Source organism: Coptis chinensis, chromosome 6, assembly GCF_015680905.1.
Source record: "Coptis chinensis isolate HL-2020 chromosome 6, ASM1568090v1, whole genome shotgun sequence".
NCBI classification, from domain to species: domain Eukaryota; kingdom Viridiplantae; phylum Streptophyta; class Magnoliopsida; order Ranunculales; family Ranunculaceae; genus Coptis; species Coptis chinensis.
Window position 1 is genome coordinate 73856241 of NC_141461.1, and position 63725 is coordinate 73919965.

General features: G+C 37.8%; 3 protein-coding genes, 1 long non-coding RNA gene, 1 other non-coding gene and 1 pseudogene across 6 annotated transcripts; 3 read left to right on the top strand and 3 right to left on the bottom strand.

Moving 5' to 3' along the window:
- Nucleotides 1-10579: 10579 nt before the first annotated feature.
- LOC147494410 (callose synthase 12-like) lies at nt 10580-23720 on the bottom strand (annotated as a pseudogene).
- LOC147494411 (small nucleolar RNA J33) lies at nt 11353-11432 on the bottom strand. Its single transcript, XR_015200486.1, has one exon. It is a non-coding gene; the product is annotated as a small nucleolar RNA J33 (small nucleolar RNA).
- A 2184-nt stretch (nt 23721-25904) lies between the features above and the next one.
- LOC147494412 (uncharacterized) lies at nt 25905-26339 on the top strand. The gene has a single exon (XM_086568130.1). The coding sequence runs from the start codon at nt 25905-25907 to the stop codon at nt 26337-26339; it is 435 nt and encodes a 144-aa protein (XP_086424256.1).
- A 3365-nt stretch (nt 26340-29704) lies between these two features.
- Nucleotides 29705-30823, bottom strand: LOC147494413 (uncharacterized). 2 transcript variants are annotated; one of them, XR_015199820.1, is made up of 5 exons: nt 30718-30823; nt 30538-30597; nt 30291-30432; nt 30101-30218; nt 29705-29952 (listed from the first exon to the last, which is right to left on the bottom strand). It is a non-coding gene; the product is annotated as an uncharacterized LOC147494413 (long non-coding RNA). The 2 variants fall into 2 exon arrangements; XR_015199819.1 differs by having other exon boundaries at nt 30291-30597.
- A 17875-nt stretch (nt 30824-48698) lies between these two features.
- On the top strand, nt 48699-56798 carry LOC147494414 (subtilisin-like protease SBT5.3). Its single transcript, XM_086568132.1, has 6 exons — nt 48699-48776; nt 50483-50592; nt 50680-50777; nt 50917-51081; nt 55577-56121; nt 56704-56798. The coding sequence occupies exons 1-6, from the start codon at nt 48699-48701 to the stop codon at nt 56731-56733; spliced, it is 1026 nt and encodes a 341-aa protein (XP_086424258.1). The 3' UTR covers nt 56734-56798.
- A 1133-nt stretch (nt 56799-57931) lies between these two features.
- LOC147494415 (subtilisin-like protease SBT5.3) lies at nt 57932-60573 on the top strand. The gene is made up of 4 exons (XM_086568133.1): nt 57932-57943; nt 58010-58214; nt 60029-60187; nt 60299-60573. Exons 1-4 carry the CDS (start codon nt 57932-57934, stop codon nt 60571-60573), a joined length of 651 nt encoding a protein of 216 aa, XP_086424259.1.
- Nucleotides 60574-63725: the final 3152 nt, after the last annotated feature.

The following is a 63725-nucleotide window of genomic DNA, read 5'->3' on the forward strand; positions in this document are numbered from 1 at the left end:
ACGAAATTACTAGCTACAGAGCCACATGATACTTTCATTTTCAGTTGTGTGATTATACCAACCCACTCCACCAATGAATTTTGTGATAAACCCACTCTCTCATTTCTTCCATTTATTACTTCTACAATTCATCCATATCCACCATATCTTCCACAACCATCCATTTACTCAAAATCATTCACTTGCCCACCCTTTCGTTGGAAAAACAAGAAGACTTTGCATGCTAAGTTAGATTCTAGATTCATCAGTATTTTCTCTCATTCTGTTATGCTACGTCATGGGAAATCATGGTGCTTGATGGTGTTTGGATGTGTTTCCTGTGATAATTATATATGGCACGACCCACAACTATTTCGGTTGTTGATATATGGCAAACTGCAGGGTATGTATATATATCTAAGTATTTGTTAAAGTTTCGAGTATCTGACTATAAACGGCTCATTTTATTCTTCAGTGTACTCCATTCCATTCTTATATTTTGGTAAGTGCACCATTCAGGTAACCGGGCCCTCCTATTGGAGTATGTGGCTGTAAGTATCGGATCCTAAGTCCACGTTTAACATAATTCACGTTTTCCACTCTTGAATGTTTTCTCAGTTTTTAAGTCATGTTTCTTTATAGTGTGAATTATGTCTTTATTGCTTTATTGTTTTTCTTATATTAATCCGTAGTCATAAAAAGTAAAAAATATCAAAACCATAAAAATAGTAATCTAGGAAGTATCAGGAATCTGACTTTAAAATACCCACATTTAAAACAAATTTTCTGAGCTCTGTTCTATAATATTTGTTTGGTGGGGTGTTGGTCTTTCCATCCTTGATTGCTCAACTTTCTATTTTTGTTACTTATGTCGTTTAATTGTATTTTGATTCGGGTTGACTTTATCTATGAATTTAGATTTTATTTGTTCGTGTAACTTACGTTATTCACGCACTTTGAGGCATTTTCCATCTTTTTATATGTCAACTATGGTTAGAATAGAGTATTTTAATTATGGATCATTGGATTGGAAATTCTCTCCTGATCATTTCCATATCTCATTCGTAAAAATCGGACAGGTAACGAGTCGAGAATTTCAATTTTAATTTGGCACGTATAGGGACAAAATGGGTATTTCCAAATTTGTTTGGGCTTGGGCCCAAGTAAATAGTAAAACCCAAGAACGCATCGCGTTCTTCTTCTTCCTCATCTTTTCACCTCCATTAACGAACCAAAACCTAAAAAAAAAAAGGAAAAAACCAACACCGATTTTCACTACCACCGACTTTAACCACCTCAAAACAACCCACCCACACCGAATTCCGTCCCCTCCAGTTCCCTTCTCTCTCGAACAGTTCGAAAAAATCGAACAAAATCAAAAAAATTTGCCCAAATCAAAAGGCCAATCAAACCAAGGTTTGATTTCTTGTTCCATTTACCCTCCCCTACCTTATTCAAACCCACATTTCGAATTCCATTACTCAATGGCCCAAAAACGCAAAATCCTCCCGGAACAAGTTTTCAAATCAGACTATTTTACACCATTTTACGATGATGAGATGAAACATAGGGATTGGCAATGGTTGTGGTATACGGAGGATGATTTTTACCATGAGGATTTGGTTTTAAATTTTTATAAGAAGCGAGAAATCGAGGATAGAAAGATTTTTGTGAAGGTAAATAGTGCGAGGTGAGAAGTGCATGCTTCGATTATGACTGAGGTTCTGGGAATTATGCAAAACCACCAGCTAGTAGCCACCGTGCAGGAATCCTAGTATGGCAGGGTAGAGGCATTGATGAAAGACAATGTTGTGGAAGGAGAGTACAATGCGAAATCGCAGTGCATCCAACAGTCGTCACTAAGAACCAACTAGCTAGTTGTAGCTCAGTGGGTTGGTAAGAATGTCCTTTGGAAAGAGAAGTTCAGTGACATCGGTCTGAATTATCTGCACGTACTCCGAATACTACAGAACCAGAGGTATGAATTTTGCATCATTGACTTCTTGATCACTATGATTAGAGGAGTTGGAGTAAGTACCATACCTTTTCCTACTTTAATTACGAAGATTATGTTGTCTTTTGGTAAGAAACCCAAAACTAAGCGGATAATGTTGAAGTTGCATGCAAATGCAATTGCTTATATGGGATGTGTTTAGAAAGTTTGGAGATTGCCGGGAGAAAGGTTTGTGGAAGAGGGTGATTCGGATGATGAGGAGGACACAACATGTTTTAATGCCAATGCCTTGGAGAACGGTAATTCTGATATGGAACTCATGTCAGTGTTGCATCGTGGTTTGCGTTCCCTGAACCATATATGTGAAGACTTGCGGAATAGGAAGGTTGCCATTCATGATGAACATGTGAACGTGCAGAAGACTGTGGAGACAAACTTCCAGTGCTAGGATGAGCGTTGGGAAGAGATGAAGGCATTTATGGAGGCACAGCGCCGGTTCCGAGTGGAAATCCTAGAACACATGCCACCTATCGGGGGTTCTTCCTCAAAAGAGTCTGTGAGGCATGAGCATCGTCGCTGAAGGAAGGATGACTTGAGCCCATCTTCATCTCAAGGCCCATCTTCATCTCGGGGATAGTGGTTTAGGAAATTTATTGTTTTGATGTTGTTTTTATTGTTTTTAATAGATTGGATATTAAGTTGTTAAATTTAGTTGTTAAATTTGAATTCTGTAGTTAATTGTTATTTGAATTTCTATTTGAATTTAATTTGGTTCTTATCTAAGCATGCGATGATTTTTGAATGAATCCCACCTTCCAGAATTGTTTGGGGGTGGTATTATTGTTTTTCGTATTGTTTTTATCTTGTCCACCATTTTAGAAGTTAAATCTTGCAAATCGTGGAAATATGAGTTGTTGGGAATGTTGCTGATATTGGCATGGCTAAGATTAGATAGTGTTGTAGAATGGGATTTCAATGAATAGAATTAGGAAGTTGTTATTTTGAATTTAACCAAAAAGCTATTGGTTTATATTCGGAATATGCACCTAACTTGTTTCCGTTTTGGTTTTAGAATATTTTGTTTCCGGCAATTGCCTTAAATTTTTTTGGCAACTTGTTGATTCGTTTTAGAAACTAAAACCCTATATATACTTGATTCATTCTACACTCACAACCCACACACCTCACTTGGATCCTTCACCTTGAACCTCTAAAATTTTCCTTTTATTTTTCACTTCATCCTGCTCAGAGTACACGGAGCGCGCCCTACACACACCATTCCAGAGCGCACCCTGCGCTCTTTCCTCTGGAACTCGAGCAAGACTAGAGTGCACCCTGCGCTCTCTTCTCTGGACCTCGCCCAAGATAGGAGCGCACCCTGCGCCCTTCACAGGCAATTTTGGAGCGCACCCCGCGCCCTGACCTTAGCAGCCGCTTCAATTTCCTGATTTTTTGTGAGTTTTTCCAGGGTTGTTTGCAACACTTCTAGAGAGTATTTACTGTGATGCCATCTCCTATAGTCATACCTGAGCAGTCTTTCAAAGACTTGTTGGGAAGCGAGACCTATAGAGGATCGTGCAGTTAGGATGGCGGCACCTACTGGTAAGTCCTGACGACTCGAATTCACCTCAACTTACTGCATATTTCTATGATAATGCTACATTCTTTTGTCAACTTGATGGAAAACAAAAATTCTCCGTCGTAGTTTATGACATGACAATAGAATTCAGTAAGTCTTTGGTAGTGTTGGTTTCGGGAGTGCCTTTGCCTGATCCTACAAACATGTGGGGATATATGACTAATAATGCATACCTCTATAACTATGCATATTTTCACGAGTATTATGGGGGAGGGGTGTTTCGTGTAATGGACCAAGGGCAATATAACATAGCCCATGGTAGCCTGTCCCTGAACGTAGGCACCACCATGTTATTTATCCTGATGAATATTTTAGGGAAGTGGTGGTTTACTTATGCAAATAATATAGCTGGTGACGTTTTCCTTGCTTTAGACAAGGGACGTTTCTTATACGACATTCCCAGAGTTTTAGTGGCTAGTCTAGCGAAAGCCCATAGCATGAGGCATAAGTATCTTTTTATGCCTATTTTGGTTTGCCGCATCATGCGCGGTTGTTTACTTGAATTCTGTACCCAGTTCACGGATCGGGTTGGGGTTGAAATCATAAGACCCACCAATTGCATTGTTCGTTCATTTCGAGTTATGACTTGGTCGGGATGGCAGGTGCAACCTCATTTGGTTGCTCCTTACACCCCATCAGACCGAGTAACACTTGACAGGTTAGGACGGGTTGATGATACATGGCGAAGGGCTTGGCAAGTTATCATAGCGTGGCAGGACGCAAAAGAACCTCGCTCCTATGAAGAGGAGGAGGATGACACTTAAATGCTAGAGATAAGGTAAGTTTTTAGTTTCAGTTAGTGTCTGCTTATGTCCCAAGCAATTTACTTCTTGTAACCCCATAATGGGTGGAACTCATATAGAGTTGCGTCTGCTTTTATTTTTCTATATTAGTATGTTTTAACCTTGTTTTACAGATGTTCCAAAATTTCACGCATTTCCATGGTATTTTTCTACCCTTTTTATTTCAATACTTTGAGGACAAAACATGCTTCTTGTTTCAGGGTGGCATAGAGACACACGTAATTTAAGGCATCTGTTAGGATATAGATATGTATAATATGCACTTGTTTTCTAGTAAAAATTTCAAAAATTCAAAAATATAAATAAAAAGTTTATGTTGTACACTTAGGAATAGTGGTATTATTTTCTTTCTATACTCTTAATAATCTAGAAGTTTCATGTTAGCTTTTGCATTAGAATAGTTTTTAGAAATTTAGGTTAATATGTAGGTAATAATTTTTGCATATTTCTATAAATATATTGCATGAGTATCTACGTTTGTATTGACAGTAAGTTTCTAAAATCTAAGCTAGTATATTTATTCTACAAATTCTGTGAGAATATAGCCTAAAGCCTTATATGAGTGAAATATTTGAGAAATGACACAAGGGAGAAGTAACTTTCGGATAGAGAAATCATACATCCACTTGCTTGATTACTATACCATATCCTAAGCGAGAATTTAGGCCCTCTTTGGATCAATATAGCTAGAAATTCAAACCTATATGAAATTATTTCCACTTATTTCCTCTTTGGATCAATATAGCCAGAATTTAGGCCCTCTGAGTCTTTCTTTAGCCTTTCAGAAACCGTAAATCCTTTACCCTTTTATACGAAACAAATAAAAATAAAAATCAGCCTACCCATCTTTGAATTAGTCTGAGAATAGAAATGAATAATAGAAAAGAAAAAAAACCTTTGAAATCAAGAATTTGTTAGTTGCTTCAAATAAGAAAAGAAAGTTTCCATCCAAAATAAATAAATAAATAAAATAAAAATAAAGAGTTAGAACTCCAAAAACATAATCAAATGAGTCAAAAGCCAAAGAAAAAGAAAAAAAAAATGGCTAAGGATGGAAACAAAGTGTAGAAGGAAGATAAGAACAAGGTTTTCTCTAGTTACATAATATGAAGACTCAATTATCTCAGACTGGTTCCTTTTGAATATCCATTTCCTTCATTCTTAAACCATCACCTAATCCCCGCAACACCTAATAAAGACCTCTAGCTCAATTAGGAATAGGTTAGTGTGATAGTAAGTGGCATATATGTTTGATCGACTTCAGCTTCCTTGTGTATCATTGAGATGGTAAGATAAAGTGTGCCCACTGCACACTGGAGTAGCGAAACTTGAGCGGAAAAATTGGAGTGTTTTTGTCTTGACATTTATGTGAGAACCTACTTAAGGACGTTATTCCAAAGTTTCAGAAACAGACCTATTAGTACATTACATAGCATTACTCATTGTATATATGTTTATTCGTAGATGATTGATTATTATGCATATATTAGCTTAGGTTTCGACTTGATTTTTTTGTACTCATTGCTAGTGAGATGGATAGATATTGAGAATGAATAAGGAAACAATAGTTTTATTTCTAAGTCGTTATAGTATAGATGATGTTTGTGAGTACCTTCACTGGAAAACTCTCACGAGGCTATAAATCGTCCACTAGGGAAATCCTAGTGGTTTAAGGCCTTGTTGCATATGGTCAATGCAATCGCACTCGGCGAAACGAGATTAGTTAGAACTCCATTTTTGGTCACTTATTTTAATTTCTCATATTTGCTTGAGGACAAGCAAAATGCTGTTTGGGGGTGGTTTGATAAGAGCCCAAAATTGTAGTTTTAACCCCTTAACAATATTGCTTTTTGACCAATTATGTGATTAATAAGTAAAAGTTAGTACTGTTATCGTGTTCTTATGTATTTCAGGCATTGGAGTTGAATATGTGTATAAATGCGCCCCTTTTACGAAATAATGGAGCAAAGGTTGGTTGCTAAGAAGTTCTATGATTAAAGGCCAAGATTCAAGGAGAAAAAGCTTTTTTAAATCCCGGTCAAAGTTGAAAAGTCAAAGTCAACGCGGGCAGAAATAGCGCAAAAAAGTTAGCAGAACTTCCGAAGACCGTATCTTTGTACTCAGACCTCGGAATTGGGCCTACATTATGTCAAAACGACCAGCTTAGAATGAGCTTTCTAATGGTCAAAGACTTGACATAATCAGAGGAACAGAAGTGGACGAAAAGGCTGTTGAAGTCATTTCCAGCTGAAAACCCCTTTGTGGACTGAAGTAATGAGGTTTTGGGCTCGATTTTCTGGCCCAAAACATGGCTCCTCAGCCCATGCACGAAATTGTGGATCTGGTCTCCTCCAGATGACGAGACAAAGACTTAGCTCTTAAGCAATTTAGTTTTTACTTAGAGATTATCCAATAACTTAGTTTAGATCTAGTTATTTTTCATAGATTTAGTTTTTAGAACAATAAATTAGTTTGTAGAATCAATAACTTATTGTTTATCCAGTAAATTTTCAATAAATTAGTTAGAACAGTAAATTTAGTTTTGGAATCCATTACTTAGTTCATTTCATTTAGTTTGTCTTAAATCGATAATTAGTTATTCATAATCTTAATTTTAAATTCAGTTTTAATTCATTTTGAATCTTAGACTATTGTTCAATTAGAATTATAAAGTTTAAATTACTTATATCAAATGACTTATTCTTATTGTTCTTGTATTAGAAATGATAGTGTAATGATTCAACGCTAAAACCTCCATTAGAGGGGTTTGAGGAAGCCTTGATGAAACTTGATTTTATTACCGTAGAAATCGTCGTAGTAATCTATTCCATTCTAGAAAGTAATTAGTTCTCCATGAGAATGGGTTTTATTGCTTCACATGCTGATTGTTAGTTGGTAGAGATTACCATGAATGATTAGGGATTAGATAGACCCAATTGTTAGGCGAAAACATTTCAATTCGGATTACGACAATTCTTCGTTAGTTAATTGAATCGAGTCAAGGTGGAATCAAATTCCCCTAATTCCTCCCCATATTGTCAATTTAGTATTAAATTGCTGTCGTTTCATTTATCGCATCTTGATTAGTTGAATTACCATCGTAGTTAATTTCAATTACATTACTCTCACGACTTTGTTAGCTTACACGAACTAGGAAACGTTACACCTAAACAAACTAGGAGTGGAACGCATTCGCTACTCTAAACATATTGTATTGATAAAGAGAGTAGATAACTTTGATATATAAACAAGAAATAGTTTTAGTTTTACTTACATTTGAGTTTCATCGCTTATTCGTAGGTAAAACTATCATTTTACCTTTTATCAATAATCAAGTATTACAAATAACTTAATAACTTTAAAATTTCCAAGTATTAATAGTCCAAAGCAAAATAGAACTGTCTCAATAAGTCAATCTAACGCCCACTCTTCAAAAAGGTAAACTCCAAAACCCATTTTTCTTCTCACGTTTTCTTCTCCATTGGTAGGTCTTGGTAATGGAGTCTTTGAGGTGGGAGAAAAAGCTAATAGAGCAGCAGCAGGAAAAATTGAGAAACACGAGGAGGCTTGTAGAGCTAACCAACATTGTTTCATTCATTTCAGTTTTTACACTTTTGGTTTCTTGGCACAACAGTCTGTTGAGCTCCTGAAGAGATTGCAAAAAGTTATAGACTGCAACATAATGACAGTTGGTTCGAACGAGTTTGTTTTTAGGAGGATAGGATTTTCCATTCAGAAAGGACTTGCGGCGTAGCTTGTTGCACGCTTGTCCTAATTATTTGTAAAACTCGTTATCATTATTAATAAAATTTCCACTTAAAAAAAAAAGTTTTAATAAAGTTTTAAATAGGAGATTTTCAAAATCTCGGGTTTTAAACATTTTTTAAGTTTAAAACGTGTTTAAAACATTTAAAACGTGATATTTTGAAAACCCCGAGTTTTAAACTTGAACAAGACGCCTTGCTAATTTAACGGGTTTTAAACGCATTTTTTTGAAAAAAAAATGCTGAATTTGATGACAATGCACATAATCAAGGATGCCCATTGTCGTGTGCTTGCTTGAACTGAACTTGACTCTGCACTGCTTCCCATAGACATAATGCTCACAGAACCCCATGCTTGGCCTCTTCAAGTCCTTCAAGAACCATCGCTTGCACAACTTAGACAAACCCAATTCACTTATAGGCCATAAATGCATATGCTACATCTTAGTGCACTCGGAATCATCACTACATGTACCAACTGCTACATTACCTGTCACCGTACTACCCATCAAAGTATACAAGGTTCCATGTCTTTGGCCCTTCATAACAACTAAAGAGCCACTAATAATCTTTAGGACTCCACCTTCTCCCACAAACTTGTGGCCTTTGGAATTCAAGGTACAAAGAGAAATAAAGTTTTTCTTTAGCTCGGGAACATGTCTCACATCATTTAGAGTCCTCACAATACCGTCATGCATCTTGACATGTATAGTTCCAATCCCAACCATCTTACATGCATGGTCATTACCCATCAAGATGGAACCACCATCAATGCTCTCATAAGATGTAAACCACTTTCTATTAGGGCACATATGGTAGGAACACCTGGAGTCAAGAATCTGGCCACCTTTCAGCTATATAGTCTTGTGTGGACACCCAAATAAAGACTCACATCTTCCACTTCAGAGCCCGAAGCATAACTTGCTTCAACTTAAGCCTTACTTTTCTTTTTACCATCTTTCTTGCCACTTTTCTTCGGGTGAGGACAATTACTTGTGGAATGTCCATTTCCATTGCAATTGTAGCACTTTACATATTTCAACGGCTTCTTTGACTTGGACCTAGACCTCTTATTGCTTGAAGAGGCCTTTTCATGTGACTTTCCCCTTGCCACTAACCCTTGTACATTATCAATACTATTCTCTACTCGTGTCTTCTTCATCAACTCATAAGAAAGAAGTACACTTTGAACTTCCTCAAGATCAACATCTTCTCTATTCATAAAGGTAGTCATTAAATGATCATAGCTTTCGGGCAAAGAGAATATTAAACATCCCGCTTGATCCTCGTCATCCATCTTCATGCCAACATTCAAATAATCCGAGAGGCATCGACAAAACTCATTAACATGCTCTTGTATCGTTGAACCATCCACCATTATATACTTATAAAGATGTTTCTTAAGGTACATCTTGTTCGTCATGCTCTTGGTCATATATATTGACTCTAACTTGAGCCAAATACTGGCGACAATATTTTCTCCCACCACATTATACATTACCTCATTCGCAAGACACAACAGGATTGATGAGCATGCTTGGAGATCGAACTCTTCCCAATCATCATCGGTCATCGTTGCCGACTTAGCTTTAATCCCTTTCAAAGCCTTATGCAAACCTTATTGGATAAGGATGTCCTTAACTTGGACTTGCCAAATCCCAAAGTTGTTCTTCCTATTAAACTTCTCTACTTCAAACTTTGCATTTGACATCTTGGGAGTCATTTCCACAAATCACACAAAGCAACTCACAAGAAAAAATCAGTTGAGAATTTTATCAAGTACCTTGACTTCACAAATTTTGAGCACTATGGTTTTTACCCAAAACTCAAAATCCTAAGTCGTAAACTTCATTCTAATACCAATTGTTGTGTGCAAACGTGGAAGCTAACAACAACAACTAGATCAACTACCAAAGGAGTGATCTTTGACACAAAACAAGGTTCCAACAAATACTCAAGCAACAACCCAATCACCACACAAGCATAAACAAGTATAAATTAGTGTAGAGAATATGTAAAAAACACTCACACACAAGACGAGGATATATTGTGGTTTGGTAATATGCCTACATCCACTCAGCGAGTTCAATGATTTACTAGGTGAAACAAGATATAGGATTACAAAGAGGAGCTCTCATTTCTTCACTAAGAATCAACTCTCACACTCACAAAGAATGTTCTCTCAAATCTCTTTTTATTCTAGGTTAAGTTCTCTCAAGTTTTTTACAAAGAAAAAGTTAGTTAGGTTAAAACCTAAACTCTTCTTTTTTATAATGGGCCTAAATTTCAGTGCAAAAACCAAAATCTCAATTTACTAAAAAAATCGGAATATTGTGTGTGGAGGTGCGCGGATGGGCGCACCTACATCCAACAACTTTGTTTCAAGAGTTCGAAAAAAAAAAAGCAATGGGCGGGCGCGAGCTGCTGCCCTTTCTTCTCTTCAGACGAACAATACCGAACAGTACCCCAAAACAACAATATCAGTACTAGAAGTGGAAACAACATTCTTATCCATAACTAAAGTTTTCGTCCCAGTTTTCTCTTGATTCTTTATTCTCCATCTTTTCCTCTGCATTTTGGACATCCCATCCACCAGAATAGTTTCATCAGGAGTAGAGTCCACAATGACGTATTTGCCTTTAGCTTTCGCCAAGTCTTTAGCTTTAGCTGAATCCTTAGCTAAGTCACTTTTTAGGTGTGTGCAGTTGGCTACTGTGTGACCAACCTATTTACAATGAGAACAAAAATCTGGGGTTTTACCTAACACAATAAGTTGCCAAAAGCTGATATTGTATTTTTTATTTTTTTTTAATTCTATCCAAACTTTCTCTGGAACTTTCTTTGAGAGATCGATGTCAACTAGGATGTTGGTATAGTATCCGAGTTCTCTCTTGACTGTTGTTTCGTCCACATGAATATGTCGTTCAACTGTTCTGCCTAAAGCTAAAAGATTTCTGATTTCCTAGTACTCAAGGGGTAGACTAGGGAATCTAACCCGCACTGCTGCATGGGATTGGGTTTCCTTTTCAGTGGAGAAGTTTGTGTATTTCCTAAGAGTAGTTCCGTACTCATGGCCTCTGAATGCTACACTTGCCTCACTATTCATTCTGCTCATACTTCGTGAAGAACGCGACACATCTGAGCCTGATGCTTTAGGCTACATTTCAATGCCTTGTCTCTTTGAACTAACAGGAGCAAGGTCTTTTGATCTCTCCCTGATGTCCATCTCGAAGCAGAATCAAGGAATGCCAGCAACCTAAGAGCTCTATGGTAATACATCATGCCTCTTACAAGATGAAGCTAATGTCCGCCTCCATGACGATGCCCAGAAGCGGAGATCTTTTAGCTTGTTATTCCATATTTCATTTTCATACACCATACCCTCTCTATGCATCCTCTCTAAGAAATTTCTCCACTCATCATCGTAAATTTTTTGCAGATAGAACAGTGTAGAGACGCCATCTTCATTCTCAGTTCTCTGATGTTCTTTGTTGTACAAAACTTCTTCGTTATAGTAAGGAGGAAGGACACTGAAAGCCATCATTTTTTCAACTTGGGGAGCATGGGGTGGGTATATTCATAAACAAGGAGTTGCTGAAGAAGGCAATACGGCGCCTTGCCTCAAGATTAATTGGGACGTTGACCATAGAGTCCCTGGATGTTAGAATTATATGCAAACGACAAACCTAGCGGTAGAAGGTAGCATTTTCAATGTCAGGCAACTCGATGGAATTCTCAAAAAGCCAACCTGAGTTAGTAGCTGGACTCAGAGGTGCTAAACCATCTTCTTTTAGTTGTTCTGACGTCCTATTCACCTTTGGGAAATCTCGAATCAAAACCTCGTACAAGGCCTGCAACACGTTCACCAACTTGTTGAGATCTTTCTTAGGCTTATTCAGGAAATCCACAAGGGATACTAACTTCACATGAATCTATTGTACTGCAGTCGTTTTGTAGATTTTTGTGAACTTCTGAATCCGAATTGAGTCATCTATCTCCGCAAAAAGGTTGAAGATGATACTTTTATCTTCTGTATTGTCTTTGAGAATGACACTCAACAAATGCTTGATGCTATCATATGCTTCAATAATAGCACACCCTCTGTACTCATGCTTGGATATTTTCCTCCAAAGTCTCTTGTCTGATGCGTCTGACAACTCTCTTGCTTGACTGAGAGCCAGCAACATTCATTGGACAGGAGAAAACAAGGCCATCTAATAACTCTAATGTTCCACGCATTCGCTGGCAATTCCAAGAGTCCCACCTCATGGTCACTTAAGATGTATTCTTGCCTGAAAATTGAGATAATCTCATTCCATAGGAGGGTGAATTTGTTCGCCCAAAGCTGGTTTGACTCAAGCTTATTGCAAGGTCGGCCTAGTCCATACCGCAACTTCAGTCGGTGTATAACATCATTGAATTTATTCATCATTGTACTTCTTGTTCTAAACTGTTGCTCCTGGGATATGAGATTAAACTGCAGTGCACTTGCAAAAAACTGAAACCTTAGCCTCAACTGTTGGATGTTCCGAATCTCACCTAAATGGTCAAATAACCCACCAACGATCCAACCAAAGAAGAGAATATTGAGTACCATCTCTGTATATCCATAAGGCAAATCAAAAGCACTGGAAGCCATAACAGCCCGACCGCCAATATGTTAGTGATACCAAATAACTCAAGCCAATCATAATCTATTCTTTTAAGCTTCCATACAGCCTTCGTCGGTTCAACCATGGGCATAATCTGGAAGTAGAAACTGAAACTACACTTCGCGGCAAGAATGAGAATCCAGAAAACTGAGTACTCCATGCTGTCAACAATCCCTTCACTGAGGCCACAACCAACAAAAATTCGCGTCTGGAACCACCAAGTTAAGGCATGAAAGATTCCCTAGTTAGTTTCCTCTAGAAAGTTCCGCACCCAAGGTAGAACCAATAAGACCATTGCTAGTACCTCTGGGAGGAGATATACATGCACTACTATAAGGAAAACCTTTTGCATTACTTCTGCTTTGCTAGACCATCTCCAAACCAGTACATATATAACAACAAATGCAGCTGTCCATACTGCAGCAGCAACACTCTTTAGCACCATCCTCAGGCCAAGCCACCTTGTCTCACTCGAAACCAATCCATACTAAGTGAAAAAATCTAGTAAGGATTGAAACAATCTAAGTCTTGTCCAAGTGATAAACACACTTAGTACCCGAAACTGGGCAACACGATTTCTCAAAACTTGCCACGGATAAGCCCACTTTGACTCTTCCTCCCACGCAACTATAATTGCAGCTTGAAGAAACAATAAATGCATAATTCATAGTCGATCAAAGCTCCTAAACACATTTAAAAACAACCTCTGCTCAACAAAACCTGTCTTACCAACACCCTTTTGCTTCCCTTCACTCACATAAAAACTAGCATATATATAGTCACCCGAAAGGCCCAAGCCCAAGACCAGGCCCAGTTTGCTAAGATCTGAAATGGGTCAAACCGACCCATTTCCCCATCTCCTCCACCCATCTCTCCACCCACCACCAGATCTTATTGGAGCACCACTACCCAACATCAATCACCAACCAAAACTCCTAGAAACACGTATCAAATTCAACTCCACCACCTCACATCTAGCAAACTCATTGTGTGATTTACATGAATGAGTAAACTATGTTAGCTACGAACTGAATCCCAAAATTTTGTTGTACTGCAACTTGTATCGGCAACACCATCCCTATTATTTTCCTTCAACTTAATCAATAATGGCAGAAGAAGAGAACACCAACACCCCCACCACTAACAACGACTAAGAAACAGAGATTCTTCGACCATCATTCCCACTGGGCCAATCGATTAAAGAAGATATATAATGAAACTAAACCAAGAAATCATAGAAGATAACATCAGAAACCCTTTTACTAATATCTCTATCCATTGATCTCTTCCTTCAGTTTCTCACCGAGAAATCATCAGAAGTCGCTGTCGAGAAGAAACGAAAGATTATCAAACTCGATCATTTAAGAACTGTTGTTAAAGGACACCAACCCACAAACAATTTTCTCATTGACTCACTCCCGGTTTCGAATGAGTCGGTGACTAAGTCCTCAGTGGTGAAAAACGATCTGAGCCTGTTGAGAAACCGATTCCCACAAACGGCGCCTTTTGTTGCAACCATTATCGCAACCTATAACTTTACTCGTACTCCGGCTCTTATTTTGGATCGGCTACACCAATTAGGTTGCCTACGTACCCGTTTCGGGATCAAACTATCGTAGTTCACCTCCACTCTTTCTCTTTACCTCTCTCTCTTTTCTCATGAGTTGCCTCTCTTCTTTCCTTAGTCTCCCCCTTCTCCTCTATCTTCCTCCCTTCTCTTTTATATCTCTCTCTTTAGGTTTAACTCATAAGGCATATTATGGTCTTGGGCCTATTCTCTGGACCCAATACATACTATGGTCCATCTATTAAAATGGCTAATACATTTGGGGACCATTTTCTTAATCTTCAGATTTGATTTTTGACTTTCCAAGCACCTTGATCCCAAACATTTTAATAATCCTCCAAACTCTCGAAACAAAACATGATATAGCCCTTACCAAGAGGAGTCATGGACCATGTTCGTGGTAACTGCCATAAGTTTGTAAGAGAAGCTCATAGCTTGTCAAGCTTGAGTTTTATAAGATCCAGTCTGCCCACTAAACCTTGTTTGCAAAGTCACGACCTTTTTCCAAATCTTCATCTATCAATTGAATTGATGGAAAATCTCCTTGTTCACAAGGGGTGGGAAGCAAAGAGGTGTCAATGTTACGACCATACCTTGGTCTAACAACTGCTGCATAGGAAAGATCCTTAACTGCTTTAGTAGATGTGGTAATATTACCCGAAACTACAGGAAGGGGTGTCAAAACACTGCCAGGGTAGAGGCAATGTTATCTGCCTCCAACAAGCCCAAAAGGAACCACCACCATGATGAACAGATACGTAAGAGATCATGAGTGTGAAATTTCCCTCCAAAAGTTACTACTTAAGAAAAGATGAGTTTTGAGGATAAGGTTAGGGAGAAACCTTATAAAAAGAGCTAAAACGAGTAAAAGAGTTACACCTTTTGGTTACGTGCTTGCACTATGACAAGCTTTGCAACTCATTCTTTGTAATCCTATTTTTTTTGTTATAAAATTAGTTACCTTTACAAAAAGAAAATCATATAGGGATAGAAATTGGTCTTAAGAAGATCATAAAAATGGTTTTTGTTTTATTTTGGTTTTAAATAAATTGGGTAAAACTTATTCCTTTGCAAGATCTAATTCGTAAGTTGTAGAAAAGATATCTTGGGTCGAGAAACGATAAAAAGTCAATTTTTAACCAAAAGTCGATCAAATAAATTGAATAAACAAAAAGTCTTTCTCAAAACCCTAAGTTTAGCCTTACAAAAGGTGTTCCTGATTAGACATTGTGCGGTCGATCAATCAAGTTTTAAGCATTGTATAACAAGGTGCCTGACCACTTTCCAGTGGTTGCACATTTTGGGTAGATTTCCAACTTCCAATGCCTGCCAAAACTCCTTTCCAGGGGTTCTAATGTCATTATATAAAGGAATATCGAGCTTCACATCCACTAGAACATTGGCAAAGTAACCAACCCAATGAGCAATTTACATGAGGATCTTGGGTCCCAATTACTCTTACCCTAAGCCCTTAACCCCGGAAGCCTAAAGGCCTAACTCAAACAAGAGAGTGAGTCTACTTTTGTTGACCTAGAATTCTGGATTGAAGTTAGGTGACCATTGTAAGAGACGCGATAATGTTTCATCAGTAGTGAGAGCGTCCTGACGCAACATGGCTGAAGTCCTCTGCAATGGAGAATCTAATAAAAAGGAAGCCTTTTCCAAAGTGGGTCATCACTTATTAGCTTTGGGATTCCATTTCTGCCTAGCTCATAATGCTCATACTCTTCTTGCAATAGGGACTTTTTGAAAAACGATTCAACCAGTAAGTTAGAACTTGCAATACTCCATGCCTCTGTCAAGAGCTTACCTCCATCCTTGTTGTGATGGACTAATATACACAACCAATGTATATTATACATGTGTCCAGCACAGCTCATCACAAAACACTTTCCCTGACGAACTCATAACAACTTGCTCCAGAACGAACCAACAACCTCTAAGGAAGATCGCTAATTAGCAATTCGATCAAATACTCTTATTCACGAACTGCTAGCTTGATGTGATATCGTAACGGTCAGTAACGTACATGACAGCTATCTCCATCAAGACTAGAGCTCCAGCCATGCTAATCAATGCTCTATAAAATCTCGCATCAACCAGACCTGACCTAACCTGACGGAAAGGAAGATGAGAGATCACCAAGAAAACTATAAAATCAGGCTCCATCTTCTTCATTTGGGAGCTCCAGAATCTCCAAGAGAAGACTCAACTCTCCCGCTTGTCCAAGCTCTAGGCCCTTCAACCACATTCAATCACTCAACCTAAACAGGAACTACGTTCGAATTGATTCTAGCTCACCAGAGAACTGGATACATAGGTAGCTAGCACAGACCAGAGCCCAGTCATTACCACATCTTCCCTCTCATTTTCCTAGAATCGTAAGGTTCTACACAGAATGAACCTTTACATTGGCACCGTCTGTGGGGAAGATTTCTTGGAGAAACCTATTCGTAACATCCTGATATTTTATTTCCAAGCCCCCGAAGCATGGTGATTGATGGTCATGATGAAAAGGTCAATGATCAATCAATCAAAAAAGCTTGCTCGCTCGTGAAAGATTTACACTTTACAACGTTCATGCGCACAAAGTGTATATGGCGATTCAAATAGTTCAACAGGTCGCCAACATATCTAGCATCAATTGAAATAAAACATCAGAAGGAAGCAATCTGTCGAATCAATGAATCAGGAATCCAAAACCGAGAAATGTCTAAACATTCTCAAATCAGATAAGTTCACTCGTTTTTAACTAACCAATTCTTACAAAGCTTTTCTATACCTTTAATTATCTTTCTTTTGAATTGATATATTTCAACGCCAACAACATGGCAACAAAGTTTTCTCCCAGTTAGGGAGAAAATAGCTTTCAACAGGTCTGATGGACTTAAAAGCTCAACAGATAGATTGTACATGTAGCCTACGGTTTTCTCATAAAGGAGAAACGCCGTAACTGATCTTCTTTCTATTTCAAGCACACTCAGTACATCAACTTTGCACTCTACACAAAACAGATTAATTCTTGCATAATTTGAGTACCTTCAGCTCGCTACTTAATGAGTCAAAGAACCCAGCTATAATATATCCTAGCTGACTAGCCCAAGATATAATGAGTCAAAGAACCCAGCTACTTAACCATCTCGACAATTGCCAGAGCAGTCAAGTAACCGGTTTACAAAATGAAACCATTATAATATGGCAAATATGGGTGATAACTACCAAATATAAAACCATAAACAAAGTGTCCAAGTTCTAACCCGAATAATATCCCAACTTCTTTAACAAGAGTGACTTCAAAATAAGCAAACACAATATTCATGAGTGACTTCAAAACCATCATACTTATACTTATTATCAATCTATTTAAAATAAAAAGAAAAGCAAGTAGATGTACTTGCCTTCTCGCCGACATAACATAAACCTCTCGATATTCGATATTGGATTTCATCGACCCATCGATTGGTTCTTCCTCCAACTTTAGCTTCAAGTCGATAAAGAAACGAATCCAAGTGAAATGATTCTCTGAGTATATGATTCAAATACCAATCTTTGGTTGGCTGACTTTGCTCCTCCGCCAACTGTTACCACGTTCAAATCTCCCAAATATTTATATAATCACAAGCACTGCCCTTAAGTAAGAAATAAGGAAAACAAGTAGAGAAGACTTGGCTTGGTTACTAGAAAATCAGAGTAAGAAAACCCCATGAAAAAGGTCCCAAAGAACTGATCAAAGGCTCCTACCAATTATCGTTGCTACTGCACTCTGTCATCAATTTCTGCCATAAAAGATCTGAAAAACTACAACGTCTCCCTACAAATCACCTCATGATCCATATATCATTGGAAAACCCTTTCAATCCATTTTCTAAAAGTCCAAACAACATCTAAAATTGATCATTGTAGAGAAAATTATACCTGTTTTGGTGAAAGGTGTCAACTTTGCTCCAAAACCGATTTCTCTCTCATTTCTTCTTATTAGGTGGTGATATATGATAAATATTAGAATCAAACATCCATTAACTCAAGGTATTTGAGCTTCCCATCATCATCTCATTTGTGGGTTGTGATTTCCGACCATAAAAAGAAAGAGATAAGGATGAAGAGATTTTCGATCGTCGGTGCTGTCTTTCTCTGGTTTTATCTCGAACCTTAAATTAGGTTCTCTTCATAGATCTAAAAATGGGTTGGGATGGTCCCCCCTTAATCATGTGTAAGAATAAACCATATATGGCGTTCCATCATACATGTTGTTCAGGTTTTATATAGAAGATAACCAACGATATCACATACATTATATACACATAGTTCGTAACACTATATGGCATGTACAACCACACCAAAAATAAATAATGATGTAAGTACTTAATAAAATAAAATGTAACTACAGAATTTTCAAAACAGCATACTGAAATTGGAGTATCTAATAAAATATAATTTTGAATCAATACTTTTTCACTTAAAAAAATATATATATCTTTTACAAGATTAATAAAGTAATAACTTAATAATCTTTCACAAGAGATACCATCCCCATAGGACCTCACTTGTGGTAAACTCCTTCCAACGAAGGCCTCACAAGCTGTAAAACTCCCTCTCGTTTAGGAGGACTAACACAAAGGCCTCACTCACAAGTGACAGATCTTCCTCCTGACTAACCACAAAATTATATATATTAGAAATCAGTCACATATATTGTCAACATCCATATCAAACCATATATATAGATATTTCTAGGGACCACACTTGCTGCAAAACTCCCTCTAATAAGGTACTGCCCTATGGCCTCAGCAAGTGGCAAAACATAATATACACCCTCCTGGAAATATTACAAAGCTTTCAAGGTCACTTGCGCCCTATAGCCTCACAAGCAGTCATCTTCCCTCTGAAAGTTGAGAGGTATGGGCCCCAAAGGCGCACACACATACCCCTCACTAAACACCAATCATATATAATCACCATATCATCATTTAGCTTATCATATATTCACATAACTTATACATCAAAAAGAGTTAACTAAATCCATCCAGTTAACAACTGCCACATGGTTGCTACTATACACTCAACAACACATCAATCATACCAACACCAAGTATCCATTACTATCAAATTCACCACAATAACACAAAGTATAAACCAATCACCAAAAAACAAATATACTCTTCAATCAAGTTCTACTTCCACAAATGACTAACACGAAAATCAATATCTCAAAAACAATCATTATGAATAGCCTGGGATTCAATGAGCAATAATACACAAATACAGTACCAACACTGCAATCATCATTCACATTACAATACATACTACCAAATTCTTTTCAACACACAAATTCACTCGACAAAACAATAAAGCATTTTAATCACTCGACAGAATAACAAGCTATTTCATTCTGACAAATCAATAAGGTATGAATTTACCATAATCTACAGACAATAACAATTCAAAAAGACAAACTCATTTCATCAAGCCTAAGTTAGTAACAACACCTATCAAAACCCAATTTAAAATATGAGCACGACAAAGATTTACATATGCAAACACATATCCCTTACATTCAAACAAACATTCTAAATATTAAACAAGCGTCCCTCACTCAGCTAGTACACCTCAAGATGAAACTGAAGTGTGGTTTTGAAAACTTTTTATAGGTACCCTGCCCGTGAGGACAATTGAGCCTAATGCTCTAATACCACTCTGTAACGCCCCCCAAACCCACTATATCCTAGCTAACCAGCCTAAGATATAATGAGTCAGAGAACCCAGCTACTTAACTGTCTCAACAAGTGCCAGAGCAGTCAAGTAACCGGTTTACAAAATGAAACCATTATAATAAGTCAAATACGGATGATAACTAGCAAATATAAAACCGAAAACAAAGTGTCCAAGTTCTAACCCGAATAATATCCCAACTTCTCTCTCCACGTGGTTAAGAATCAAACACCTACAAAAATCTGTAAGGGCATAAAAACCACGCACTCCAGCAAGTATCACCTACAAACTAATCTTTTACATCCAAATAAAAAGAGTTACACAACATAGTATAATAAAATCTCTATATTTCATAACACTTCACATAATAGACAAACCTAACATCTAGTTAAAACAAATCAGCAAGCCAACCATATTTTTAGACATGATCGACATATATTACCAAATATTTAGAGGGTAATTACTACCATGTAAATATATTTGCATCAAACATAATAATCCAACCACCAATAAGAACATATGAAATAGCCACAAACAAGACAGACTAATCAAAGTTGGAATCCAACATAACAACTCGACAGCTCAAACTCAACAATCAACCATCACATAATAATTAACTTAGTCATGCGTGCAATCTATTACGATTCGAATATTAATACTATCAACTTTTAATTCAAAACAGTAATCACTAACAAGATACTAAAAATAAGCAAACACAATATTCATGAGTGACTTCAAAACCATCATAATTATACTTATTATCAATCTATTTGAAAAAAAAAAAAAAAAAAAACAAGTAGATGTACTTGCCTTCTCGCCAACATAACTTAAACCTCTCGATACTCGATATTGGATTTCATCGACCCATCGATTGGTTCTTCCTCCAACTTTAGCTTCAAGTCGATAAAGAAACGAATCCAAGTGAAATGATTCTTCAAGTATATGATTCAAATACCAATCTTTGGTTGGTTGACTTTGCTCCTCCGCCAACTGTTAGCACTTTCAAATCTCCCAAATATTTATATAATCACAAGCACTGCCCTTAAGTAAGAAATAAGGAAAACAAGTAGAGAAGACTTGCCTTGGTTACCAGAAAATCAGAGTAAGAAAACCTCATGAAAAAGGTCCCAAAGAACTAATCAAAGGCTCCCACCAATTATTGTTGCTACTGCACTCTGTCATCAATTTCTGCCCATAAAAGATCTGAAAAACTGGAATGTCTCCCTACAAATCACCTCATGATACATATATCATTGGAAAGCCCTTTCAATTTATTTTCCAACAGTCCAAACGGCATCTCAAACCGATCCTTGTAGAGAAAGTTATACCTATTTTGGTGAAAGGTGTCAACTTTGCTCCAAAACCGTCTCTCTCATTTCTTCTTCTTAGGTGGTGATATACCATAAATATTAGAATCAAACATCCATTAACTCAAGGTATTTGAGCTTCCCATCATCCTCTCATTTGTGGGTTGTGATTTCCGACCAGAAAAAGAATGAGATAAGGATGAAGAGATTTTCGACCGTCGGTGCTGTCTTTCTCTGGTTTTATCTCGAACCTTAAATTGGGTTCTCTTCATAGATCTCAAAATGGGTTGGGATGGACCTAAAGTTCATTAATCACAAAGCCCACACAAAGCCTAAGCCCAAAACAATATGCTGTTTTACAGCTGGTCAATCAAATTCCAAACTCGGGGCTAACTACAACCATCTGCGAGCTGGGGCTAGCTTAAATTCAGAAATACAACAAAGTCAAGACTCAAAACTCGCTCCCACTTGGGAATGGAGTGTACTGGATCAAAAATCAGGACGGTTAGATGTTATCTCGACCATGAAATACTTACTTGTTGAAAATTTTCATCTATAGTTAATTTCACTTTATAACATTTCATCTCTTATGTTGTCAATTCAATACTTGTTTCTATTCAATTCAAATAAGATCTCATATATTCATAACATCTTGATAATTGTCAAAGAATGCAAACGAGAACAAGGATGCTCAATGCAAATAACCCGTTGGGGCTTCATCAAAGAACAATCAAGAAACCAGAACTCTCCGACATAAGCATCTCACTAATTGAGGACCTATACTTCTAGAATCAATTAATTGCATAAATTCAATTCAAAATGATCTACTACTACTACCATTAGGTTGTACTCGGGTAGAGCTATAATCGTCACACCAATTCAATGCAGCTACCATCGTCTCACCAACTAGGACCTATATATACTTATAGGATCAGTTTCGGGTAGAGCTATAATCGTCTTGCCAACTGGGGACCTATACTTCTAGAACTAGTTCCGGGTAGAGCTACATACCATACCATACCAATGGAGATCTAAGACAAGGAATGATTCAGCACAAAACAACCAATTGAGGACCTATACTAATAGGATCAGTTCAGGGTAGAACTACCACACCATACCAATGGAGATCCAAGATAAAGAGCAATTCAGCACAAAACTACCAACTGAGGACCTATACTAATAGGATCAGTTTAGGGTAAATATACCATACCATACCATCAAAAATCTAAGGCTATGAGCAATATTAATTCGACATGGAATTACCATACAATACCATTCATATCACAAACGATCTATCAGTTTTCCAGATCATATAACAGTATGTCGCAGAGATATTCTATCAGATCACATACCATATCCCATGCATACCATACCATACCATTTAGGATCAGTTCAATGCAAAATTAGCATACCATATCATTCACGAAGGCGATCTCCAAATTCGGTACTACTCAGACATAGTAGTTTACCATATTAATCAGATCACAGAACGATCTGAAGTTAAAACGAGCATAACTCGATATAAACAGAACTACCATACCATATCATATTATACCATTTAGGATCAGTTCAATGTAGAATTTGTCAACCCTATCATCTACATGAGCATCAACTGACTACTCTAGTGGAACAACAAGAAGATCACCAAACAATACAATAGGAGTAGTTTTTGTCAAAGTGGCATCACTTGCTTCTTCACCCATTACCCTGCGAGTTTCCCACGTTTGGAACTACTCTCTCATCAGGTCACCTCACAAGATAGGAATGACGACCTAATGAGAGGGGGCTATGTGAGGGACTACTATATATATACAACCAATGTATATTATACACGTGTCCAACACAACTCATCATAGAACACTTTCCCTAATAAACTCATAACAGCTCGCTCCAAAACAAACCAACAACCTCTAAGGAAGATCTCCAAGCAGTTTGATCAAATACTTACTCATGAACTGCTAGCTTGATGTGATATCATAACGGTCAGTAACGTATGTGACAACTATCTCCATCAAGACCAGAGCTCTAACCACGCTCATTAATGCATCGCCACCACTCTCTGTCAATGCTCCATAAAGTCTCGCACCAACCAGACCTTACCTGATAGAAAGGAAGATGAGAGATCACCAAACAAACTATAAAAGAAGGCTCCATCTTCTTCATTCGGGAGCTCCAGAATCTCCAGAGGAGGAGGAGAAGAAGACTCAGCAGTTCCCTCCGCCGCACTATATTCAATCACTTAACCCAAACAGGAACTACATCCGACTTGATTCTAGCTCACCGAAGAACTGGATAAGTAGGGCACAGACTCGTGCCCAGTCATTACCACATCTTCGTTGCCTCCATTTTCCCCTATTTTCCCAAAATGAACTTTTGCACTTGTTGCTTACGTACTGAATCTGCCTTTTCAACTCTTTTCTAGATTCTGACAATTTAATCCCACAGCTTGGAAAACACTTTCAAGCCTTCAACTTTGGAGTGGAAATATCCTTCATCTACCAAGTTTGCTTTGAGCAAATGAAGTCTTTCCTTGGCTCTTGCTAGGATCATATGATCAGTGTAGTGGCATAATGTGAGGAAGTGGACTAGGTCAGCGGTACATGTGATAGGATGCAAAATACTGAAGAAAAAGGGGGAGCACGGAATCACGACCATGGAACCCTAAACCGCAGACGTGGCACATGTATGGAAGGGAGGCGGACCGTGAGATGACAAGACAGGTGGACGACTCAGATAGAAAGGGGGAGATATAAAAGGAACAATGGGAGAAGAGAGAAGGGGGAGAAAAGAAAGAAGGAAATAGAGAGAAAAAGGAGAGACAAAGAGGAAGAGAATTAGAGTGGTTGATTGAGGTGTTTCTTGCTCATACATTTGGCACCGTCTGTTGGGAACGACAAAAACAAGAGAGGAATGGCACCGAAGAAGAGAGTAGGTAGACTTAGAAAGGTGGCGGTTGAGAACCCAATGCCGGATCTAGCGCTGGATGGTGTGATTGACGGAGAAGGAGACCGAAGAGAGGAACAGGAAACAGAAGAAACGAGGCTAATGAGAAAAGAGATTGCGAGGTTAAGGGAAGAGAACAAAGAACTGAGAAGGGAGAGAGAAAGGGCGGAGGATGAGACTGAGGAAGAAGGGAATGAGGGATCTGAGGGGGAGAGAGCTGAGGAAAAGATGGTTGGACCAGATCTGGTGGAAAACCCGGTGGCAGGGCTGACCATGGAGCAAGTCCAGGAGATGATAGACAACGATAAGGAAGCGAACCGACGACAGGAGAAGGGTCAAGGAGGAGCGGCCAGTCAGGTGGTGGCTGGGTTGAATCGCAACCCGTTGGCAGATAAAATATGGGCATCGGAGGTCCCGAAGCAGTTCGCTCAGCCTAGATTCGGAAGGTATGATGGCAAGGGAGATCCGGCGGACCACATCCATCATTTCTGGCAACAGATGCCTCTGTGGCAAGAGGCGCGGTATGATGGTCTATGATGCATGATGTTCCCGGCTAGTCTGAAAGGAGGAGCATCAAATTGGTATTACAGGTTACCAGCGGGGAGCATAAACAATTTCCAGGAGTTGGAGCAGGCATTTATAGATCACTTCATACACCAGAAGAGGCGGGTGGTAGATATCGCGGCCATATTCAATGTGAGACAACGATCTACAGAATCAGTTAGAGAATTTTTTTGTTGATTCAAGGCAGAGATACTGAAAGTTGAAAATCTGGATGAACGGACTGCGGTGATAGCATTTGAGAGAGGGTTGCGCTCGAGAACAGGAGTACATCAATCTGTGGCAAAGAATGAGATCGCGACTTTACATGAACTCTATCCACGGGTGGAGAAGTACATAAGGTATGAGGACACGATGCAGAAGGATTCTAGAAAGTCGGGAAAAGCAGTGTTGTCATTGGAAAAGAAAAGGGAGCCTAGGAGGGCGGAGACGGTCAGGAAAGAAGGCGGGGGATACCGCGAAGACTGCACACGGGTAGCGGGAACACGAGAGGGCGCCCGACGAGAGTATCGGGAGAGAAAACAGTACAGAGAGACAGAGCAGACCCTGAATAAGCCGTTGAGTGAGATCTTGCTCTTACTCAAGAATTTCCCAGGATACGAGGGACCGCGGAGTACACCAATAGAGATACCGGAAAAACTTTTCTGCATTTATCATCAGGTGCGGAATCACGAGACTAATGACTGCTACGCCTTGAAATGGCTGGTCCAGAGGATGGTGGAGAGAGGAGGGATGAGAAAGTTTGTGAGAGGAGAGCAGAATGAGGAACATATGCCTTCACAGAGAAGAATATTGGGAACCATCAATGTGATTTACAGTGGTGAGGTCCTGAGTCACAATGCTCATAGAGACAGGATAAGACAGACGGCGAGCATCTAACAGATTAGTGAGAGGGTGGACACACCGAGGCAGAATGCAGGAGCGGCATCAGAGAAGGACAGAATTATGTTCAACAGCGCGGATCTCCATGCAGTGGACTCACCGCATGAAGACACCCTAGTAATTACAATAGCTATAGGGAATTACATGGTAAAGAGAGTGTTGATTGATTATGGAAGTGCAGTGGATCTGTTATTCAGAGGGGCGTTGGAGAAAATGGGACTTGATCCTAAGCAGCTGCGGCCTTCACGGACCAATCTATACAGATTCAATGGGAGTATGACTGAGCCCATGGGAGAGCTTTTGTTGCCCGTGACAACAGGGCCGGTGACCATTTTCACCCGATTCATGGTGATAGATTCTGTGTCGCAGTACAATGCAATTTTAAGGAGGCGATGGATCCATGAGATGAAGGCAGTACCATCTACGTACTATCAAGTGATACAATTTCCAACACCTAACAACATGTATGAGATCTACGGTGACAAAGTCACAGCCAAGAATAGTCACCGGGGCACTGTGAAGCGATTGATCTGTGGACCAGAAGGAGAAGCTTCTGATCCTAAAAAAAGGCAATCATAGCAATTACAGTGCGCTTCGGTGGAGGGGGAGGCAGAGACATCAAGGGGACCGAAGACGCTCGACGAAATCAAAATGGTAAATATAGGGAAGGGGGAAGAGGAGAAGTTTACGGCGGTAGGATCTAGCTTGCCGGAATAATGGAAAGATAAGTTGATACAGTTTTTATCCGAGAATAAAGACATTTTCGCTTGGACAATAGAGGATGTCACTGGGTTAGATCCGGAGTTTGCGTGTCACCAATTACACATGAAGGAAAATGCCAAACCCATGAGGCAGAAGATGCACGGCATCAGACCTAAGTATGCGGAGGGAATTTGTGCAGAAGTTGCGAGGTTGAAAGGGGGTCGGGATAATTCGAGAAGTGGAGTTCACTGACTGGTTGTCTAACATAGTCGCGGTACCGAAAAAGAATGGCAAGGTTCGCATGTGCGTCGATTTCACTGATGTGAATCTCGAATTCCCAAAGGATAGTTACCCGATGTCGTGAGTAGACGAGTTGGTGGATAGGACGGCAGGATTCAAAGTATTTTCCTTTATGGATGAATCGATGGGGTATAATCAGGTAGTGATGTATAAGCCAGATCAGGAGAAGACGGCCTTTGTGGTGGAAGGGGGTACATATTGTTATACAAGGATGCCATTTGGGTTGAAGAATACAGGGGCTACCTTCCAGTGGCTAGGGGAGAAAATGTTCGAAGGCAAGATCCGAAAGGGGATGGAGATTTACATAGAAGACATGGTAGAAAAGAGTATGTCAGAAGAGGAACATATAGAAGGTCTAAGAGAGACGTTTGGGATACTGAGGAGATATAACTTAAAGCTGAACCCAAAAAAGTGCACATTCGGGGTGACAACGGGAAAATTCCTGGGATATATTGTTACCCAGCGGGGAATTGAAGCTAATCCTGAATAGATAAGATGTTTGGTGGAGATGCCATCACCATAGAATGTTAAGGAAGTACAGCGACTAGTAGGAAGGGTCACAGCCTTGAATAGATTCATATCCAAGTCATCCTAGAAGTGTCGACCGCTGTATAGATTGTTGAGAAATACACCTGATTTTGTATAAACCGCGGAGTGCGAGGAAGCATTTCAGGAGTTGAAAATATATTTGGGCAAAGCGCCTCTGTTGTCACGCCCGGAGCAAGGGGAGAAACTGTATCTGTATCTGGGGGCCACGGAGTATGCCGTTAGTTCAGTACTAGTCCGCCTGGTGGACAAGGTGGAAAAGCCAGTATATTTTTAGAGCAAGACCTTGTTGGACGCAGAGACACGGTACAGTAGGATCGAGAGGTATGCCTTTGCATTGATTTTCTCAACCTTGAAGCTGAGACCATACTTTGAGGCACATGTAGTGGTGGTGGTGACGAATCTGCCCCTAAAGCAAGCTTTAAGGACAGAAAAGTCTGCCAGAATGTTGAAATGGACAGTGATGCTGAAGTTCATATGAAATACAGTATCAGATAAGGATCGTGGAAAAGGAACAGGCGGTAGCGGAGTTTTTGGCAGAATTTCCCGCTGAGGATCCCACCTGGGGAGAAGAGATGATCATGGAGCCAGAGAGAGAGGTAGAGCCGGACTTGTTAGACCCCTAGGATAAGAGGAATGGATGGAGAGTGTTCTCCGATGGGTCAGCTACAGATGCATGTAGCGGCATAGGGGTTGTGTTGGTTACACCCGATAATGACCGAATAAAGCAAACTACAAAATTGGGATTCACGGCATCTAGTAACGAAGCAGAATATGAGGTAGTAATAGCAGGTTTGAGAATGGCCAAGGATTTGGGAGTGAAAGAGCTGACAGTATACTCAGATTCGAATTTGGTCCTATGCCAGGTGACCTTCGCTCCTTTTTGTGTGTGAGATGTGGTATATGGATGATGTAGATAGATGATGGTCATTGAACAAAAAAAAAGCGTATCAAAACCTAATTATCCCTCAATAAGTAAAGGATGAGTAGGGTATCGTTCCACTTTTAAGTGTATGTTTATATGAAGGACAGGACTAGAAAGGGGGTTTGAGGGATTAAAAACTATAACTGTAGAGATTTTAGATTCTAATGCTAAACTAAACTAAACTAACTAAACTTATACTAAAGCTAAGAATTGGAAATAGGGATAGAATATGAGAGAGATAGATTCAAGAGATTCAAATCCACCAATGCTTTTGATTCAATGACTTTTTGCTTCATGTTGTTCTCCAAGTAGACTACAATCGGCAATCGAAATGAAAGTGCCGATGCCTTTTTGGGTGAAATATCGTTAAATAATTAACTCTACTTAAGGTTGTTCCTATGTTCATGTTACTAGTATCTTCTTTCCTTTTATGTGAGCTTGGGCAGCTATTCAATGAATCACCATCTAAGGCAAACACAAGGAATACTTTCCTTACTCTAAAACACTACACAATTAGAAGAAAAGTAGAGAATAATAGTATAATATTCAATTACAATAAATAAAACTTTATTCTAGTAGTATATTCAATTGCAATAAATAAAAGCATGTTACTAGCAAATATTCAATTGCAATAAATAAAACCCTAAACTAGCATGATATTCAATTGTAATAAATAAAAATCTTAATCTATACTTCCATCCCCTGGTGTGGGCAATGGAACTAATAACTAAAAACATAAAGAACTAACCTGATTGAAGAACATCATGAACCAGAAGAATCATTAAACCTTAAGCACTGGCTTCATCTCCTCCTTTGAAGGAGAAGATTAGCCTTCCATATAGAAGGAAGAACACGAAGAACGAGAAGAAGAAGAGTCGAAGAACATAAGACTAGAAAGACTAATTTATTAATACTCAGCTAGTTAAAACCGATCTTTTATTATTAATCTCTCTCTGCCTCAAGTTCTGGAGACAAGAATATAAGCACTACACCATAACAGGCTATTTGCAACGTCAAAAAAGCGTTGCGAATAATTTTCGCAACGCTTTTTAAGCGTTGCAAATATGGCGTGGGTAAAGTGTTGGAAATTTTGCAACGAAGTTAATAAGCGTTGCAAATATAAATTTCAACGCTTTTAAGCGTTACAATAATGATTTGCAACACTTTTTATAACTATTTTGTACACAAATTTAAAATATTTGCAACGGTTTTTTTTATTTCACAAACGCTTTTTAAGCGTTGGTAATTTGTAACGGTTTTTAACCGTTGCAAAGTTGTTAATTATTTTAAAAAAAATTAATTTAAAAATCATTTGTAACGGTTATGAACCGTTGCTGATGGGTGGGTTGCTGATAAAAAAAAATAATTTCTCATATTTTGTAGCGACTAGCTAAACCTACAAAAAGATGCCCCCTATTGCACCATATACATAAATCATAAATTCTTGTTTAAGCTAAATTTATCATGTACACAATACATTTTCATACTATTTTACAAATAAACCATAATATATATGGGAAAAAACACTGATAAAGTACAAAACTAATCCAACCATATACATTCACAACTTTGAGCGATTTTCTAAACCTCACAAACTTATTGTTGAACTATCACCATAAAAAAAAGTTTTCATACTATATGATCCTAAACAAGAGATAACAGCTTGCGTTGTGGAAAACCCTAAGCCCATTTACTTCCACAAATGCTCCAAAAGAGATCCTAGCATTAAGATAAAATAGTCGACCAAGAAAAGATCATGAAGCAGACAATAAGAGGATATGATCAAGACCAATTCAAACGCTAAATACTGATAATCTAAGGTATAGTGGATTGAGCTTAACAATAAAAAAGGACTAGGGATTCTCACCTCTGCATCAAAACCCAAATGGAGATTCATGAAAGATTCATATTATCAAGCATGAACTTATCTCTTAGCAGCAAACGACATTGTTTGCCTGAATGCATGAAAATGCACTTTCACACCCCTACAAACAAACAAGTAAAGTTTTAGTTTAACAACAACATCAATAAGCAAACAATAACATTTCATTAATTACCTTGACGGCAATGTAGTGAAATCCATTTCCCACTAAATCTTTAGCAAAATTAAACCACTCTTGATATGAAACTTGAAGTCAATTCTCATCCACAGATTTTCTCTCTAAGAATCAATGCCTCATATCTTAATGCCAAACAACTCTGCCAAAGTCAACAAAATTAATACAAATCTATTCAAGAAACTAGTAACGCCAAAGAAAGAAAGATAATTATTACTATTATTACTACTACTACTAATACTATTACATTTGTAGAACTTTTGGCACTGGTTTCCATGAATGGAATTCCAATTTCATCAGCAAAAGCCTAAACACGTATAAGAATAGATGTCAGAAGAGTAGTTAAAATTTAATTACTATCTCCACTGCAATACATAGTCTTTAATTATACACAGAGGAGAAAAATATTTAAGTTGAAGCCTCTAACCTCTCAAAAGCGGGCAATAACTGAAACAATGATCCATTCTTTCTTTGTTAAACCCCAAGATCAAATCAACCCAAATGAAGCCCAAGATATCAGTTGCAAACTAAGCACGCATTACACTCAATGTGCGATAATTCCATAGATAACAATCATAACATGTGTGGCAACAGATACAAACCGAAGTTAAAAATAAGGTTTAGTGAACTCCTTGTTAAAATGCAATTACCCAAAGTGACACTTGGCATGGAATTCGATAATCGATGCCCTTGGGATACCTTTTGATTGTTGCACCTACATACAAGTAAATTACAATCGGACATAAGAAAGTTTTTCTAGGAATAAAATGAAATCAAATTCATTTCAATCTTATTAGTAGTATTTAAGTAGATATATATCCAACCAAACAAATTTTAATTACTTTTAAATATCATTATTCTACTCTCAATCAATTCGCTTTGCATAGACTCGGATCACTGCACATACTAAGAAACAAACTACATAACAACCCCATTTTAGAATTAACCGACTACAACTATTTCATTTCAAAATAGTATCAATAAGGAAACTCCGTTTAAAGGGACTATAATATAATAATCCCATTTTTATAAACATTTACAAACCACGTAACCGATCCATTAATATAAACAAGCATTAGAGGCTAGAACACCTAAAGCAAACCTTCAAATGAGCAAAGAAGCTTTGTCCTTGGTGGTAAACACACCGGTCGATTCAACAACATATTCACTCCAAATCATTTCATGGAATCTCATCTTTTATGATAAAGCCATCTCTATTCAGATTATTAGTGTGTGGGGAAAGAATATTAGCATTCAAAAGAAAAAGAAAGAGAAAAGGATATCACGGACCAAACTCCGGTGCAGTTTTTACAGAATCACGACAACAAGCTTCAAAACAAGAAGAAAACACTTAGGGACGTAAAGCTCGACATGCTTTTTTCTATCTCTAAGAATAAAGTTTTTTACTTAACTATGGAAAATAAGATATTTATAATCGACGAGGAAAGCCAAGTATGAAAAGAATATGCTACACACAAACGATAGATAGCTATGTCCAAATACAAGACTTAGGTTTTTTGGATGGTGGCATTTTCTAAGGATTCACCCTTTATTCGCATTTTCTAAGTATTAAAACAGAAATTCCTTAAGAAATTTGACAATACTAGACCAAACCCAAAGAATCGGCTTTTGTTTACCATCACAGAAGTGACTCAATAACATGACCGAGAAATATATAAACACCGGAGCTAACAAATGTAAACACCATTAAATTGCTCCTAGTAATAGGACTTGAAACTGAGTCATGGTGATATCACAAATAGTTTCATCTAGCTTAGAGGGATCAGATAGTAACCTAAGGTGCCATACCTATTCGGCAGTTTGGGTGAAAAAAACAAGTGTATAAATTAATTAAATTTACAAGGCAATGTATACTTAGATAAGCTACTACTATAATTTTCCATGCAAATTTTCTTATTTGTCACAGTCAACACCTTTATTATAAAATTGAATTATGTACAGCTAATCATTCATGTTAAAGAAAAGAACACATATGTGCATGATAACATGAGAGACAAAATTGGTTGACCAAGTCCAAATGTCCATCCACCACAAACATTGAGATGAATAATCAATAAACACAAACAAGTCTCCAGCCAAAAAAAACACACACACGAATATCTGTAAGTGTGGTCCATATCTATGCTTTGGCTTTACATAAACCCAAACACGTACACCATGTTCTTTCTAATTAACCTGCTGCATGTGTGCTGACCAAAAATATTTACCCCTGCATGTGCTATGAAAAACCATAACACATATTCTTCTTAGAGACCTCCAGAAGGCCTGGAACAGGTAGTGCAATGACAAAATAACTTGAAACTTGTTGTGTATAGCATAATTCACATGACAAAGAAATGGAATAGTCCTTATACCATATATATACGCTATAATAAAGAATGAGATCTTAACAAATAGCTACAAATGAGAAACTTTCAAAAACAAAATTCGTGGGAAATTAGGATCAACAGATAAAACTTTCAAAAACAAACATAGCTATGAGAAACTGAATATGTGTTTCAAATAGAAATCAATTAAGTCAAGAATGGCCATTAGCAACTCCATCAAAAGCTAATCAAACCTTATTTTAATGCACAAAAAAGACAATGTAGTCATGGAGTTGATTAAATTAGTCATTAAGTGATATCACACAGCAATGTTGGTTGGCAGCTTATTGTTTTTCTGAAGTATAACATCCAAGCTTGGGTTTGAAACAACTAGCAGGAGCCAGGAGAGAAATATATGCAATGTTCCTCCCAGCTCCATACTTGAATAGGCAATATAAGCAAATAGACACTACTCCTTTTTTGTATATTATTTGAGGCGTTATGCACTATGTCCTTAACTCCTCTTTACATGAACAAATAACACTTCAGAGTCCAATATTGCATCACCTATCCGACTGCTCAGTAACTTTTCCTCTTCACTATTGCAAATTTAACCCAAATCCCTTTACACACAGTGAGGGGGAAAAAATATCTGAGACATAATTAAGATCTAAAACTCATTCACAACCCCAAAACGTTGAAATACCTTCACAATTCTACTTGATTGAGCCATTTAGACTTTTGATTCCTACCTTTTAGTGAATGACGACCAAAGTTAAAGTGGGTAATTTGCTTTTGTGTGGTCCTATACTATGTAGTCACAGTTTGAAAAAGGAGGACAAATAGATTGACATGTTTGAAAAGATATTCCAATCAATATTAATAATAACAAATGAAATACAAATCACTATATCAAGCAAGGACAAAAGATAATCATACCTAGTAGTTGCATTGAGCTAAAGAACATTCAAATTTCCTCACAAAGAACGAAGGAATTGCAGATAAATTGGGAGTAGTGGCATTGGCATGATGAGTGGCAGCCGAACTAGTAGCACTACCAGTGGTAGTGAAACCCAACCCAAACTTCCATAAGTTTTAACACTACCAACCTTACTAACCCCACCATTATTACTATCAGACCTGAAAGAAGGTGAAGAAGAAGAAGGAAAAAAAAGAACAAGGACTAGATTGATGAGAAGAAGAAGAAAGAAGCTTACCCAACTTTTCTTGAAGACAAAAAGCACAGATCCCACCAGGGTTATTCTTATAAGGATGATTACTACACTGCATACCTTCTCCTATATCATCTACTACTACCCCTTTATCCATTTTTTTTTTTTAACTTAGCTAATGATAGCTAACTTTCCTCTTCTTTTTGTTTATATAATGATTGCTTTTTAATGAAGTTGATAATTAAGTTAGTGTTTTAAGCTTCACCATTGCTGCTCACTGTGTGGAAATTGGAATAACTTGTTTTTGTTTTGATGTGGCTTATTTAAAGGCCAACTTTTTCTTCGCATTGACTAGTCCTTTTTATCTAACTTGTTTATTCTATCGGGCATCGAAGAACAAGTTTGAACAACTAGGAATTGTTAGAACCTGGATATGGTTTTGTTCATGACTATGCATGGTTAAGGGCTTCTTGAGATTTTTGCCTCTGTTGTGCTCTATAAGTTGTGAGGGAATTCACAAGTAGTAAATATACTTGGGGATGAAAATTCAGCAGCAGCTTATCTAAGGCAATGTATTTATTCAGTTGGACTGGGCAACAATGACTACCTTAACAACTACTTCATGCCCCAAATGTACTCAACTAATCGCCAATACACCCCTGTGCAATATGCCGACGTTCTAATTCAACAGTTTTCTCAACAACTAAGGGTGGGTACATTGACTACATTCTCTTAGTTCATCAAAAATTATGTACATATATAGCAATATTGTCTCTACTAAGTGCTAATGAAATCTTGTTTTCGTGTACATACATAGACTCTGTACAACTACGGAGCAACGAAAGTGGCTTTGATTGGTGTTGGTCAGATTGGTTGCAGTCCAAATACATTGGCTAATAGTCATGATGGCCGCACATGCGTCGAGAGAATCAACAGCGCATGTCGGTTATTTAATGATAGGCTTAGGAATATGGTGGACAACCTCAACAATAACCTAGATGATGCTCAATTTATCTATGTTAATGCTTATGGAATCTTCGACGATATAATTCGAAATCCTGCATCTAATGGTAAATCCCTAAATGACATGTTGACACAATGACACTACAACTTTGACAGCTAAAAACCATACATACAAAGTCAAGAAACAAAACAAACCAACATAGTGAATTTATTATTATATTTAACAGGAATCATTGATGTAATGTCCAAGAAGAAATCCACAAGTTCCGAGAAAATATACTGAAAAAAGAGACACCGATTCAAAGACAATGGAGTCCCCATGAAAAAAAGAAATAACATATTGACACAAACGGAGACAACTTTAATAAGAGAAACAGATCGTCCCGCTTGTTTGTTATCTATGCACAACTCTATTCAATTTTTTTTTTTTATTGTTTGACATTATCTGTGAATACATAAAATACATAAATATATATATATATATATATATATATATATATATATATATATATATATATATATATATATATATAATATTTCCATCTTAGTAAGTAGAAAGAAAATGAAAGATTATTACCTCAAAAGAAGAACGCATAAAGACTTGAGATCTAGCCTCAAACCGAAGGAAATACGAGGAATGAATGTCTCCTCCTTGTTTTCTTCTTCTTCTTCTTCTTTTGATTCCCTCCTTTTTTTTTCCTCTCTCTAGAAATTGAATAACAGCTAGAACTTTAAAGTTTTAATCCACCGAAAATTAGTTTTGAGGAGTGCGAAAATTAGTTGGATTTTAGTTTTGATGAAGATTTTAGGGATCTTGGAATGCGGCGGTGAGAGAGAGAGAGAGGAGAGAAAAAAAGTTGTGTTTTATATTTCGATTTTTTTCGTTTATCTATTTCGCGAAATTTCAAGTTTTTAATTTCTAACACTTCTCCAACACTTTTTAAGCATTAGCAATTAATTTCGGAAATTCACCCAAATAAAGCAACGCTTTACAACATTGCCAACGCTTATTTAACGTTGGAAATTTACTAACGGTAAATAACCGTTGCAAATCAAAAAAGGTGCGTGTTGCAAATATACTATTATGGTGTAGTGAAGTGAATTGGCAAATTACATGAGGCACTTAGGTCCTCTATTTATAGAGGTTACAATGAGCTCTAGAAGCATTCCAAACCATCATTTGTTTCCTAATACAAATAGACTTCGTTCAGAGTCCAACTTCATCTCCAAAACTGAGAAGGAATTAGCTACAGTGTCAATTCATGCGTATGGACACACTATTCATGCGTCTCAGACACGATCAATGCGTCTAGATGCTCGATCCATGCATGCCAGACGCATAAGTCTATTTTGTCTCTTCTGCTCTATCCTTTTATCCTCTTTTGCAGGCTTTGGTCTAAGCAACAAGTCCTTTGGCCTTGGGCTTCCAAATAGGCTTTAAAATAGGTCAAAGTTGCATCTTTAATAGCTTCAATTCCTTGGCCTTCTCCATGATTGTCCACGAGCTTCCCATGTGATCTTTAATGCTCCGAATTGCTCTATTTTACCCCTTTTTCTCTAATATTCCACAAAACTCACTTTTTCTCCTGTAGAATCATAAAACATAACTTACAAACACTATTAGTCCACTAACATGGTTAAACAAGAGGCATAATTGAGGGTTAAATAGCACTTTTTGAGCACTTATCACAACTCCCAACTAGCCTTTTGCTAGTCTCTTAGCAAATAAGATAAAAATATAGAAGTGATCAAAATCACATCCTAATAACAAAAATAAAATCCTAAATCACTTTCGCAGGCATCGCGATTACATTTACCATATACAACAAGACTTTAAACGTTTAAGTTCCCCAAAAAGGACGAGTTATAGCGTGAGGGTTTTCAGGTGATATACCCACAAAATCAACCAATAGCATGTTCAAGAATGATAGTATTTTTCAAAGAGAGAAATTCCTTACCCACTTAGTGCTTACTCTAACAGACGGTATCCATTGTGAACTATATTGCTGCAAAGACTCATAGATTATGATGGGAGATAGTAAAAATTGATAAAATTCTCAATCAAGGCTTATGTTTGTACTTAGTCAATCTCCTATACTCTCCTATCTAAGAAACAGAATCCCTAGTTTACTTTTAGACAGATAATCTCGACTTTCAATCCTCACCGGTCATACTCTCAGAAAAGAATCTCTTAGAAGATGGTCTACTATTTTACCTCATGTATGTGGAGAAAAGAATAATGCATACGAACATCCCACATACTACCTTGAAAAACAGACTTCTGAATAAAAGTAGTATCATGGAAAGAATGTCAATCACATATGAAGTGTCGGGTCCTTCACTTTAGCATCCTCTCACCTATTCTAGACTTTGTACCATACTGTAGTGATAAGTCATGGGTTGTAACTTGGCTTGGGTATTGGTTTATGAAGGAGAGGTAAAAAGGAGTCTAAGGTTGTTTCTGAAAAACACTAAGGGTTTTGCTTTCATTCTTTGGAAGATTTCTTTAAATTCTGTATTGCAGAGAAAATTCTTCCTTTGTCTTAGCTTTTCCATCCATTCTGTTCAACTTCTTCTTTCTTTTCTTTTTTCTTTTTTTTTTAGCTCAGTGGTATATCCTTGATTAATACTGGATATACTTGTTTTCCACTAGCTTCTTTCACTTAGAACAGAATGATGGTCTTTATTGTATCTCTTTGATATTTCCTTGTAATCTTCCTTTTGTGCTCTTTCTTCCTCTTTGTGTCCCTCGTATTCTCATAAACATATGGGTATGCCTGATAAAGATTTTGGCTATACTCCTTGTCTGGAGTTGGGTAAAGGGTAAAGGGTTTTATGAAAGAAAATGGCTTATTGTAAGGCTCAAAAGGATTTAACATGATGGTCCTACTAGGTGGGATAAAGGCTGAATAGGTTCACTACTTGACTTATCAGTATGATACTCTGTTTCGAATAGACTACAAGACCTAATGGCTATCTCCCCAGTTGATGTCACTTCGTGATTAACCAAATCAACAAATAATGAGATTATATTACAACGACATAAAGAACTTAAAGATGTTGAGTCACTAAGACTCAGATTTTTCGTAAGAACTCTCCAAAGAATGGTTATAAAGCTCAAGTCTCACGGGCTAAGTCTAAAAATTCTACTTCCAATTTACTAGGGGTTTAAATCTCTCTTCTAACAAAAGTACACAAAACTGACCAAGTATTATGGTGGTGGTGCCTTGATATAGAATTCTATCAACAAGAACTATGTCCGAGCATAATAAATAGTCTAAGCAGTAATGAAATCAATAATATCAACTATCTATCAAACTCAACACTAAGCAGTATAGAATCTATATCCCAAACTCATCATTAAAATTTATTTTTCTCATGCTACTGATATAGAAACAAAAATATTTTTGTTTTTGAAAACTAATTTTCGAAATTCATTTCTCAAGTACTTCTCAAGTACACCCTCCCCCAACTTAACTTATGCATTGTCCTCAATGTATAGAAATTAAGTAAATGAAATGAATGAGAAAAAGGGAAGATGTTACCATTGATGCCGAATATCAAAATTAATCCCAAAAATAAGAACATTTCCTTTTACCAATTTTTATTTATTTATTTATTATTATTATTATTATTTAGTTAGGTCTTTTTAAGTTAGATCCCTAAGACTATATATCATGCATTATCAATTTGGAGTGAGGAGATCAGATTTTCTTACCCAAATCTGACGAATGTTTGGAGGACGAGGAGGTCTCACCTTGTGGGTTGTCAAAAATACTCCTTGATATGCTGGAAAGATTGCTGGTGAAGTTGCTTCTCTACCTTGAACTATTTTAGGTCTGATGATTGTGTGATAGGCCTTGTGGTTCCTCTATGTAGAAGATTGACGAAAATCTTTCTTTCTAACAGGACAATAATATCTGATGTGCCCTTTACCACCACAATAATGATAATGGATGTCTTGCTGACTACGCTCAAGGTGGGCAGTAGACTGGTTCACATACTTCTCTCTTTCAGATAATAATGGTGTAGAAGAGACTTCAATAGTGCAATGCTTCTTATCAATATGGTCCACTTTCTACTTCAGAAGACTCATTTCAGTTTCTAGATTCTGTTGTTTATCCAAAACTTCTTTAAGCTGATTCTCTAGTAATTGATTTTTCTGGGCAGAAGTCTGTTGTTCATCCTGAAATGTAGAGTTCATTTTCTCAAGGTATGATACTCTCTCTGCCAATTTTCCATTCTGCACACTTAAATCCTGAATTTTCTGTAGAGATTCCAAGAACATGGCTAGCAACGCCTCTGTGGTGGGGTTCTTAGGTTCATCACAGTTTTCTGTAGATTGAGCACTCTCAATTGTATCTTCGAATGGGAACGATTCTTGTATCATGCTATCAAGGAAGTACACCTCTCCACCTTCGGTGTCATCACAATCCTTATGCGATAGGTGAAAGATATTTATGTCCATGGACATCTTACCAAAGTTGATCTTCATTTCACCGTTGTGACAATTTATCAAAGCTTTTGCGGTAGCGAGGAAAGGTCGGCCTAGAATAATTGGTATTTTATCAAAGGCTTCCTGGGTGTCTATCACAATGAAATCCACTGGATAGTAGAAATCGGCTACTTGAACAAGAACATCCTCAACTATGCCTCTGGGAATCTTGGTAGAATGGTCAGCTAACTTCAATTTGACTTTTGTAGGCTTTAGGTTCTCCAGGCCCAACGCTTGGTACACATGATATGGCAAGAGATTAACACTAGCACCAAGGTCTAGAAGAGCATTACTCGTGAATTTTTCTCCTATCTTGCATGATATTGTAGGACTTCCTAGATCTTTGAGCTTGACTGGAGCTTGCTGATGGATAATAGATGTTATTTGTCCAGCTAAAAACACTCGCTTTGGAACGTGAGTACTTCTCTTTATGTTGCATGCATCCTTCAAGAATTTGGCATATGATGGCAACTGCTTGATTTCTTTGAGAAAGGGGATATTGATGTTATCTTTCTCAAATGCCTCCTTCATCTCTAAAAATTTCTTGTCCTTTTTGCTTTGAGCAAAAAACATAGGAAAATGTGCCTTTGGTACAAACACATCAGCATGTGTTTGCTCTTCTTTCTCTTTGGCATTCTTGCATATCTTGTCTTGGTTATCTTGACAAATGGGAATGGAAAGGATTTCCCCCACTTCCTTTTGAACTTCATTTGAAATCTTGACCGATTGCTCTGTAGCAATGTCATCATGAGAAGGTAAGTAAACCTTGTTGTCTATCTTCAATCCTGATCTGAGAGTAGTAACTGAGTTGACATGATCATGGAGTTGATCAGTACTAGAAGTTGTCCTAATGTGGCATACATTTTCACTCTTCAATATTGGTTCCAATAAGCTAGGTTGAGTAGCTTGTGTCTTTACAGATAAAGCAGTGGTGAGTTGGTCAACCTTAGCTTCTAGAGACTCCATTCTAGAACATTGACTTGCCTGAGATTGCTAGAGATTGAGCTGAGACTGTGCAAGAAGCTCTAGAACACTTTCAAACTTCTGATTTTTCTGTGATAGCAAAGTAATTGCATTCTCCAGGTTGGCAAGTGCGGCATAATTTCTCCTAGGATCAGGCACTAACTCTCCACTTGTATTGGAATTTTGTTGAGAGTGTAATTGTTGTTGAGGGACCAACTGTGAAACTTGACTTGTCTGTGGAATATAACTTTGATCTTGAGAACACGGGGTCCAAAGATTCTGTCTCCAATAATTACCTTGAAAGTTATTACCACCTTGGTTGGGCCTCTGAAATGAGTTTATATTGTACTCTCCAACTGATGCATGTTGATAGTGACCAGGACATTCTAGAGTTGCATGAGAAGTGTCCGAACAGACTTCGCAGCATTGGCTAGCTTGCATGACTGGGAAAGATTTAGCTTGAGAGTTGTTGATCTTGGAGGGATTCATGGAGAACTGATTGAATTTCTTACTCAAAATTTCAATGCTGGTGGCCAGGCTGGCCAATGTAGACTTTAGTTCTTGATTTGCTTGTTCATGTGCTTGGTAGCCAAATTACTTTGGCTCCCCCTCCATGCTAGCGACATCCTCATTACTGGTAGTCCATTGTTGTGTTTCTTCAGCTAAATTCTAGAGAAAGTTGTAAGCTTCCTCTCCATCCATTGATGTAAACTTGCCTTTGTGCATTGACTGTATCATCTGCTTGTTCATCATCGAGAGTCCTCAATAGAAAAAATGAGCGAGTGTGCTCTTGTCGTATCCATGATGTAGACATGAGACTAGCAGATTATTGAATTTCTCCCACTTTGATGATATTCTTGACCACCTTCCCTTTGAAATTGTTGATGGCTTGTCGCATGGCATCCGCCTTCAGGGTGGGTAGAACTTGTTCATAAACTTTGTTCTCAACTTCTCCCAATTGTCTATTGAATTGATCGGCTGTGCAGTTAACCATTCAGATGCTTTACCTTCGAGTGAGAGTGGAAACAGAATGATTTTGATACTCTCATCCCTGATATTCTGGTTCTTGAAAGTTCTGAGGACTGATAGAAATTTGCTCATGTGAACATAAGGCTGAACATTGTCTGAACCGTTAAACTTTGAAAGCATAGAGATTACTGATGCTCTAAGCTCAAACTGGTTAGCTTCTGTTTCTAGAAAAACAATACTGCTGGGTGGGTCTCCAATGATTGGAGAATAGAAATCGCTCAACTTCTTCCTCTGTTGTGCTTGCATAGGTGGGATAGCTTCAGAATTATTTGGATTCATAACACCTCCATCATTGCTTGCGGCCATTGTTTCAATCTCGTCTAGTATTCTTGTGAGTCGGTTGTTAAACCTTGTCCACTGTTGTGTTCTTACCGGACGATGATATGGACGACGGGGCATACATTAGAAAATGCTATGCGAAAATGACGAAAAACTATCCTACTATGCTTGAATGCAATTAAACTAATATGCAACTATTCTAAATTATACTAATATGCAAAACTACTTTCCTTCAACTTGGGTTGGGCTTTCCAAATTAGTATCTCGCCGTTGTCTAAACCGTCTCTTCTAGGGTTATGGTGAATCACTTGGATTGCTTAAGTACCACGCCCACGCATCGATAGTCCGTTTGTCAAGATTCAGACAAGAAACACTAGAGTTAGATATTTTGCTGTGTTGGCTTACAACTTCAATTGTTGAAAAGATCCTAAATGCAATTATACTAGAAAGCAATAAAACTAAACTAATTATGATGCAACTAAACTAAGAATGAAATAAAAAGAATAAGATTCGACTAACCTGGATTGTAGATCTTGTCTTCGAGATGTCCTTCAAGCTTCTCTCTTTCTCAAAAGGATGGATGATGCGGCTAAAATTACCTTAAGATCCAAACTTCTAATCTTGAAAGAAAATGTTAAACATAAACAACTTAAAACGGCGGCGGCGCCATTTCACCTTCGCTCCTTTTTGTGTGTGAGATGTGGTATATGGATGATGTAGATAGATGATGGTCGTTGAACAAAAAGAAGCGTATCAAAACCTAATTATCCCTCAATAAGTAAAGGATGAGTAGGGCATCGTTCCACTTTTAAGTGTATGTTTATATAAAGAACAGGATTGGAAAGGGGGTTTGAGGGATTAAAAACTATAATTGTAGAGATTTTAGATTCTAATGCTAAACTAAACTAAACTAACTAAACTCATACTAAAGCTAAGAATTGGAAATAGGAAGAGAATATGAGAGAGATAAATTCAAGAGATTCAAATCCACCAATGCTTTTGATTCAATGACTTTTTGCTTCATGTTGTTCTCCAAGTAGACTACAATCGGGCAATCGAGTGAGTGCCGATGCCTTTTTGGGTGAAACATCGTTAAACAATTAACTCTACTTAAAGTTATTCCTATGTTCATGTTACTAGTATCTTCTTTCCTTTTATGTGAGATTGGGCAGCTATTCAATGAATCACTATCTAAGGCAAACACAAGGAATACTTCCTTTACTCTAAAACACTACATAATTAGAAGAAAAGTAGAGAATAATAGTATAATATTCAATTACAATAAATAAAACTCTATTCTAGCATTATATTCAATTGCAATAAATAAAAACATGTTATTAGCAAATATTCAATTGCAATAAATAAAACCCTAAACTAGCATAATATTCAATTGTAATAAATAAAAACCTTAATCTATACTTCCATCCTCTGGTGTGAGCAATGGAACTAATAACTACAAACATAAAGAACTAACCTGATTGAAGAACATCATGAACCAGAAGAATCATTAAACCTTAAGCACTGGCTTCATCTCCACCTTTGAGGGAGAATATTAGACTTCCATATAGAAGGAAGAACACGAAGAACGAGAAGAAGAAGAGTCGAAGAACATACGACTAGAAAGACTAATTTATTAAGACTCAGCTAGTTAAAACCGATCTTTTATTATTAATCTCTCTTTGCCTCAAGTTCTGGAGACAAGAATATAAGTGAATTGGCAAATTACATAAGGCACTTAGGTCCTCTATTTATAGAGGTTACAATGAGCTCTAGAAGCATTCTGAATCGTCATTTGTTTCCTAATACAAATAGACTTCTTTCAAAGTCCAACTTCATCTCCAAAACTGAGAAGGAATTGGCTACAGTGTCGATTCATGCGTCTGGACGCACTATTCATGCGTCTCAGATGCGATCAATGCATCTGGACGCTCGATCCATGCGTCCCAGACGCATAAGTCTATTTTGTCTCTTCTGCTCTATCCTTCTATCCTCTTTTACGGGCTTTGGTCCAAGCAACGAGTCCTTTGGCCTTGGGCTTCCAAATAGGCCTTAAAATAGTTCCAAGTCGCATCTTTAATAGCTTCAATTCCTTGGCCTTCTCCATGATTGTCCATGAGCTTCCCATGTGATCTTTAATGCTCCGAATTGCTCCATTTTACCCCTTTTTCTCTAATATTCCACAAAACTCACTTTTTCTCCTGTAGAATCATAAAACATAACTTACAAACACTATTAGTCCACTAACATGGCTAAACAAGAGGCATAATCGAGGGTTAAATAGCACTTTTTGAGCACTTATCACCAGGCGAATGGAGGGTTTGCTGCACGATGTCCCCGAATGGCGAGATATTTGGATGTGTTGCACAAACGGTCTGACTATTTCACAAATCTTAGGTTCATTCATTTGGGTTGCTGTGAGAATAGGCATGCCGTCGCCCTAGCTTATGTAGTCGCTGCAATCCCCGGGTCAGAAGAAAGAACAATTCAAGTGAGAAAGTTGGAAAGACCAAGCACGGAGGATGCGATAGAAATATGTCAGGTCACGGGAGAAGAGGGGAGTTGCATTGGATGGATCCTATCAAACACTTTTTGGCGGGAAAAGAAGTAGCCGACAAGAAAGAGAGAAGAAGGTGGCAGCAGACTTCTCAGAGATACATCCTACTTGAGGGGAGTTATACCGGAAAAACTTCAATGGACCTCTGTTAAAATGCTTGGGCCCACGGCTAGCAGCTTGGGTGTTGGCCGAATTGCACGAAGGAGATTGCGGGAGCCATTCTGCAGGGAGAACTACGGCTCATCGGTTGTTGACACAAGGATATTTCTGGCCTCACATGAAGAGGGAGGCAGTGGAGATTGCTAAAAGATGTGACAAATGTCAGAAATTCGCCCAACTAATATTCGCCCCACGAAACCTTTACACAACATTTCGACTCCATGGCCCTTTGCTATGTGGGCAATGGATATAGTGGGACCGCTGCCCATGGCTAGCGGGAAGCAAAGGTTCATGCTCGCAACCACCGATCATTTCACAAAATAGATCGAGGTCGTACCCTTGCAACAGGTGAAGGAGACACAAGTAATCAAGTTCTTGTGGGAGAATATCATCTGCCGGTTCAGATTACCATATGCCATCATAGCAGACAACGGGACCTAATTCACCGGAGCAAAATTAGCTGGCTTCTTGCAAGCGTACGGGGTAAAACAGAGCTTCTCGCCCCATACAACCCTGAGGGTAACGGACAGGTGGAGTCATCCAACAAAACTATTATGAACAATCTGAAGAAGAAGTTGGAAGATAAAAAAAGGGCTTAGGCAGACGAGCTGAATCATGTACTCTGGGCCTATCGGACTACACCTAGGTCGTCCACTCAGGAGACCCCGTTCTCTATGGCTTACGGTGTGGAGGCCGTGATACCTTTAGAAATTGTTGCAGCAACAACGAGGACAAAGGCAATGGAGGAAGGTTCAAATTGGAGAATATTGGTAGCGGATCTGAATTTGGTGGAAGAAAGAAGGGACATAGCCCACATCAAGTTGGAAGAGTACCACAGAAGATTGCAGAGACAATATAACAAGAGGGTCAAGTCGCGGAAATTCCAAATAGGCGAGCAGGTCCTCCATCGAGTGACTCCTAGCACAAAGAAGGAGAATGATGGGAGTTAGGTCCGAACTGGGAGGGATCGTATACCGTGGTAGATGTAAGAGGAGCAGGAACCTACAAATTGCGGACCAAGGAGGGCAAGGTGGTAGAGAAACCATGGAATGTTAGAATGCTAAAAAAAAAATTACACTTGAATGTAACGAGAATCCAGAGCAAGATATGTAGCTGTATGTAAATATATAATACAACGACACTTTTGAGATGAGATTGTTAGCAGTAACAGTAGGAGATCCCCAGAATGAACACAGGACAAGATATACAAACATTGTGAGAAAGAGAGTGGAGGGGTTGAGTCCTTCACTGAGACAAGGTCAGACTTATACATGGGGCAAAATGAGATGGCCCAAGTGGCTTCCTATGTCTATAACAGCACGGAGCGTGACGAGCCCTTTGCGGGTGGAGTGACACAAACCACACATGGGGCATTGAGCCCCAGAGTAGAGAGAGACAGTGGGGGGATGAGCCCTTCACTAATATAATCACATTGTTGAGCAAGGGACAAGAGGAGTTGCCCCATCCGCGAAGTGGGGTGAGCCCTTCACGGACGAGAGAGTTGAACTACACATGGGGCATTGAACCCAGGAGTAGCAAAAGCTAGCGGAGGGGATGAGCCCTTCGTTGATACAAGGCTGAAGTGGAGCCTGTGGCGAGGTGAGAAGTCCCAAGTGAAGTATGTAGTCGTGGACTAGGGGTATAGATTACATGCGGTGCGTGGAGATGGCCCCCTTCTGGCCAGGTAGCTAAGCAAAAAGAGAACGGCCGAGAGAGAATACTAAATATCTAAGTTAATACAACAAAATTTCAGGAAAGATATATAGGCATGAGGAGACGGAGTGTGTATGTACAGTGCAAATTAAACAAGCATTAGGATCCATAGCTAAAGAAACAACACACATGAAGCAAAAACAAGCATTCTTGGGAACAAAACGAACATCAAGTGTTTACAGAGTAAAAGAGTGGATCTGTTAAGAGATCAAGAGTTCAGATGTAGCATCATGCAAAAGAGAAGTGCTAAAGCTGCTCGGATGTGGGGTTATAGTGAGTCCTGATATCAGAGACTCCGTCTATGGTCGTAGCTTCAGAGATGTTGGTAGCCACTGCTTGAATGGGTGGGTCCTCTTGACTGGTGTGGTCGGGGATGAGATCAGTAGGTCGTCCGACCTCCGCTGCAACATCAGTTCTTTCAAGCACAGGGATGGTGGGCCTTTCGGGGAGAAGTCTTCCTTCTCAAGTGAGTCGCATGTGCTCTTTTTGAATCTTTCGGGCTACTCGCTTGTCGGCCAACTACTTAAAGTTGTTGCGCAATGCTTCCATGTCGGCTTGGTGCTGTCGCTGCAAGGTAGTGGAGTCAGCTTGGTGTTTTTGCGTAAGGGTATCCACGGTGTCCTGGTGTTGTCGAGCAAGGGCGTCCAAGTCACATTGGTGTTGTTGAAGAAGTTCTTCCCTCTGGGTGGCCAGGCGTTCAGTGACTTTGTCCATATCATGCTGGTGAGTAGACTCCGTGAACCTAAGCTCGTCCTGGGCCCTGATTTTGGCAAGGTTGGCGGCTTCCAGAGCCGATTGAAACCCGGCATTGGCGCTTCTTAAGCCGTTAGGGCCGCAGAGTTCTTTCTCCAGGGATACTACCTTGTTCTTGGCACTGAGGAGGCCACGGACCATGAAAGAGATGTCCAAGCTTACCTAGAATCATAGGGCGAGATGTTAAAAAAAATAAAAGTGCGTACTATTTCCCAATTGGTATACAGCGATGTGCGATGCTGATGGAACAAACCCCTATCGGAATACATTATATCTTTAGGCAGATGGGCATTGTAAAATAGAGAAGAGGCGATGCCCGCGTTGTCCAGGGCAGACTTAGCAGTGTTCAGCCTGCAGTCGCGTACCTTGAACACAGGACAAAACTCCTCAACAGGGGACATGTCAAAAGCAGGAGCAACAGGGGGACAAGGTTCTTTGCCAGGACGGCGAGTGTGCTGGGAAGGGACTGTGGAGTGAAGGGGTTGGGAGGTGATGGGTTCAGGATCCTCCGAAATGGAGTTCTACTGGGTGACTGGATTAGACTCAGCAGATGTGGAAGTCCGCGGCCTCTTAGTGGGTGGTGCGTTAGTAGAAACATTGATTTCAGGGACAAGGATCTCCCTAACATCGTTATCTCCGTCGGAGTCGCTGTCAAACAATTTCTACTTGTGGAGGTCCATATCGTTATAGGGGGAAAGGGGAAAGGTGTATTGATCGTCCCAAGTGGATATGGAGCGGTAAGAGGGAATGTCTTCGGGAGCAGAGCAAGGGCAGTGTTCGCAAGATTTGCGTGACCGTGAGGAAGTTTGGGAATGACGACGGTGGGAGGCTAGGTTGTGGGATCTTTTTCTGGGAGGAGGCAAGGCTCGTGGTTTCCTTTCTTTGGGAGGAGGAGGATGGTAAAATGGAGCCGAGAAGCCGCGGAAAGTTAGTAGAGCAGGGGTTTGCAGTAAGGGAGTAGCGGTGGTAGGATTGATACCCAAAAGTTTGACTTGACCTGGACCAAGATCGCGGAGCCTTTGGAATACGGGACAAAATATGCCTGAGTAGATTTGAGATTTGGAATCCTGTCGCCAACCTACAAAATGGAGAAAAGCCGCGGTTAGTGGGCACCGAGACAGACGGTTAAAGAGATAAGAATAATAAGGATACTCACCACGGGCTATGAAGGCGAGATGGTTAAGTGTCAGTTATGAAGGAAGGTCCGTGGACAAAAACTGTCCCAATACGTATAAAGGGTAGTGGTGCCACACCTTATCGGAGGTGGTGACGCGGAGCAAGAGGGGAGACTTCTGAGGGCGCATGCAGAAGGACTGCTACCCCACACCGACGTCCTTGGTGCTTTTCTTGAGGAATTAGTGAGAGATGATATCGCAGCTGGTTATCTGAGTTTCACCAGTTTTGTTATATGAGTTCGCGGTGAACATAGTCCGCCAAAAGTTCTCAATGCCTTGGCATGGGGGGATATTGAAATGATTACATACTTCAACATCCAGACGGGTGAGGGGAAGCCATAGACCGGCAATTATTTGACCCACAGTGATCACGAGGTACCCCGGTCGACGGGGAACCAGGTGGGGGTAATGGGTGGTGGATGGCACATGCTATAGGTTTATGCTAGCAGGAATGCCATAAGCAACCCTAATTGAGTCTAAATCAGGGCGGCAACATCGAGATGGTGGAGGTAGTGGGGGACCTTGACGCCCCGAAGTGGATGGTACCGCCGCAGAGGCTGTAGGGGGTGGAGACGCTACCCCGAGGGATGGGATGAGTCTGAATCATCGGATTCAGTGACCGACATCAGAAAGGTAGAGGGACAGACGCAAGATATGAACAAAACCAAATAACCAGTTCAAACTAAAGTAGAGGGAGTCCAAAAAACATACCAGTGGGAACAAGGAAAGAGGTGTTAAGCCTAGAAAGGGTGCCAAAGGTGGAGGGGAGTCGCCAGAAGAATAGTGGAGCTCACGCTGACAGAGGCTGATCGGAAAAGAGAAAATAATGGCAAAGCAAAATGAAAAGAAGGAAATGATAAAGAGGGAGAACGAAGGGGGTTTAAAATGGGGGAAGGGTAAAAGGGTAAATGCGGAGAGGTGGTGAATTCGAGGAGGCAGAGTGACAATCCAACCAGGATGAGACACGTGGAGGCGCAAGACACGAGGGCGGCTGGAAACACGCGTGATGATGATAGTTACCATCACACGCAAATTGAGGGAAAAGAGTAGGGGCGGTGAGCAGAAAAGACAAGCGATGAAGGTTCTCGATCCCGGATTTTTTAATAGGACCGCGGAGTCGAGAAGGGGCATTTGTAGTGGCATAATGTGGGGAAGTGGACTAGGTCAGCGGTACATGTGATAGGATGCAAAATACTGAAGAAAAAGGGGGAGCACGAAATCACGACCGCAGAACCCTAAACCGCAGACGTGGCACATGTACGGAAGGGAGGCGGACCGTGAGATGACAAGACAGGTGGACGACTCAAATAGAAGGGGGGTGATATAAAGGAACAGTGGGAGAAGAGAGAAGGGGGAGAAAAGAAAGAAGGAAAGAGAGAGAAAAAGGAGAGACAAAGAGGAAGAGAATTAGAGTGGTTGATTGAGGTGTTTCTTGCTCATACAATCAGCTTAACGTACGCCTTAACTATCTTCTTTCATTCGTTATCAAACCATATTAAAACTTACAAGTAAAGTCCCAAAACTCACCAAATAAATATAAAATAAAAATTTGAATGAGTAAATCGACCTGAGCATGTTTTCACTGGAATTTCTTTTGGTACAACCTTGTTGGCTTTCACTCGTTACATATTTATGCATGTGACTAAAACGGCCAGGGGAAGCAGAGGTACGTCGTCCTAAGTCTTACCATTCACCTAAGAATAGTACATTATGTACAACAAACAATATATACCAGTGATTTAACGAATGTAGAAATTAAGCTTTTTCATTTATTATAATTGCCGGCCTATTCTTCGGTAATTCCTCCACCATTTCCCTTTACTAGAAGTAACTTAAGTAGCTTGTTGATTACTCATAAATTGAAGAATTGACAATGACGATGGTCGATGGAGTTCACTCTGTGATGACGACTATCTTCTCGACGTTGAGGATGGAGGGACTGAGCGAGTATATCGAAGTCAGGCGTGTGAGCAGAAAGTGTATTTATATGAAACAGATTGAATACGACAGTGTATTAACCGCAAAAGAAAACTCTGACACAGAATTTAGAACAATAACAAATAAATTAAACAGATGTATCGAACAAGCAAATCTTATTGTTGCAGAAACTAGAATTTGTTATTGAAGTATCAATATCATAGTTGGAGGTCTAGCTGGATCTCCAAATATAGTTGACAGGCGGTGATTCTTCATTGGGGATGGAGCACTTGGAGTAAATATCGCTGGGAGAAAACACTTTCTCGTTTCTTGATAGTTCTAACTGCATGGATTTCCACCGTCCGCTTACGTGAAAAGGCAGCTAATGAACTTTTTTTTACAAATAAAATGCAACTGATCTGAGCTCTATCAAGAAAAATTTTATCGATCAGGAGAAGAATGGCAATTAACAAGTCATGCATTTGTTTTACTGTACATCTATTTGTTTTCTCTACATTGACGACATACATCTTTGCAATCAGAGAAGTAAGATTTTCTGCATCTTCTTTTATTCAACGTACAGATATTTTGTTTTTAAGATAGTTTACAATCGTTTTTTTTTTTTTTTTTTTTGCAAACAAGTAATTAAGGAGTAGCTTACAATCGGTTATTAATATGTTTTTATTTACATAGCCTTATGCGGTTTATTTCGGTGGGCACTCGCATGGTTCTGAGCCTACTTCGACAGATTCCAGTCTGGCAGAGAAATCTCACAACGAGTTTCTGGGTTCATTTTTACAAAGGTAAATGTGTATGCCATTTTTTTAGGCTACTTCTCCATCATTTTCCCAAAAATTATTGTTTGATTTTTTATTCTTATTGGTTTCCAGTAAGGACAACGCAAAAGAGGCCATGATTCATTCCCATACAAAATTTATCAATGCTTTCAGTGCAATGTTAGAGGCTAAAGAAGCTGAAGAGATTTCAAGTACGACATACTATAACTGCTAAACTAAAAAAATACATATATCTACCAACCACCTTCCAATTATGCATATATATGCAAAAACATCTATAAGGTCTTCTTGCATGTCGTGGTTTCTTATAATTCAGCAAATCTTATGCAGAGCACGAAGACGTTTTGTCAATTTTCAAATGTGAGGGACTTAAGTTGCAAACAACACGGTTATGGGAATTTATTGGAACCCTGGAAAATGGTGTAGTACCAATTGATCCGGTTTGGAAACAACCGAATTTCGGTGAAAATATAATAATTGCAAACATTGACACAGGTAAGAACAATATTTAATTTGTTTTCAATTCTTTATGTACGACATATCGAATAGTCCTCCTTGAACAAGTATTTAGGCTCGTGCTACTCACGGTTGTAGTTTTAGGCTTTTAGCAAGGAGGTAATTATAATTAATTTATTAATTTAGTTAGATAATTATATGTATAATAATTAACTGGGGGTTTATTATGAGTAAAATACATAGGAATGATCCCCTTCCCTAAATTTCATTAAGAGGGAGATTAGATTTACATTTTACGGTAAATAATTGTGGCTCTGAATGGTACGGGACTACGGGTCCAGCTATCTCTTATAGTGTAGACCGGTATATTATAGAGTAGAGAAGAGATGAGAATCTTTCTAGAAAACTAAGTAAAGATACATGCAATAATGTCGAATATCGGTATGTATGATATTTGAGCATTACATCGCTCCTTTTGAAATCTTCAAATTTTAGAAAATTTTTAAGATTTTGAGAAGCAATAATTTTTTTTACTGTTCATCGACATTGTTGACTGTTCAACCTCGATACTGTTCCTCGACACTGTTCATCGATACTGTTGACCGTTCAACCTCGATACTATTCCTTACTATTCACCAAATATTGTTCATCGATACTATTCCTTGATACTATTCATTAGCACTGCTCATCTGATACTGTGCATCGACACTGTTCATCGATACACTATTCCTTGATACTATTTATCCATACTATTCACCAAATACTGTTTATCTGAGATGGGATTTTTTTTTTGTGAAATCCAAGATAGAATTTTTCGAAATCCGAAATGACAATTTTTGCAATTAATTTTTTGAAATTTGAGATGGCATTTTTGTAAATAATTTTTCGAAATCCGATATGGCAATTTTATTTTTCAATATTGAAATGGCAATTTTTGCAATTATATATAGTGTCTGATATCGGTCATCCCTGTCGACACCAGGGCTTTTATATATAGTGTCGATACCGTTCATCCCTGTCGGTACCAGGGCTTTTTTTTATAGTGTCTGATACCGCCCATCCCTATCGGTACTAGGGCTTTTTTATATAGTGCCTGATACCGCTCATCCCTGTCGGTACTAGGGCTTTTGATAACTTAAAATTTTTGAATTTGGAATAGGATTTGATAATTAAATTTTTTTGAATTTGGAATAAAATTTGATAGATTGAACATTTTGAATTTGAAGTAGAATTTTGATATAAAAAACTTTTGAATCTAAATTTTGACAATATAAAGTTTTGAATTTAGAATAAAATTTGATAAATTGAAAATTTTGAATTTTGAGATAAAAATTTTGAATTCGAAATAGGTCGCCCTAAGCGATAATTTTATATCGGTATTCCTTAAATCATCAATACAAATATCGGAAAATATTGGCCCGAGGTGAATAGCCTGATATCGACAATAAAAGTTTTTTGTCCTCAAGTGAAATTTTTACATCGGTCGGCCCGCCCCAAGTGATTATGTCTAAATCAGCAATGAACTGTTAGCCCTCTTATATCTCGACCTCGACATGATATATCTCCAACTGCGCAATTTTGATACTGATACATAGTATCGAAATTTCTAGACCAGTATCGGTATCGGTCTTCCTCAAGCATCTCGTCCCCATGTGACTTATCTTTTTATCCGCTGTGAAAACTATTGCCCACTTTCATTTTCCATTATATCGCCGCTTTCTCATTTTCCACCGAACTTATTGACCCACCATTACTGTTATCAGCTAAGAAAACTTTCTTTGTCTTTTCTGCCATATACACGTACACCAAATCCTTTCTTCCATCAACTAAACCAATTGAACTCATTTTCTCTCTTTTCCAGATATCAAGAATCGAAAATCCCACTAATCTCATTTTATGATCTCTTCATAAACGATTTCGAGAACGAATTTATCTATATGAAAATTCCTTGGGTCTGAACTCCACCGACGTTCTCCTTTATATTATCGAATTTGGGGTGTCGAATTTAGGTTACGCCTTTTTGTTATCGCACTCGACCTCGAATTTGGTACTTGATGCCATTGATGCATTGTTGGTATTGGTGTCGATAATTGGGTGTTGGTGATTCTGTATTGCAATTGTTTTGTTAGGGGTATCGAAATTGGGTTATGGTTGGAGTTTGAGACTAAGATCAGGGATGAATCAAAGTCGCCCCCAGTATCAATATCGACGCCTGCAGTACCGGCATTGGCTATCCTATTCTCTGCACTCCTGTCTCAAGGTCGCCCCAGTATCGGTATCGATCTTGAAGATTTTGGTTTCGATCTCGGTTGGTTTGTGTTTGATTCGGTTTCGAGATTGGGTATTGGTACTGAATTTGGTTGTTTGTATTTGACTGGGTATCAGGTATTTGGTTATGGGTATGGTATCGAGTATCGACATTGGGTTGGTATCGACCTCGACCTCGGTATCAAAGTCGCCCCCAGTATCGATTACGAAATTGTGTATCACCAAAATCACAAAATTTATATCGATACCTTATTTCTTCCAAACAGCAAAAACCCATCATTAAACAGCCCATAATTTATCATCACCATAGCAGAAAATGAACTTGAAATCATACAATTCTCAACACCGTGTTAAACCCCATGAATCTCATCTCATGTACCAAGAAAAGACCATAAAACAATTTATAGAATGAAATTGACATTGAAATTTAAAGAAGTCAAGAAACTTATAACCACATGAGTTCAAGAAAACTTATCTGACTTTGGTTCGGTATTGAATTTGGAGGATATCCAGATTTGAGATCAAGATGCATCATCAATGTTTCTAACTTCATCAATTCATCATCACTCACTTCTTCTCCTGTTTGAAGTTTTTTCATGAAGTTTTAATGGTGGAGAATAAGAAAGAAAAAACTCAATTAACAAATCCATCTCTTCCTTTCCAGATTCAATCTTCAAAGAGAAGAAAAGAAAACAACACTAGAATTCTCTCCTGATCCTTGAGTCACAGACGGCGCCAATGTAAGATTAAAGAAGAGAAAGATAAAATTAACAAAGCTCTTTCTTATTCATTAATGGTGTTTACACTGTTCACACTCTCTCTCTGTTTACATGTGAGAAATAAAAAAAGTAAAGTGGGATAAATGAATTTGGTCGCTCTTTCTTTTGTCTTCATTCCTTTTATAGTTGCTTCACATATGTCCATCCAATAGCTTTTTGACATATGTCCATCTTTGTCTTTTTCCTTTGTACCTGAAATTTATAATGAATATATCGGCCCTCATGCGGATATTGTATTAGAAACTTATTGAAATAATATCGAATATCTGTATGTACGATATTTGGGCACCACATATAATATATTTTGAATTTGTAAAGAAGATAAAGTTTCTCTTGTTGCACCAGCGCAACTTGTCTTTGTCGGCTTGTTTAGCATTCAACATCATAGTTACTTAGCATATCACAAAGAAGTTGTTGGCAAAATTGTTTTATAAAGTAAATAAGCTTCTTACCTCGTTGTTATTGCAAGTTAATATTGGATTTTTCTTTCTAATTTTTCACGCCACTAGATAATATTGGCCATGTACGTACCATCCGAGTTACTTGGATGACATTGGAAGATAATTCATGAGTACAGTCATACCGGATGTTAAAAGAAATCTCTCTCTCTCTCTCTCTCTCACATACATATTGTCGGAGGCCCGTAGCGGCTAAGTGGGGACAATAACGAAGTATTAGGATGGTGCAAATCATTACAAATGGTATCACAGCCGAGGACGCCTCGATCTTAAGGTGGTTTGATATATGTATGTATATATATTATACAGTCTTTCACTAAAATGTAACTAGTTAAGTTAACTTAAAATAAGTACGTAAGTAAAACTTCACCTAGAAAATGAATTCAAACTTATTGTTTTGTGCTTATAAAACACTCACCATAAACACATACAAGCCTACATGTTGTGGAGACTGGATGTATCATATCGCACAGAAACAACTTGATAAGACACTGTATAATTCAAGGATAAAAAGGCCGAAAGGGATGATACAATTTACACATGGCAGTTCTGCATTGGCTACTTAAAACGAGGTTTCAACCATGTATAATACAAAAGGCAACTGGATTAGGAGTTGGTTTTAGCCACATGAAACTAGCTCCTTTATAAAAGATTTCAAATTTCTATATATGGATCGCCTAGTTTCCTAAAATGACACATGTTATTTTGGTTGTTAGGGGTAGTTCCGCAATCAGAAAGCTTTAACGATGACGGGATGGGACCAATTCCTTCAAAGTGGAAAGGTCATTGCAATGACGATGATGATTACTTTGTCTCTAACAGCTCTTGCAACAGGTTTAGTTAATTTTTTTTTAATAGTCCTGTCTTTATGTGAAAGAAAAAACTTAGTTAAAGATTAAGTGAGTAATAGGTCCTTGCACATGAATTTAAATCACTTTTCTCTCATGTACCCAATATCGTTCACAACATTAGATCCATTTGATTAATAATTAATTACTTTTGTTAACATATTTATTCTTTCTAATGGAGAAATTTCCAAGAAGCTTATCTCATTGAGAAAGTTTGACAAAGTAGGCCGTAAAAAATATGGGTATAATGCTACGTCGTCTACTGCAGTTAATCTATTTGGTCATGGAACACATACGCTCTCCACTGCAGGAGGTCGCTTTGTAGTAGGAGCAAATGAAAATGGCTTTGCCAATGGAACAGCAAAAGGTGGATTGCCAAATGCTTTAGTAGTGTCATATAAGGTCGGAGCCTTCTCCAACTACGAGGATGATTTAATAGATTGTGATGTTCTAACGGCATTTGAAGAGGCAATACACAATGGGGTTGATGTGCTATCAATTTCTCTTGGCACCCGTGCTAATTCTTCATATAGTGATAACTCTATTGCAATTGGCTCATTACATGCTGTTAAGAATGGCATTATGGTAATTACAGCAGCTTCTAATGATGGGCCTGCTGCGGCTACTGTTAAGAATGTTGCCCCGTGGTTGTTAACAGTTGGAGGAAGCACAATTGATCGACAATGGATGCTATTTTTAGAACTCGGAAACAAACAACGAATTAAGGTATGGTATTATGTATTAAGGAGTGATCCATATACAACATTTTTTATTCAACACCCTTTTATAGTTGAATTAAGGGCTAATACTTTTTGGGTATTATCTCACCACTATAAAGGTCATATCCACAAAATTTCAAATCATTTCAAAATCTCTGCCCCATCAAAAGTTGATTTGAAAATGTGAATTTATTTTAACGTCCAGGAATTAAAATTTTGTTTCCCTCTTTTGGCATTATTGGAATTTTCCAAATTAATGTGCCCACTTTTTGTGGAAATGTTATCCATGGTAGAAAGATGATATCTACAAAAAATTAAGTCATAAGTAAATTTGTAGAGTGAGATGAAGGTCATTATATAAATTGTTCTATAAAAAGTGTTGTATATTAATCATGATGGATAGTATTTATAGCTTGATGAGTTGGTAAGTGTGATATGATGGATAGTTTATAGGAGTCTATCACAGACATTTCCTGCTAATCAAATTCTTATTCTTACCATCGTTGTTGAGGATAATGTAACCTTCTCTTGTTAAATGATGAAAGAGTTTTAAACACGACGCTTAACCTTAATTCTTTCTTTTAAACAGGGTATAAGCTTTTCATTTACAAAGTTGTAGAAAATATTCTATCCTCTCGTTAGCTACATGGATGCAATAGTGGAAAATGTAACAGCAGAGAATCCGTAAGAAAATTTATATATCTACGGTCTCATAGTAAAACATTCCATTATATTTGATGTTCTATTTAGTAACCATTATTTAAGCTAGATGTGATAATCTATTATTCTTTAGAAAACCTACTAAGTGTTTACCATTATTAGGTATGTTTAAATGGTACTTAGCCAAAGATTCGTTCATTTTAATAAATTGAAATCTTTTTTATTGGATGATCATGATACTTCCCAAAAATTGAAATTCATGATCAATGGAGGAAGAATATAACTATTTTAGCTAATGATTGAGGTAGTTTTATATCTATTTAGGAAGCTCCTTATTATCTTCCTAGAAGACATTTCATCCATAAACGAACCCAAGTTGTAGGGTTAGACGTTGATGGTTTAGATGATTGAAGTGATGGTTGTAGTTTGTTTACTCTAACGCAAAGTTTCGATCACTTAGCTTATTTGATTGAACATTAGCAGATTTCACTGTAATGGAAGCATCAATCCAGAAAAGGTGGGAGGAAAGATCTTTGTATTCATTAATCCATCAAAAGGAACATCTGGGTCTTGCTACACCATGGCACAAAATGCAGGAGCTCTTGGAGTAGTTCATGTTACGGATGAGATTCATAGTATTTATGAAGCTTTCGATTTTGGAATGGCCATCTCAATGATATCTTATACAGATGGTCAAGTTGTGTTCTCCTACATAAATTCTACCAAGTAAGTTTTAATTTCTTGAAATGGAATCGTACTCTCACAGTTGTAGATAAAGTATAACATAATACAAAATATATCTATTTAGCGTTTGGTAATATATTCCATAATAATTCAACACATTTAAACTATAACATAGTATTTGCATTCTTCATTAGTTTTATTTTTATTTTTCAGTATTAGTCACATTGACCTATAACAGGTCACCAATGGGATATCTTACACCAGTGACAACGGAAGTCGGTGCAACAGCACCAATAGTTGATTCATACTCAGGCCGAGGACCAAATAGCATAACAGCAAAGATTCTCAAGGTTCGTTGTGCATTTTCACCAGTTTTTAATTTCTTTTTTATATTTATTTCCTTTTAGACTAAAGTTCCTCTCCTTAAATAATAATCTTGCAAACTAGTAGGAGTATTTTAGCTATGTCAAAAAATGACTCAATGCGTTTGTACAAGTTATTTGTTTTGTGAGGGCTTAACTTACTAATTTTGATATATCTGTATATTTCAGCCCGATGTCATTGCACCTGGTACGAGTATTTTAGCTGCATCAACAAATGACATATCAGGAGCAATGACTCCACGGGGTCCCACTTACAAAATTTTAAGTGGCACATCAATGGCAGCACCTCATGTGGCTGGTGTTGTTGGTTTTCTTAAAGCACTACATCCAAATTGGAGCCCTGCAATGATCCAATCTGCAATTATTACAACAGGTTAGTACATTTATATCATACTTCAATAAACTTTTTTTTTCCTAGTTAAGTTAAAATTACATTAAAAAAGAAAAAAGTACAAGGTGGATAAGGTATATAGAAACAAGCTGCACCTCCCTAGTTCAATTCAAAACAAGATTTTCTTTCATCTCACTCATTTGGTGTTTTACATCTCTTCAAAAATCTCAACAAAATCTATAGAATTTTTGGAACAGTGTTTCCCATTTGTGAAGCCATGGTGGCTTCCCTTCAAGGACAATTGCCTTATTCAGTGGTAAAGAGTTGTCAGCTTTCGCTATTGCATTCGCAATGGTGTTAGCTTCCCTCCACACCGAAGTAAGCCTAACATTTTGTAGTTCTTTCAAACAGTTAAGCTACCGTGTTATTTCAATAAACGTTATTCCTCCACCTACAATGTTATTTCCACTCCACATATATATATATATATATATATATATATATATATATATATATTTTTTTTTTTATATATATATATATATATATATTTTTTTTTTTTTTTTTTTTTCAATCTTGACCTCTCGTTTTAAATAATATTGCAATACTCAAAACACAATGGATCCTGTACTTCGAATTGATGCTAAGGGCTAAAACATTATTTGGGTCCAAAAGTATCCTTATTCAAATGCACAAATTATCATACAATAAACATTATTTTTTCGATTTTCTCCTCACTTTGAACTACATTACCATAACATAACAATAAAAAAAATTTGTAATTTGCATGGTGGAAAAGGATAAAAATATAACTGTGATATTAGACCTACTTTTTTAAAAAGTGGGACCCATAGTTTGTCTTTAATCATTCCTTTGATAAGTGGAGAAAGTGGGACCCATGATTACATAATCACATGTGGCAACCCACTATACTATTGAAATTGCCACTATAAAAAAATTGTACATTGTTTTGGAGGCTTACACAGGTGCACGGTTACTAGTTTTCAAAAATGACTCTCTCTATGTCCATGTCCAGTCTTTATTTACAAAGATGTCAAGGTACGAAGTTGCCAAATCCCCTTCTTACTTTTGGATTCATAGTTCGGACATGCATTAGGTAACAGTGCGCAACACGTCTAAGCATGTGACCTAAAAATTTGTATTATCTTGAGGGGAATCATAGTTAAAAGCATTTCGACAAAAGTTGATTATGACAAAAAGAATCCAATGGTTGAATAAGACTGGCATTTTTGTATCTAGGGAGGTATATACATATTAATGCCATTTTGTTTTTGCCTTTATTGCAATTTATATGTAATGCAGTTAAAGATTTAGGAGTAAAGGTGTGCTTATTTTGCGTATTATATTGTTGTGCACCACTGTTGAAGATGATCACTTCAAATTTGGTAATCCTCGGTAGAAAATAAATGATAAAATCAAAGAGAGGAGAGAATGAAAGACATAAATATTGATACAGATTTATAATATTAAAATAAGGGGAATGAAAAATTTGTTTGCACATACGTGTTCATTATGTAGCAAAAAAAAACAAGTAATTTTATGGTCAAACAGCTATATTAGCTCGGCATGCGTATGGAGGGGAAACCCTAATCGTTTTCAATTAGTTTGGCAATTCTAGTAATAATAATGTAATTTCTTGTATATATCAAGGAATTAAAGGTCAAAATGGTCCTTACATTGGCACAAATACGAAATGAATAGTATTTGTATATGCTCTTCCAAAAGCGTAGTTGGTTTTAATACATTAAAGAATTGAGTCCATTTGCCTTCATAGTTCTAATTTGTTTAAAGTTAAACACTTTATATTTTACTTACATATTCTTCGTTTTCATCCTCAGCAAGTACAATCGATAACACAAATCATCCAATTAAAGATGGTAACACAGGAAACCCGGCGATACCATTCGACATGGGTGCAGGCCATATAATGCCACATATTGCAGCAGATCCTGGTTTAGTCTATGATTTGACATTTGAGGATTACTTAAGATTTCTATGTACCTAGCAAAATTTGACTACAACTTAATTAGCAAAACTTTCTAGACAACCATTATTTAAGTGTCCCAATCACTACAATCTATTAAACTTCAACTACCCGTCAATCACAGTCCCCAACTTGCATGGGTCAGTCAATGTAAGGCGTACTGTTAAAAATATTGGTACCCCAGGAAAATATAGTGCCTATATTGAAGAACCGCATGGTATTTATGTTACTGTTACACCGAAGAGCTTACTATTCAAGGAAATTGGTGAAGAAAAGAATTTCAAGCTTACTTTTACAGCGAAGAAAGATGCAGAACCAAATAAGTACGTCTTTGGGAAGCTTGTATGGTCTGATCATGTGCATAATGTAACAAGTCCTATTGTTGTAAAGGCAACTTAAGTGAAAATTTATTTCACCACCTTCTAAGACAGTATACATAATGAAACGATGAGCATGGAATCATTATATTGTCAAAAATGGAAAGTTGGCTGGAGAATCTATAAGATTTGACAATATCAATGAGAATATTGTCAAATGATATATAATAATGAGTAGAATTTTGTATGCAAGTTACAATGAATCCTAAATGCAAACCAAATCCTAATTAACTCAAGCAATATGCCTCTTTTTCTAAAAGAACTCGTTGAAGTATAGCTAGAGTAAGGGTACGGTGTCAAACACACCTCAAAACAAGTGGAAAAGAAATCCAAGTAAAGACAAATAATTGGGGAGGAGAGAAGGATTTTTAGTTCTTTTGATTTTCTACTTTAAATTCGACTACAACTATATTATACTAAGAAAGCAATAAAATCAATGATTTTGATATGTATGAAATATGATAGAAGATGGAGAAATCAAGTACAAGTTCTTTTAGAAGCCTTTAGCATGTGTAGGCACCCATTTGATCGGATTTCATACATCGACTCCAACCATTTGTTCTCATTAGTATGTGCCAACTACAGTACTTGTTGACATAGTACCCAAAGCTTCAGCATGTAAAACAAATAAAAAAAAAATAATGTCCACAAATTAATTTAACAAAAAAAAAAAAAAAAAAAACTATGACTGTCTAGAAGAGTTTGAGAAATGGTTTTTGTCATTCTTGGATCCTGATCTGCAATAATCATCTTTGGGGGATTACTTGGCATAGCTTCTAAAAATTGGTTAATGTAAACACCCCATTTTTGCACCCTTAGACATAATTCATTCGCGATTTTGTCTTGAATTAAATTTGATCATATATGGTGATTTGGATTCTATAGTCTTCATTTTTACATCAAACTTCTTCTTTTAGGTCTTCTATTAGTGTCTCTAAACTCCCCCCACACCCAATCATGTTCTAAATATGGCTAAAGTTTCATTGTTTTCTGAATTTCGAGTTGAAAATGATTGAAATGCCCCTATGACACTTTTTGAGCCCAAATTTCAAATTTTCCACCCTTTCTTTGGATGAGATTATAGTCTCAACAGAATACCGGTGTGCAACATATTTCTTAGGTTCATCTCCACTGTTAAACATTGCAGTATTGGAATGATAACAAGGAATTCCACTGAGTTCCCACAGTCTACAAGTACATGTCTTCTGTTTCATGTCCACTATATAAGCTATCATATCCCTTTTGATTTCAGACTATTGGTTCCCAAAATAAAATACCCTCCAGAGTGCCTATATTCCAACTTGTTTGCCTATAACTTTTCTCTAGCTCTAGGGCATATAGTATCCTCCCATCCTCGCATCATATCTACTCTCTTGAACATTCTTTCTATCAACTTCATTCTAATCTCCTCAAACATAGAGATTATTGGTTTACTCCTAGCTTCAACAATTGTCCCATTAAACACTTCACACATGTTGTTCTCAACAACTTCACAAGTAGAGTGAGTTGCAAAAAAGACCCTTGACCATGCAACTTGATTCTTATCCATCAAGTATGTATGTGCTACTTGGTTCACTTCCTTTAATTCCACCATAGCAGTATCAAATTCTTGAGGTGTACTAGCTTGACATGCCTTCCAAAAAGCAAGTTTGAGTTGCAGCCCACAATATTTTTTCTTAAAATTTGCATATATGTGCCTAGCACATGCCCTATGCTCAGTTAATGGTAGGCACAAATTTAAAGTCTCAACAAGTCCTTTCTGTTGATCTGTGATAATTGTCTACCCTTGTCCATCTAAAATTTCAAATCATTAAGCAATATGTCAAGGAACCAACACCAAGAGGTTAAAGAAGCTAGAGAGATTTCAAGTAAGACATACTATAACTGCTAAACTAAAAAAAATACATATATCAACCACCTTCTAATCATGCATATATATTCAAAAACATATATAAGGTCTTCTTGCATGTCGTGGTTTCTTATAATTCAACAAATCTTGTGCAGAGCACGAAGACATTTTGTCAATTTTCAAATGTGAGGGTGATAAGTGCTCAAAAAGTGCAATTTAACCCTCAATTATGCCTCTTGTTTAGCCATCTTAGTGAACTAATAGTGTTTGTAAGTTATGTTTTATGATTCTACAGGTGAAAGAGAGAGTTTTGTGGAATATTAGAGAAAAAGGGGTAAAACGGAGCAATTCAGAGCATTAAGGATCACATGGGAAGCCCGTGGACAACCATGGAGAAGGCCAAGGAATTGAAGCTATTAAAGATGCAACTTGGACATATTTTAAAGCCTATTTGGAAGCCTAAGGCCAAAGGATTCATTGCTTAGACCAAAGCCCGCAAAAGAGGAAAGAATGATGGAGGAAAAAAGGAAAAATAAAGTCTCGCGTTTGAGACGAGACTATCGTGCGTCTAGACGCGACTCTTGCGTCTGAGACGCATGGATCGTGCGTCCAGACACATGAAACGGCACTGTAGCTAATTCTTTATCAGTTTTGGAGACGAAGTTGGACTCTGAAAGAAGTTAATTTGTATTAGGAAACAAATAGCGGTTTGGAATGCTTCTAGAACTCATTGTAACCCCTATAAATAGAGGACCTAAGTGCCTCATGTAATTTGCCAATTCACTTATATTCTTGTCTCCAGAACTTGAGGCAGAGAGAGATTAATAATAAAAGATTCGGTTTTAACTAGCCGAGTCTTAATAAGTTAGTCTTTCTAGTCTTATGTTCTTCGACTCTTCTTCTTCTTGTTCTTTGTGTTCTTCCTTCTTTATGGAAGGCTAATCTTCTCCTTCAAGGGAGAAGATGAAGCCGGTGCTTAAGGTTTAATGATTCTTCTGGTTCATGGTGTTCTTCAATCAGGTTAGTTCTTTATGTTTTTAGTTATTAGTTCCATTGCCTACACCAGGGGATGGAAGTATAGAACAGGGTTTATATTTTGCAATACTAATATCATGCTAGTGTTCTTTACTTTTCTTCTAGTAGTATAGTTCTTTAGAGTTAGGGAAGTATTCTTTGTGTTGCCTTAGAAAGGGTAGCTCAGGGAGTGACTACCTAGGGGAACTTTTCTTTGTGTTTGCCTTCAGTGGTGATTCATTGAATGGCCGCCCTATTAGGAAGTACTCCTTGATGTTGCTCTCGGTAATATATTGAATGGCTGCCCGAGC

What these genes read in the sequence shown, in the direction of transcription:
- LOC147494412 (XM_086568130.1), top strand. Translation starts at nt 25,905, where the DNA reads ATGGTAAAGAGAGTGTTGATTGATTATGGAAGTGCAGTGGATCTGTTA.
- LOC147494414 (XM_086568132.1), top strand. Translation starts at nt 48,699, where the DNA reads ATGGCAAAGCAAAATGAAAAGAAGGAAATGATAAAGAGGGAGAACGAA. An exon ending in AGAAGCTGAAGAGATTTCAA is followed by an intron (nt 50,778 to 50,916) that starts GTACGACATACT and finishes AATCTTATGCAG; the next exon opens with AGCACGAAGACGTTTTGTCA. An exon ending in GAAACAAACAACGAATTAAG is followed by an intron (nt 56,122 to 56,703) that starts GTATGGTATTAT and finishes TCTTTTAAACAG; the next exon opens with GGTATAAGCTTTTCATTTAC.
- LOC147494415 (XM_086568133.1), top strand. An exon ending in ATCTGCAATTATTACAACAG is followed by an intron (nt 58,215 to 60,028) that starts GTTAGTACATTT and finishes TTTCATCCTCAG; the next exon opens with CAAGTACAATCGATAACACA. An exon ending in GGATTACTTAAGATTTCTAT is followed by an intron (nt 60,188 to 60,298) that starts GTACCTAGCAAA and finishes CGTCAATCACAG; the next exon opens with TCCCCAACTTGCATGGGTCA.